Raw genomic sequence first — 72089 nt, forward strand, 5'->3', positions numbered from 1 at the left:
GTTTACATATACAAAAGAAACACTAAAGATTCAATTAAGGTTTATTTTTAGAAAATTATTCTAACTTGATAGTTGTTACTAAATAATCTTCAATCATTTCAAACATTAGCCTAAATATATTCGAAATATTTGTACTCGTGGCTTTAACAATAGCATAGATGATTATATTATATGAAATACCCTCTTTCATTGCTAAATTGTTAATTTTTACAAAAATGATAATGGCCCTTATTCATATTAAAAACCCTTCATATTGTTTCATTAAATGAAAAAAAGAAAAAATACATTATATAAATTGAAAGAAAAAATTTACACCATTTTAAACATCTATTTATATAATTTTAGAAGAATTTATTTTTTCAAAAAATATAAAAAATAATATAATTTTTATAATGGATTAGAATTTATATCTTAAAGGGGTGTATGAATCCTACAAATATCACAAGTTATTCGCACAAAAAAAATTAGGTTTCTACATCCAATGTCATGGAATTTTATGTTAAATGTCTAGATTAAGGGAAAAGCATAGAAATCCTAAAAAAAGGAGTCTAATCTTTGTCATAAAATTTATAAAATTTACTTACAATAATAAAGCACTCATGTAAATCATATCATTTAATTTTTACAAATGGCGAGAAAAACATTTAATCACAATTACATAACCATAATGACCACTTCTCCTTTAGCTAAGGTTATGGAATTATTTTAGAAAAGAAGATTAATTTGTTATTAGTTTCTTCTTTTACCAAAACAAGATTTATATTATATCAACAAAGAGGGCTACTCAAAATCTAGAAGCATTACATTCATGGTAGTTTGAAAACTATAAAATAATTAAACATAATTTTAAATATATGATTATATGCTCTAGTTTCCCATCTAAGCAACAATTCCATGCTTTTATATAGATAGATTTCTTTAGAAATATAGATAAAATGGATAAAATTTGAAAATACATACAAATAATTCATCATTTGGCACTCTCTTGAGCTTCCCATCTCCTTTCAATCATCGAAGCTTTGTCTCTTGATCTCCATTGGATATATAATTTGTTGAACATAGTCATCCTTTCCAAGAACTATTCCCACAAAGTTATGAGAATTAATGTTGTGTTGAACATCATGTTGTCATTGATGTCAATTTCAAGGGATGTCCTCAGTGGATACATAACTGTAAAGGTTATGGGGAGTTGTTTAGTAGTTACATGGTCTCAACATGCTCAAGACATCGAGAAGGATCAATACCCCTTAATGAAATTTGGTGTTTCTATGGAATGAAATTTCGCATTTCCACAACGTTGCCACACTAACCAAAGTTTGGTGTTTCTAAAAGAACATGCATGGTGCTAATATATGAAAATGAAGGTGTTATACTAGTATAAAGGCCCACACAATGCGATATATAAAATAATTTAAGCACTTTAAAACCAAATGAAATTACGGTTTTGTGAAAATTGGTCTTCATCATCTCACCCACTAATCTGTGATTAACCATGTGTTGAAGGTGCTGGACCTGCCAACATTCAAGGGGATCTCCCGGGTAAGAAGTCCCAATCGACCTCAGACCCTTTGGAGTAGGAGTCCCAGTAGTGGGTGGTAATGTAGTGCCTTGACCGCGATAGCACACATATATAAGTATGATGACTTTGGTCAGAAGCAAGTGTGTGATCTTGCAACAAGTCAAGTGAGATGCATGGGGGTGCTAACACACCGAGGGGAAAAAGAAGTGTGTCCCTTAGAAGACTGTAATAGTACGTAAACTGAATAGAACACGCGATCAGAATGAAATCACAAGATGGAAAGTGGAATAGTTTACAATCCAAAGTGACGGGTTAATCCAACAAAACACATTCAACAAGATTCATACAATTGCATATAAAATAGTTCATAAGAAAATGCATAAGTTAAATAACATAAATTGCTAAAGAAACCAGAATAGTCCAACTACATCAACAACATATGCATGAAACGTGGTGGCTCAATTATATTATTATAAGTGAAAGTTTCATCCATACATACACCATTGATAAACACTAGCCCCAATAGTGAAATATCTTGTAAAAGCAGTTCCCCCCAAGCTCTCCCTCTATTTTGTATGTAAAACCAAAAAGATCCTTGGATTTGTACTCTCCACACCCTATGTAGTGTCCTGCAAACTCCATGTGTTTACCGATATTCCTCTCTCACTTGTAACGGTTATCCAAATACTATATTTATATCCCAAAGTTTCTCATTCAGATTCCACTGTAGGGTATTTCTCTCCCACCCTATATTATTAAGGTGTTCTGCAATCTCTATATAATTTATTTTCTTTTCTTCCCTCAGAAAAATACAAGTTTAGCCGAAAGAGAGAAAATGGTACATTTCCCCCCTTTTTCTTACCTATTTAGGCATAAATACTTCAATCATTTCCTTGGAAATTAATGGCTAATCTCTCATGTTAGCCTCTAACATATTTATGAGAGAGTTACTTATTATAACATAAATTATCACTAATTATAATTTTTCTTTATATTAGAAAATAAAACAATAATTCAAAACATGTATTTTCCATTTTCTCAAAATAAATAAAAGTCATAAAATATATAAAATTCATAAAATAATTCTTTCCAGGGATATTACACCTAACCTATGAGATAAAATTATTTTATATCCGATTGATTATAGGTCTTTCCTATTCATTAACATTTTATAGTACATAAATTGGGCCTTCTTATAGAAGCTAAACAACTAGAAAGTATTAGCGAATCTATAATATTAAAGAACAATTAACCATGATAAATGGATATGAGGCTAATTGTTTATTGCAAGATAAGCCATGAATAAAAGGGCACAAACTCTGAGATGAAGCATAATAGAAACAATGAGATCTAAAATTTTATTGAAAGTCCAATGCATAATTCATATATAAGAAACTCAAATTATGCAAAATGCCTTGAATTTAATAGTCTATATGAATTTGTTGATAAAATATTGCTAATAGTTAAACTGAGTATAGAAGGCCCAATTTAAAAAATAATTATATTCTTAAATCTGAGTTTCACAAACTTAGGTCAACCACGAGGAAGAGTCATTTACAAAAAAGAAAATGAATATTAATAAAAGAAAAAATTAGTTAAAATGCAATAAATTAACCAACATGAAGTGTCCTGAATTGTATCATAGTACAATAGCTTAACAATGATAAAGTGCACCAAGTTATGGTCCACGAAGGGATACAAAGTATCTCTGGCCATAGCAAGCCAATTACAATTGAAGGAAGCCCTACAATGAGAAGGAAAAAAGAGTAACACGAACCTAGTACTTGGAACAAAATTTGTACAACACAAATAAAAAAGTTAATGTTGGATCAGCCTATGATAGGGTTGAAGGTCGAACCTATAGCAAACAAGAAAATAATCCTATAGTTAGTAAGTAATTTCGAGGCTTACATTAAAACCCCAAAACAAAGAAAACCAAAAGAGTAGGGTTATGAGATTACTTGGGCTAGCTCACTTAGCTACTATAACTACCCTGGCCTATTCCTAAAACTATTACAATAAATATTCTAATAATAAGAAAAAGGAGGAGGAAACCTAAGAATTAAAGTTATTGAGTACTTGAATAGAAAACATAATATATATAACTGCAATGAAATTATACTTGATGGCAAGAAGCTAGCTTTTGTTCCATGTCGTGGGTCATAGGTGAATAATATATATATCCTCCTGTAAAAAAATGACACGAAAGCCAATGCAAAATATCAAGTACTCTGTGACAAATGTGGGTTTCTGCAACCCAAAAAATAATATATTGAAACCATAGTAGAAAAACGCCTTTGATAAATAAGTATAACTAGTAATCAAAGACACTTAAAACACAAATAGAAGTTCAATTTATAGTGTATCTAGATGGTATTTCCACAACCACCTTTTAAGTCGATGGGATACCATTTTCCCCTTCATTGGGAGGAATCCTGTGTCTAAGAAACCATATGGGTATTTGTTAAATTGCCTCGTATTAAACCAAGTGAACAATCCGAGTGGATTCTAGCATAAAATAAAATAAAAATTACCTTTATGCTAAATAAAGAAAAAAGGACTTGGTTAATTTATTTCAACCTCATTAGAGGTAGTTTGAGGGAAAACCTGTAGAAACAAGGAAAACCCCCAAAATGGTTAGGATTCATGCAGGGAACCATACATGGAAAATCACTACTTAGGACTCAAAAGGCGATGTAATAGAATTCCCTCTCTATAACAATCAAAATAAGCCAAGGGTTCGGAAGAAACCCTTAATCATTGAGTTGAAATTTAGATTTTTGTGAATAACATGAAATTACATCATAGTCAGGTTAATAACTTAAAGGAGTAGAGAAACCATAGAGAATCAGAATAGATATATATGTAAGATCTTAATTATTAAAATGTCAAATTTACTAAGATGTTTCTAATGGAACTTGAAAAAGATAATAAGTACGCTATTAGTTAGAAAAAAGTAATTCACACACCTAAAATAGAGAAGAGAAAAGATATGGGCTACAATCGCTTACCATTAACTATGCCATGAAGAATTAATAGAGCACCAAGGTGAAACAACACTTGGGAATGCACCAAATTACCTGATAAAATTGCCTATGAAGAGGGGAATAGGGTAAAATTCATGGAAGAGAATTTTCAGAGGAGCCAAAGAACATGAGGTACAAACCTTCATCCTTAGTCACAAAGACAGTCACAACCAAATGAGCAAAGAAAATGAATCAACTAAGAGGTAGGTTAGTCTACTATAATGGCACTAAGAGTTTCCCCACGATTGGATTAATCCAAGTGATTTACGCCATGCCTTGTTGAAACTTCATGTGTGCGGGTCAGGGTCAAACACTGTAGGAGAAGCCACTTAGCCAAAGTTCACATAACACATTGCCACATGGGTAAGGAACATTAGTTTCCAACCATAAGGTTGAAGCATCCATGTATTGCCAAGGTATATCCACTTTAAAATGTAAGTTCTTGGGTTCAAAATACTCTCATAAGCCTTTTTATCAAATGACCATGACTATAAAATAGGTAAGGAGACCCAACAATATATAATATAAGGACTAAACAATAACACAGGGATTGCATTGTATGGCAGTAAGGTGGCAAACCCACCTTATTACATTTAAGTCTTAACCTTTTACATAAGTATGAGTATTGTTCTTGGAAAACTTAAGAGGGTGTCTTGGAATAGAATCCTTCACGCATAAGGTGGAAAAATTGAGCATGAAGTAAAATTAAGAAATTAGAGTAAAAAATAATTGGATGGATGGATCTATACACATAAAAGGAAGAAGTGAGTTAATGCATACAACCATGATACTAATCCAACAGGAACTTCATGATAATGAACCAAAAAAAAAAAAAAAGTGTGAATTTGGGGTGCATTACATGATGAGACTTGAATGAAACCTAGAACAATCTCAAACATTTATGGGAGGACCAAACATACTGCTAGCTAAATGATAGAAGGATTTTCAAGAATTTCAACAATTTATACTAGTGTAGAAGATCTATGAGCTAACTTTTACAAGTGTGGTTAAGGCTTGTTGGACCCTTCATTTTGATCATCAAAATGAAGGGGTCAAGTTACAAACATGTAATAAAGGTTGAAACACCTACTTTTGGGACCAGAGGGATATCTAGAGGAGAAAACAATTGCAACAAAGGTTCAGAGGCAAGGAGTGAAATCTATTGGATGCAATACCTAGTTTTGATAAGACAAAACGATAGAGATGTTTGATATGAAGAAGAAGAAGATATCAATACCAATAACAATGTGATAAAAATCTCAACAGTTGAATGGGATCATCCTCCAAGATAGGTGTAATGCAAAGGGTTGATTAGTAGTTGGTTGTTGATGGATTAAGTACTTTTATGGAGCCTTATGTCCATAAAGTGATGAAGTCTATAATATTGTTACAACAATGTATTTGTTGGTATTGAAAGTAAGTGAAATGAAACTCCTTATTCTAGAATGAAAATCAGTATTCAAACCATTTTTTTTTAAGTTAATAATGTATCTTTACATTGATTTACTTTTCATATTGTTCTGATATGATATATCTCTTGTCAAGTCTTGTCACAAATAGAGATGATATATCTCTTGTGAAGTTGATATGCATGTTTATTTCCCAATAGAGCTTCCACAATTTACATATGCACAAAAGTTTAATTATTAATCACAAATAAAAGGTATTTCGAAATAGTTATAACCCTTTTCCTTTTCAATTTAATTATAAAAGAAAAAACATTAACATAAAATAAAATATATAATATATATGAAATATTTTGATTATTTTTATAATTAATAATAAGAGTAATAATTTAATAAATTATTTATTTATTTATTTCTAGGTGGTTTAAAGACACCTGTGATCACTGGTTGAACGCTATGTCCACCAAAATATCTGTGTTTGTCCGGTCACTGGTTGGCCGCTATGTCTAGGAAATATCTGAGGCGAAGCACTTATTTGACCAGTTAATCTAACCCTTGGGGCTGAGTAATAATTTAATATATATCTATATATAGTTTATTTATTTTTTATATTTTTAATGACCAGTTAATCTAACCCTTGGGGCTGAGTAATAATTTAATATATATCTATATATAGTTTATTTATTTTTTATATTTTTAATTATATATATATTTTTTAAGTGTATCAATCTGAAAAGCCAATTATTTTAATGCATATCATAAATCTCGTTACCTATATCATTTAATTATATAACTATAATAATGTATAATCATACACAACCCCTCTTTTAAATAGAAGGCATAAGTGAGAGCCTTTCACCGTCCTCTCCAATTTCAATTATTAACAATAAAATAAAAAGCCGTTCACCGTCCATCCAATGGCCGGGAGAAAGGACCCCTCTGGGATGCGGGGAGAAGAAACAGCCATCCATTTTTTTCAAATTGTGATGGACCCCGCTGGGATGCGGCGAGAAGAAATAGCCATCCATTTTTTCAAACTGGGGCACAATAACTTTTAAAAGTACGTCCTCTCAAGAATTTTATAGTTATTCCCCCATTTTATTACTATGTAGTTTCAAAGATGCAGTGGGAACACAAATTTCAATTACGGCAGGGAAACACGCGTCAAGGAAACGAGTCAAGTGGCAAGCACCGACATCTCTTGTCTATTCGTTAGGATTTCTGGGTTCATTATTAGAGGTCATACAATAGCCCGTCAACTTTACATCTGAATTTACGGGGTCAGCAGGAACCACAGCAATCTTTCTCAAGTTATTCTTGTAGTAAAGGATTTTTTAATCATAAAGTCGGCCGACGAAAATCTAAATTCATCAATTTGATAAAAGTCGACAGATATTTCAAATATGAATCAAGATTTTATTATAATTTAAATTTTGTGTAAAATGATATGATATCTTCATAGATTTTTCTCAGTCTATATGGATTGGGATATCAAAATTTCCACCAAAATTTAGATCTTCTAATAAATGCAGCATATTCTTGGGTGGACTTATATTATTTTAAAAAAATAGACGACTTCATTTCCGTCGATTTAAGATTTTATGCAATATTCTAAAATCATTTCCGTCTTCTTCTTGTTAAAAAGCTATTTATTAAAAAAAATACATAATGAAACTGTGACATCACTTGAAAGAAAATGCAGGAAGAAACTCTGACATCAGATAGTTGGCCGTTATTATGATGGGTTGAAACTTGAAAGTATTTGCCGTCTCCCCTGTATTCGTCGTTCTCCGACGTTCGGGTTATAAGTAGCTCATTCCTGTTATGCTCCAACTCCACCGTTAAACTGCTTCTGTTTTCATTATTCCAACAAACAATTGAAAGGTAGGCAATACTATGCGAATATAATGTTGTTTTAGAAAAACAGTGATAAGAAGGTTCTCATACAGGCTATTTTTGTCTTTTTTTTGTAGATGAGCTGCGCCACTTCGTCGACCACACCTGCATGTGCTGCTTGCAAAGTCCGGCGAAAAAAGTGTTCAGAAAAATGCGTGCTGGCACCATATTTTCCTCCGGACGATATCCACAAATTCCTGCTGGTACGCAGGGTGTTCGGAAATGGCCGCGTCATCAAACTGCTCAAGGTTCGTTCCATTCCTCTAATGTAGTTTTGGTATTTAGGCTTTGCTGCTTAACATTTACTAGCACATCAACCAATAGATAAATGCTAATTTCACAGAGCAGCATTCACGAAAATTCAGCCAAGGTTCCTCAAGAAGTAATAACCGGCCACCGATCGAGTTTCTCAGTTCTGATATATTGAATTTTGATATTTCTGCTTAATTTGAGAGGTTGTAGGATTTGTAGGTGTATGTGGAGAACGATGAAAGTTTACATTCACATTTTAGAGCTAGTTTAGTTCAACACTGTTTCAACTGGTAATGTTCTGTTTTTATATTTGTTTGTTTGACATCCTCAGATTAAAACGCAATTTATTGTTTTGTTTTATTTTTTTTTATTTTTGTCAATTTATTTATTTATTTGAGAATAAATATCTGAAAGACAGTGATATGGCTATTTCTAATTTTTATTAGCACGAATAATAAATATAGATTACAAGAGTTATATAAATAAAATGTTTGAGAAAAGTTCATAAATATTAAAATATTTATTTAAGTTTTTGAGGCATGTTTTTTTGGTGATAATCATATTAAAATTTATTTGTGCATTTTGAACTAGTGAGTGTGGTTCATAGTCACCACAACATGTCTAATTTAAGTGTAGTCTAATTTAAACCAAATAATTTTTTTATTAGAATTTGGTTATACAATTGCGAGGAGGTACTTGAATTTTTCAAATAAAATAATTTAAACTCAAATCTTTAAAAAATTCTGCCGGATGTTAGTGAAAAAAAACCATTTCATCTATAAGTAAGACTATCCTTCAAAATACAAAAAAAAAAACTAAACAAAAAACTAAACCCCTTAATTAATAACACATTTCACATTTAAAAGATTATTATTATTATTGGTTGGTGTCAGATTCCAATGATGGGTAAGACCAGAGTCCAAGCGAAGTCTGCCAAGAAAGAAAGAAAGAAATTATTTTTAACCTAAAGATAGCCTATGGGACAAATTGCTTCTTCATCTGCTTGATGTATTCGGCCTTTTTTCTGTAAAGCTTCAAAATAAATGCTCCCAGCGTGACGACAAACCCCTCGCTAAATAGATTATCCCAAGAGCTAGCTGCCATCGTATCTGCATAACTTTTCATGTTGTCTTTGAAGGCCTCACATTCTAAAATGAAATGTTTTTCTGTTTTCACTTTTCCGGAAGAACAAAAATGCATACTTTTTCCTCCCATACTTCCTTTGGCATTTTCCAGCCCCTATTTCACAACGGAGTTGAAGAGAATTAGTCTTTAATTGAGAAATAAGAATTTTTGCTCTCCAAAAGATATTGCCCTCTATGTATGCTTTTGGTTGATGACTATGAGTGGGATTAAACACTTCAATATAGTAATTTTTCTTTCTTCCTAGCTCCTTATCCCAAGTACGCTTGCGGAACTTTTCCATAGCAAAGGCTTTTATCTCTTCGTTGTTTATGGGACACGCATTCAAGCCAATACCTCATTTACTAAACCATTTGTTATTTGGTTGCATCCAAGTTTTTTTGCTCTTGCACAATCTATCATTAAAGACAACCTCAGGCCATCTACCCTATTCCATTTGCTCAATTTTTTATAAATATCTTATGACTCGTGACATAGCAATTGCTTCAATAGAAGCAATCCTTGTTTCACTTAACAAGATATCATAAGTAACTGCACTTCTAATTTTAAATTTGGTTATAATCAAATGCTTCTGAATTTACTTAATTTATCTCCTATCTCCAGGGTGTATCGCTCGCCCATAGTTCACAACCATATAAAATAACCGGAATCACTAAAGCCCAAAAAGAGTTTGAGTGGTTTTCCAGTCCCATAACTTTGCCTCTCTACACCTATTTTGAAAAGCATAAAATGCTTTCCAACCCCCCAAAGTTCTTTTCTTTCTACAACCATTCCAGCTAGATTTTTGTTGAAGTCAATTCCCAGGTATTTGTAATCCGCAACTTCTTAGAGAATGTTGTCTTCAAAGCAGAACTTATGCTAGTTATGTTTTCTATTCTTAGAGAAGACCAATACTTCCGTTTTGGAAAAAAGCCTTGTAACAAACTCGCTCAAATAGATACCATCACCCCTTTGCGAATTTAACTACTCCTCAAGCTTGTCGATATATAAACCAAAAAAGGTAGTTGACAGTGGACAACCTTGCTTAACCTCATATCGCTTCTAAAACATTAAGAAATGCCTGATTAAATTTTAATTTTTACTTTCACCTCTTCATATAATCTATGTACAGCTACTCTTAAATATTTTAGTTAAGCAGAATCATATTCGGGTTGCTAAGCTACGGAAACCATCATGGCACATGAGTACCTTCCACTCGGGCCGCTTCGCACCTCAAATTTGGGCACTCGGCACGGGCGGGCATGCTCGAGTGCGTGCGTAGTGGGGCATATCAGGCGAAGCTAACAGGAAGGCGTGCGTAGTGGGGCATAGCAGGCGAAGCCAACAAGAAGAATGGAACCAGCGGAAGCTTAGTACCACCCAAATCCATTGACGAAGGCACTCGTAGATCAGACGGTTCCCAGCCTCACGCACCACCAAGACAGACGTGCAATAACGCGTGGAGAGGATTCACAGAAAGCTACGTGTTCGCATCACAGGCCTTCCACATGACCTCGCGACCTGAAATCCCCTTCGCGAAATGCTACCGTGTGTCCTCTCCATGTCATCCCGTGGCCCACTGCTTGACCACCCGGCCCATCAGTTACCACTTGCTACCATGTCAGCCTCCACATGGACCTCCGTGTCCCTCCCTCCATGTCCACCTCATGTACCACGTCACCCGCCACGTTTGCAGCCTTGTCCTCTTTCCATCCATTTGCCACCTTCTATGTGTGCCAGTCCCACCACTTCATACATCGCCCTAACGTCACAGCAAGTTTGGCAGAAAAGTTGCAATGCCTGATCGGACGGTGGGGACAGTTGCTCATCTAAGGGTTGCAAGTAGCCTGACACCAGAATTTCCCAGTGTTTAGCCGAGTGAAGAAATGTAGAGAGAAAAATGTTTCGTTCTCTTGTCCCTTCCGCACCACCTCTAGGCCCTCCATGGTTAGGGGCTCAACAGCGCGAAAGCGAGCCACAGGTCCCTCACAGCCATTAATTGTTCCAGAAGCCCATCACGATGACCCCACACCCTGCTGGCGTGAACAGGATGTACCCAATTCTTCCAAACTAAAAGTCTACGCGCACTTGTCAGGCCTTGATTAGTATAAATCGCATTAGAATGCTCATTTTTAGTTAATTATTATAGATTACTGTGCTCATCCTCGTTTCTCCCAAAATTACCAAATTTTGGCCGAATTCAAAGACACGAAACACACATTAAATTTGTCTACAGTTATTTTACAAAGAATAAATAATCTTCACGCTCCTATTAGAATCCCGCTCTGTAAATAAGAATGAAATTCGAGTGCATTAACTTTATCTATTATGGCATGAAGAAGTGTTTGAAGAGTAATAATTAATCTGAAGACCCTGAGATTTGCAAAAACTAAGTGTGGTGATGCAATATTGTGTTACAGGATCTTCCGGTCGAGAAGAGAGGCGATGCTGTAAACAGCATGGTGTACGAAGCGAGGGAGAGAATTCGAGATCCTGTCTTTGGGTGCGTAGGAGTAATCAACGATCTCCAAAATAAAGTGTCAGAGCTGCAATCACAATTGGCTGCCACACGAGCAGGAGTAGCCAGGATTACTGAGCAAAATGCAAATCTTTTAAGCATCATCTATGGATATCATGAAGTCTCAGAGCTCAATTCTTACATCCCGCCAGAGCTGAACTCGCCCGTTTTAGACGGCGTAGATCCTCTGCAGTTATGGGAGCCACTGTGGACATAAATAACAATGATTCGCTATTCTATAATTTGAGAATAATTGTATGTTGATAAGGGAAAACATTGGATGTCCTCATTACCCCAAGACCATTCTCCTGACCAATGCAGAAATATGATTATGACGACTTACAATCTCTGCATTTACAGTGGTAAATAAGAATGGTTCGCTATTGTTTTGTTTGAGAATAAATGTATGTGAATAACAAAAACAAGTGGCATTTCTTCGTCTACCTTGTTCCGCCGAGACTAATCTACTAACTGACGCTGCAAAAATTGGATTACGCTTGGATCTCTAAACACTTTTGTGTTCTTTATTAAGTATGGCCGGAAAAACCTGCAGATCATGAACAATTTGATTCAATCTCAGCATTTTCGCAGTATAAAGTCGGACTGTCTTTCATATTTTAAATGTATGAGAACATCCGGTTAAATTAATTGTTGCCTTAATTGTGTAAGAGAGGGTTTGATTGAATACATTTTTAGCTACTAAATTTATTTTGAATTTTCTTTAGTTTTAAATAAACATGAATCTTAATCACTGTAGATTTGATATTCAGGTTGCCTTAATTGTGTAAAAGAGGGTTTGATTGAATATATTTTTAGCCAGTAAAAATTTATTTTGATTTTTTTTTTCATTTATTAAAGAGAAAGTTTTACATAAACACGGTAGACTTGATATTTAAGTTGCCTTAATTGTGTAAAAGAGGGTTTGATTGAATATATTTTTGGCTAGTAGAAATTTATTTTGAATTTCTTTTCATTTATTAAAGAGAAAGTTTTACATAAACATGATTCTTAATCACGGTAGACTTGATACTCAAGTTGCCTTAATTATGTAAAAGAGGGTTTGATTGAATATATTTTTAGCTAGTAGAAATTTATTTTGAATTTTCTTTCATTTATTAAAGAGAAAGTTTTACATAAACATGACTCTTAAACACCGTAGACTTGATACTCATGTTGCCTTAATTGTGTAAAAGAGGGTTTGATTGAATATATTTTTAGCTAGTAAAATTTATTTTGAATTTTCTTTCATTTATTAAAGAGAAAGTTTTACATAAACATGACTCTTAATCACCGTAGACTTGATACTCAGGTTGCCTTAATTGTGTAAAAGAGGATTTGATTGAATATATTTTTAGCCAGTAAAAATTTATTTTGAATTTTCTTTCATTTATTAAAGACAAAGTTTTACATAAAAATGACTCTTAATCACCGTAAGACTTGATACTCAAGTTGCCTTAATTGTGTAAAAGAGGGTTTGATTGAATATATTTTTAGCTAGTAGAAATTTATTTGAATTTTCTTTCATTTATTAAAGAGAAAGTTTTATATAAACATGACGGTTAATCACCGTAGACTTGATATTCAGGTTGCCTTAATTGTGTAAAAAGAGTTTGATTGAATATATTTTTAGTTAGTAGAAATTTATTTTGAATTTTCTTTCATTTATTAAAGAGAAAGTTTTATATAAACATGACTCTTAATCACCATAGACTTGATACTCAGGTTGTCTTAATTGTGTAAAAGAGGGTTTGATTGAATATATTTTTAACTAGTAGAAATTTCTTTTGAATTTTCTTTCATTTATTAAAGACAAAGTTTTACATAAACATGGCTCTTAATCACGGTACACTTGATACTCAAATTGCCTTAATTGTATAAAAGAGAGTTTGATTAAATATATTTTTAACTAGTAAAAATTTATTCTGAATTTTCTTTCATTTATTAAAGAGAAAATTTTACATAAACCTGACTCTTAATCACCATAGACTTGATACTTAATACATCGCCGTAAACTTGATACTTAGTACACAGCAAGATGGATTCTACAACAAATACGAGCAGGACAACCCTGTTAAGAATCAATAGATCCAGGAAATGTGGACTTGATACTTCAGCAAGATGGATTCTCCAACAAATACGAGCAGGACAAACCTATTAAGAATCAATAGATCCAGGAAATGTATATCTACGTCATTTCAACACTCACAAGAGAAAACAAATGTCCTATGCACCTAATATTCCAAACTATTCATAGCAAAATAATGAAATGTTGATATTTATTTTGGAATTTTCAATTAAATTAATTAATTAAAAATAATCTCATGTGACACTTGAATGAGTTGTACTAGTATGCATGTTGTTAAAGTTGTCCAATTAATTATATAAAATGAATTATATGAAATAATTTCTGAATGAGTTGTACGAAATAATTTCTGAATGAGTTGTACTAGTATGCATGTTGTTAAAGTTGTCCAATTAATTATATATAATGAATTATATGAAATAATTTTTAATTTCCTAATAAAATTTAAAAATATTTATATATTTCTTATCTTTTCTCAAAACATAGCTTGCTATATAAAACATAATTGTATAGGTTGTATTTGTCACGTCCCTTTGTTTCACCATTGCTTTTTGTAATGGTAGATGTGAATGTAATAACAATGTGGGAGAATTGAAGGAAAAAAAAAATCTTATTATAAACCATATGAAAGTGGAAAGCTATATGCTTACTAGATACCATATTTATTGGAAAATCTCGTATAGAATTTGTGAATATGGCAAGCAAGGTATCTTGGAAAAAAGAAGTTATCCAACTTATTGGGAAAGGTGAATCGAGATAATAATTTTCTTGCCCAAATTAAAATAAGGAAATAAACTTGAGGTGGTAATCTTTAATATGGTAGGGAGATAATCATGAGAGAGGTCTAGAACTTTGTTTTCACAAAAGAAGAGGTATGGACATATGAGTGACAAATATTTTTTGGCATTTAAGTTACAATATATGTAACTTCTTAGTGAATTTGGATAGCTATAGTCCTAAATATGGCTAATATTGAACATGTAAATTAAAAAAATATATTAGAAAAAGACCGTAAGTAATTTACCTATAGAAACACAACTTAAAATACAAACTTTGTCAGTAAGTGCCTTAGGGTTAATTTTGGCCACACATCCCTCATGTAAAACAGTGTATTGGTTGAAATTCGATGTACCAAGGAAGTGGTAAGCTATTTTTCCATTGATGGAAAACCTTGACTTTCCATCATTTATCATAACCCCTCTCTTAGTGTTAATTCTTAGGAGATCACACATGTTTCTCTCTTCTAACTTGCATTCTCTCCATTACCTGCATTCTCTAGTAAATAGTAGAAGCACCTTATCACCTGACTTGAGTTTAGTTACCCTTCTCCAACACTCTCAACAACTTTGTCTCAACCATTGCCACAATTTCCCAACACTTAATCACCAGGAACTTTTTTCCATGAAATACTACATTCCTAATTGAATTATTATGTCAAATACATAAATTCAGGGCTAGACGAGAGTGGATACCCAACTTCTTCATGCCCAAACATGTAGGGAAAGAGTGGAGTTTGACCCTCTGAAAATATAGATTTCATTACCAATAAAATTTAATTGCAGTCGAAGAAGCTAATGCTCTAGATTGCATGTGGGGGATATGTCCATGTGTGCATATTTCTGTGTCTGAAACCCTAAAAAACATACTTCAAGTCTACTAAACAACAACATGGATAAAAAAAACTCAAGTTCAAAACTCTAGAAAAATAGAATCAATTCATCATAACCCCTTAACATTAAATAATAGCCCCTCAATATTAAATAAGTGGTGGCTCCCCTAGTTTTTTTATACCACTTGTGTTTAAAATGAAGGTTGAGATGAACAAATTCTAGTTTATGATATTTCTTATAACTTATCTTTTCTTCCCAAAATAAAAGGTTTGTGCAGCACAAGATAGTGCAATGCACTTTGATTTTGATTTCCATTTCCTACCGAGGTGCCACTTGAACTTCAATCTTCTAAGGTTTCCCTTGTCCCTAAGCAACAACAACTATAACAAAAATAAAATTAAATACTTAAGGATATGACATGGAAAAAATATTCCTCTCTAACAATCAACATTATGTAAATAAGAGGTACTACACCATTCACTCTACTCTATCAGACAACCTAATTCATTTTCACAAACAAAGTTTAACTCAACAAAGAAATTCACTCAACCCATCCAAAACATTTCCCTCCACTCATTACTCCATTCTCTCTACCTATTTCTTAGCGTCGATCCATTTTCATAAATCTAGGTTGGTTTAGTTCATTATTACATTTCTAAGCATAGTCAAAATGGAAGAAAGTTGTTACCCCCACAGGAAATAAACCAATCAAAGGATGATTTGTTTGGTCATAGTTGAGTCAGCCATAAAAAATCAACCAAACCATTTTGTAAGTAAATAGAAACATGCATAGTGAAATCTAGATAAAAAGATTAACAGAGATTAAACAATATGTTGATAATATTGGTCCTTAAAGGAAAAGTTTTCATATTGTATAACAACAATATACACTAAGAATCACACAAAGAAACATAAAGAGAGAATACTTAGAGCAAGCCTGATGAGCCTCAGTATTGCAACAAGAATGCTGCAACTCCCAAGTCTACCGACTTTAATTATCAACCTGGGGTTCATACAAACGTAAGAGGTGTCGGCACTATATGTGTGGCATACAATGTGTCCTTCCTTTGCTTTCATGATGTAATGGAGTGCATGTACTGAAGTAAAATCCTAAACTAATTGCAAAAAATGAAATTTTTGAAATGGAACCTTAACCTATTGCAAGAAAGAAAGTACAAGGAAAGAGACGGAAATTCAATGCTAAATCACACCATTTCCTAATTAATTGCCAAGAAACTATGCTTTGCAATAATGATAAAATATCATGAACCAAATGCTACTATATAAGAATGGAAGTAAGAAGAATCAAACATCACTAATGTGTAAGTAAAGGAACTGAAATAAATATTTTTTCTCTTTTTGTATTTTCATGCAAAATCAAGTATGCAAACTAATTTCTTTTGGTGATGTGGCAGGTGAATTAAGGATGTTGGAGGCTGGATGGAAGGGTTAGGAGATGGTTGGATGGTGTGGGAGAGCCTTAGAGGATTTTGGTTACTTCCTAGAGGTTTTCCATCAATTCGGACTCAAAACATGCTATTTCAGGAAAACCTACAAGATGTATTAGAAACCTACAGGATGATCCTGCAGGAATTACAGTGAACCTACAAGATATAGCAGAGAGAAAAATGTGAGGTGTTGGAGGTGATTCAAGGCTTAGGGAAAGTGCTAGATGGGTGGAATGGAGTGTGAAAATGCCTAGGCTCACTCAAAACTCAAAACCAGTGTTGGGAGATGGATGGATTTGCTCAAAAAGCTTAGAGAAGTTTCCTTGTGAAATGATGAAATTGGTGAGGGTTTAATGACCAATCAAATCAAATCCAAATTGGATGGGACAAATATTGTTATAAACTAGGATGTATTAGGCCACTATTCCAATTGGAATCACTCAAAAATACCTTTTCTAACCCATGCAAAAAAATAAAAAACATTACTAGTCGAAAATCTAGAAATTCAAGAACTGGTGAGCTAGTAAATCTAAAAAATTCCTAACCAAATCAAGTGCAAATGCAATGGGGTAATTTTTGTTATGAACTAGAATGATTTTGTGATCTAATTCAAGTGGAATCAATTCGATTGAATCTCATTAGCATGCTCTAAAAAATAGCAGAAATTTACTGTTCTTTGTTAAAAAGGAGGTCCAACAATCTAGATTTGGGAATAAGAAGACTAATCCAAGGAACTCAATGATTCCTATGAATTTCAAAAGCTTTTCCAAGGATGAAATAGTGCTTGTGATCCTGTAAAAGAACTTACATAAACCATTTAACTCAATCCTACAACAAGAAATCATTAATTCTAAATGCAGAGATAGAAAGAAACAAAAACAAGAGAGATGAAATAATGCTTGTGATCATGTAAAAGAACTTACATAAACCATTTAACTCAATCCTACAACAAGAAATCATTAATTCTAAATGCAGAAATATAGACAGAAACAAAAACAAGAGATGCATGTGAATAAGCAATGAAAAGAGGGAAAAAAATGATACAAAAGGGCTCTGAGGTTCCTAGGGTGGCCAAGCCGAAGGAAACTCAGAGACCTATGGAGGAGAACAAGATTTAAAAGCTGAACATGACACCAATATTCATTATTTTCACCAATTGAATTACATTCCTGTAAGAAAATACAATATAGGTGTAAGAATACAAGCTCTCTCCACAATAACACTAATGAAAATATCTCTAGAGGAAAATTTGACTTGGTACTTATAAAAAATGATTAGCAATCATTCCCCATGAATGGATGAAGCTTTCCCCACCAAAATCCCTTGATTAGTGGATCTAGTCCCCAATAATAGGAATTTGCATTAAATGGAAGGGAACACATTCCAAAATTTTCTCAATCATTTCCTAGAGGAAAATTTGACTTGGTACTTATACGAAATGATTAAGAATCATTCCCCATGAATGGAGGAAGCTTTCCCCACCGAAATCCCTTGATTAATGGATTTGCTCCCTTGATTAGTGGAACACATTCCTAGATTTTCTCAGTCATTGGAGTTCCACAATTTGTGCCATAATTCCATAATATCTTGTTGACTTATTATTTATTATTGATCCTCCAGTAGTAGGGAACAAGCTCCTAAATTATCGCCTCCTCCAACTCTTCATAATCTGCCCAATATTCTCATAATATTCCACAAAAAATAAATAATATTAGGCACAAATATTCAATTATTCATAAACCTTCCTAATGAATATATTAAAGTTAAAAATAAATTATCTAATGCAAAAATAGAGGTTTAATGTGTTGAAGGATGGTCATAGGTCTTAATTTATGTTTTAAATTAGAGGCATGGGCCTTAATTTATGTCTAATTTAGAGGCTCATCAAAGCCCAACCCTCCCAAGGCAAAAAATTGCTATTGTTGAACCCTTCTTGGGTTTGCCTACACTCAAAGTAGCACCCATCCCTGATTCCACAAAAGAAATGGATTTTAAACAATACTTTTGACCAAAGAAACCATTACATGGATAATTTTATTAATGGTCTAGCCAGTAAATCATCCCCAACATTGAACCAAGCACTTTTTAAAACATAATTAAATGTCAATTGGTTCAAGTTTTTCATTTCCCTTCATTTGTCTATAATTGAATAACCCACTTTATAAAACATTTTAGAGTCTCAATTGAGTAACATTCAATTTTTGTGGAGCATCCAAGAGAAACCTAGAAGTTTGAGGGATAGGTGAGTGTTTATGAGCATGGCCACAGTCCAAGAGAAACCCAATCCTTGGAGGGGCAGGGTAATGTTTATGAGCATGGTGATAGTGCAAGGTAAACCCAGACCTTAGACGGTACGAGGAGTCGAGGGAAGGAGAACATTGAAGTGAAAGCCATGCCTTGCACGCAAACTAAGGGGAGTGGGAGACACGGTGTTTAGAGATGTCTGTGGTCACATTAGAGGAATGTTGAGCCAATTTTTTGGGCATCAAGGAAATATGGAGGCCTAGGAATTTGGGTGTAGAAGAGTACAGGACAAAAAAATCTTATTATAAACCATATGAATTGGGAAATCTAGATTCTTACTAGAGACTATATCGGAAAATATCACACAAAATTTGTGAATATGGCAAGCAAGGTCTCTTGTAAAAAAGAAGGTATGCAATGTATTAGGGGAAAGGTGAATCCCAATAAGAAATTTCCTACTCAAAGTCAAAGAAGGAAAGAAACCCGAGGAGGTAATATTTAATATGGTAGGGAGATAATCATGAGTGGGGTTTGGAACTCTATTTTCACAAAAGAAGAGGTATGAACATCTGCAGTGATCAATCTGTTTGGGTGTTTAAGTTAGAATATATGTAACTTCTTAGTGAATATGGAAAACTATAGTCCTAAATATGGTTGATACTAAACATGTATATGTAAACAAATTATTAGAAAAATACTAAGTAATTTACCTGTAGAAACAACACAACTTAAAATACAAACTTTGTCAATAGGAGCTTTAGGATTAATTTTGGCCACACATCCCTCATGAAAAATAGTGTGTTGGTTGAAAGTTGATTTGCCTAGGAAGTTGTAAATTGGTTTCCCATTGATGCAAAACCTTGAATTTGCATCATTTATCAAAACCCCTCTCTCATTTTTAATTCTCAGGAAATCACACATGTTTCTCTCTTATGAAATACTTCCGTAAATACTAGAGGTACCTTGTCACTAAGATTGAGGTTAATTACACATTCTCCAACACTTTCAACAACTCTATCTCAACCATTTCCACAATTGGCCAGCAATTAGTCACCGAGAAATTCTTTCCATGAAATACGACATTCTAGTTTGAGTTATTATGTCAAATATAAAAATTTATGGCTAGAACAAAGTGGATACCCAATTGCTTCATGTCCAAAGATGCAGAGAAAGAGTGGAGCTTGACACTAAAACAATAGAGATTTCATTACCAAGAAAATTTAATTGCAGCTGAAGAAACTAATGCTCTAGAGAACAGGTGGCGAGATGTCCATGTATTCATATTTCTTCATGTTTGAAACCCTAAAAAACATACTTTAAATCTACTAAACAACAACATGTATCAAAACAACCCAAGTGAAAACCTATAGCTAAATAGAATAGATTCATAATAACTTCTTAACATTAAATAATAGCCCCTCAATCTTAAATAATTGTTGGCTCCCCCAATTTTTCTATAACTCTACTGTTTAAAATGAAGGTTGAAATGGACAATTTCTAGTTGCTGATATTTCTTATATTTCTTCCAAAAACACAAGGTCCATGCACCACAAGCCAATATAATGCACTTTGATTTTGACGCACATTGCCTGTGGAGGTGCCACTTGAACTTCTTCAATGTTTAGAGGTTTCCCTAGGCCCCAAGTGCCAACGTCTATACCAGGTCCCTATAGTATGTCAAAATTTTCCTACGGGATGTATCCATATTTAGAGAATTTCTATGTTGATTCTCAGCACATTTCTTCCACATGCTATTTAGAACTCCTTATTTTAAGCCTCTAGTTGTGATTTCAGGGTCGACTGGGAAAAGGGAAGTTGTAAATTGGGGGTTAGTGGAATTTTCTATGGTGGGATAAATGGTACTTTGTTGGGCATATTTGTGGTCTTGTGGTGCATATGGAATAAAACATAAGGTCACCAAGGTCTATTCCAAAACACGGTGCAACCCACCATTGCCCAGCTTCACTCTAGCTCTCTCAGATACCAGAGCTCCAGAGAAATAAGGCAGAAAAGAAATTGAACATCCTCCACCTATAGTAAGCATGAAGATAAAGCCAAGGAATTCACCGTAGCAGAGATCGAAAAAATACCATGAACTTCGGAGAATCGAATAGAATCAGTGCCTGGAGCTTCAACATAGTCTACAAGGAAAACTCGTAGACGAGCATGAGGTAGATATAAAATGATTGGACCTGTTATCACAGAACCTTCTCCTGATAGGCTGCTAATCAGGAAGACCTTGAGTAACTATTTCAAACCAACTTTTGGCTGAGGCTTAGCCTCCCCAACTTGAGAGGGATCTCTCACTAGGTTAAAGATTTTAGTAAAAGATTAGATGGCTAACTCTATGAAACAAGTAAAGGAGTATGAATGGTTGAACATAATCAATAAACATCCATTGGGCTTATGGAGTTAGAAAATGTTTAGTATGACAACAATATTAGCTTAACATGGAAGTCAGGGCATCAAGAGTTCAATATATCAATAACACATAAGAACATGTAGGAAACACAATCTACAAATGCATGAAGGAAGTTAGAGCATTGCCAATGAGTTCTAAGTAACATACATTCATACCACTGAAAATGAGGAAATGAGGACAATCATAAGACAATCAAGCATTGAACTCTCTTCTGAATCCTGAGTAGTAAAGCCAAACTCTGTATTACATAAAAAACATAGTCTTCTACAATGACACAATATGAGTGTTTTTCTCAAAAAATTCCATCTCTTGGCATATATAGAGTTCATTACAATCTTGGATTCCTTCCTCTAGCATGAGGGGAATTCGAATTTTACTTGACCTGACACCTATTGATACTTAAACAAACTATTAATTACAACTAGTTGTTAACTAGCAGTCCTAGAGACCTAATACAACTAGGAGTGTAACTCCTTATTATGCTGGCAACAACCTTGACTATGAAATAAACTCATTCTTTGACAACTGTCCCTCTTCAAATTTGGCTTAAGTGATGACTTTAAACTCCATGCTGGCCTTTGATTGCTTGTCCTTTGACTGTTCTTGGATATTAGGAAACTGCCCCTGTATTTCTGCTTTGGTCTCCAAGGAGGTTCTTCGAAGTTTGCTAACCATATTGTCTCCTTTAATCACATGTGATGCATTGAATTAACTACAGATCTTTCTCCTATACTCGTGCCAAGACAAAAACCTCTTGAATGTTGCCTGAAGCATGACAAACTGTCTGAGCTACGAAATGACTGCTATTTTCGTAGCACAGAGTTTGGGGTTTCTATATGTCTCTCATTTCTTGAATTTGCCTTTGCTTAAGGTTCAAAACTTCTTAGGTGGTCTTCTTATGTCTCTGTAGTAGCATACTTTCAAAATAATCCCCCTTTCATTTCAAGATTGATCCACAAAAACAAAACTGGCAGCTACAGCAGTTTCGTAGCGCGCTACGAAACTGTTGTGTGAATCAAAAACACACAGTTTTTGTCATTCTTGGGATTTTTAATGGTTTCACCATATGCTAATGAGCCATACAAAACTGACATTGTCCATCCAAAAACAATCTTCAATCTTCAAAAAGGTAAGTTTCACATCAAAATTGTGTCAAAACTTCTTCACTTACTGTCTGGTTCATTTATGTTGAGGCTGTCCTTCAGGTTCACTCAGTTGAATCTTCAAATCTTCAATTTGTCTTTTCATCATCCAGATTTTAGTTCTTAATTTTCCATTGATCCTTTTGATATATCTTGCTTCCTTTATTGCAAGGACAGTCCAAGTGAAATATTGAGCATGACTGCCCACTACTTCATATCTTGGAACTTTTCCATCTTCCCAACTGGCTATTACTCTTTTGAAATTTGCTTTTTCAACTGCATGTTTCCTTGCCCTTTCCTTGAGTTGGGCAATCTCAAGATTGGCAGACACCAATTTCTTTTTGACCTCCTCAAAGCTATATTCTTCTTCATGAGTGATAACTGCCTTGTTTCTGTCATCTTTGTGCACTAGTGATGATTGTACTAATGGAACCACAGGCTCTTCAAGGAACTCTGCTACCTCTCCTGTCTCACTTACCTCTAGCTCTACCTCTTGTAACCTTCTTAAATGTCTAGTCATAGGCCTTCTTGGCTTGAAAACAAACTCTGAGACCTGATCATCAAATTGGAGTTTTTTAGAAGATTTAACTCTTTTTGTTTTGTTCTTACCTGCTTCAAATAACGACCAGAGGGGACTCTTCTATGTCGATAGCCTGGAGGAGATCATTCAAACTTCCCTTTGAAGCTGGGCTTTCATCAATAATCACTATTTTCCCCTTTTCCTTGGCTAATTGACTTCTGGTTACTCTTCTTTGGACTGTTTTATCAATAGACTGCTCTTGTACCACTTCCTTGATCTGAATTTTTTTCTTCTGTGACTGTTGAGGGGTATCTTGAACCATTAGTGGTGTCATAGGCTCCTTCACCTGCTTTCTAGCTTTCAATTTCACAAACCTACTTGATCTTGCTTCCTCCTGATGACTTACTGCTCATGAAGATATTTCCTTAGCCTTAGGGCTAAGGCCTGTTTCAGTTCTAAAGCCTGTCATAAACAAGAAAGCAGACCATTCTCTACCTATCTTCTAAAGCTCATGTAAAACAATCAATTTGATCAAACCATGATGGAACAACGAGGTTTCACAAGCTTCTTTCTTCAATTGAATCTTATCAGACATCTTGCCTAAGCTATGAAATAGATAAAAAGGAAGGTCTAAAGATATTTTTCCAGTGAAATGTAATAAAAGCTTAAAATGGTAAGAGTACACCTTATGGTACCTCCCTTCACAGGTAAAATATCTTTGGATGCATGAAAGTAAGTTGGCATATGAATCTTTTACATAGCTTCTAGGCACTGATTTGGTTAAGTCTGAGTCTATGTATTCTGGCTTCAGAAATTCCTTGCAAGGTGCCATTTCAAATTTGAAGTTCTTAAACCATCTCTCCTGGCCTCTAGGAATCTCTGTGACTGTAGATATAACCTCAGGAGAAACTGGTATTTCTAGCACTCCAACCTTTGAATTCAAGCCGGTGAAATTAAAGGCAAAATCCTTGGTTACTTGAATGTGACCTCCCTGAAGTTTTTCACAGAATCTCCAGTAGCCCACCTGTTTGAATGCATGTTCAACCTCTCTATTCCTCGTGAGAACATCTAAGCCTTCAGGCTCAGCTCTAAGACACCGGCTTGATCTATGATTTTTCTTTTCTTCAGACATTTCTGTGAGACCCCTGCAAGGAGACTTGAAAAAACTTGCACTGTCTTAGTTTGAACACTGCCTCGCTTGAGTTGAAACGAAGAACTGCCTCACTTGAGCTTTCAAAGAATTCTGGTGAATGTCGTCCCTGAGCTTGCCAATTGTCTCTTATGCATGAAAGGAACATGAAAAATACCAAGACCAATTCACCTTACCTTACCCTTTTTGAAATTTGAAAAGAGTGCATACAAAACCCCTAACGAATCTAATGATGAGAGTGAATGGCTGCATGTGATAAGCAAGGTTCATGGACTGACACCTGATGATGAAACATTAACGGATTTTGATGGATTTGATAGCTAGACAAGATTTGGCATGAATCCCCGATTTCGTAGCACATCCAGTGCAAATTCTGGGTTTTGCGCTACGAAAACTCCTAACTACAAATCCCCGATTTTGTAGTGCACATAGTGTATTTTCTGAGTTTTGCGCTACGAAAACTCCTAGGCAATTTCGTAGCGCATGTCAATTTTGAAACAACCTTAACACATGACACTTTTGAAATAATGTGGGATCAATGATAGGTAAAACAAGATTGTTGACCTTATTTGATAATGGGAACAAGACTCCACTCTATGATTTAGACTTCCTAAACAAAACAATAAAAATGACTTGACCAAGACTAACATAAAACTTTGGAACCATACCAGTTGTCCAAAATTTTAGAATTTTTTTTTTTAAGTGATAATAGGGCAATTCCAACCATTGCTATGGTGAGGAAATTAACATTGTAGAAATACAACTAGTATTATGACTTAGAGAATAAAGGCCTCCCACTATTTAAAAAACTTAGTAACTTACCTCCACCGAACACAATCAAATGAGGAATATCAATTCCATCATCTAATGCAAAAATCAATAGTGCAAGAAGGTACAAAGTGGCACAAAGGGGAGTTTTTCCCAAAGAAACACCTTATGGTGTAAAAAATAAAATAAATTAATAACATAAATTAATAATTATAATTATAATTAACCCAACATATATCCATCTTAATTTTGAATCTACCATGCATCAAGAGGGATAAAATATGATGTGTAAACCTCTTTTATAGTAAAAAGATATTTTATATATGTTTAGTAGATTGATTTAAGATGGATCTAGGTTTATTTAAACATACTGAGACTTAAAAGTAAATTGGAAAAAAAGTAATTCTTCATAATGAACAACAAGATTCTCAATGGAAATAATGCATAATTAGTGTCACAATACAAAAATGAACAAACTTCCTTCTCATTTTTTTACAAATTAATAGAAATTAAAAAAAGAGATCTATCAGCCATTTCCCTTTATGAATATCTTCGCATGTATATTATTAACAAAAATTAGAAAAATTAAAAAGATCTAGAATTCCATAAGTATTTATTGTTCCCTTTGCAATACCAATTTTGAAATTCAAAACTAACATTTCGAGGGGAAGAAGAAGATGATCACTATATTGATAGATGCATAAGCATTGTGATTTTTAGATCTCAGTTTTCTCGTCTTCCCTGCATGAAAATGCATTCGACCCTAAAAACTTCATTAACAAGGGGTTGTTTGGAATCTCTTGAATAAGTGGAGGTCATTTAACAGATTGGGTTAATCTATGTTCAATACTTGGATTCTACATTGAAACTTCATTACTTAGGGGTTTCTTGAGATCTCCTAAATGCTTGAATAGTTGGAGATCACTCACAAGGTTGTACTAAGATAAGTTGAAATTTCTATGTGTCTCAAAAGTATCACACATGCATCCAGCTATGCATGCATTTCCTTCCCTCATATAGGCTTCGATATTGAGTCCAACAATAGTAAGAGAGCTTAGAAAGAAATATGGATACAATTGAGATGCTTGTGTCAGTGCCTCCCCATTGCCTGGGTAACAATATCCAACAAATCAACATCAATTTTTCCAATGTTGAATTGGATTCAATACAACTTCCTATGGGTGAAGATTTGGACATCAAAAATGAGGATGAGGAGGAAGAGGAATATTCACTAGAGATCCAGACTAGGTTATGCAACATTATAGTTTTAAAGTCTAGAAAATCTCCCGATTGTTCCTCTAGATAAGTTTGAGAAACTTGAAAGTATTGTTGGCAAGATCTTTGGGCAAGTTGGTACAATGAGGGAGAGGGGCATTGGATGCAGCTCCATATCAAAACCCATAAGACTCAGGGATATTGCTTCATAGAGTACAATACAACTTAGGAAGCACAAAAACAAAAATATCAAACAAATAGACATAACTTGGAAAAATGCCACATATTTGTTGTGAACATGTTTGATGATTTTGATAAATATATGAAAGTATCAAACGAATGGATTCCTCTAGAAACAATAGCCTATACACAGGGGGAAAATTTACAAAAAGTGGATAACATATGAGAAAGGACATGATTGATTTGTTATCCATTTGAACATTGACACAAAATCTTATTGGAATGATCCTAGACAACTCAATCTAGATCGAGTCTACTGATGTAGATGTTGGATTGAGAGCTCTATCCAATGGTCATCTCTTTGAACATACCTAGAAACAATGCATAGGTTGGAAGCAACTATTTGGGGAGGTAGTACAACCTTTAACCACCTAATGCACTTTGCACATCCACAACTCAAGTTGGTATATTTTTCTCCTAGTGAAAATTTTTTGGTTACTTACAGCATCCAAGAGCCAAGTAATACTCAAGATACAAAGAGGGCCACCCTTAACACAAGGACCAATGAAGTATTGAGAGAGTTCAAAGTAAGTGTTGATGCTTTTGTTACTGGTGGAACTAGTGGTGTTACTGGTGTGTCTTGGCCTATATTCAGATGGGCTAGTGGCAGAGATGACAAATACTTTGCCCACATTGGGAAAAATACCATCAATGTTTAAGATACAAATACCATGAGTCTACTAGATAATAAATCCCCTAAAGTTGACAATGTAATGGATTTTAGTTGTTCACTAACAAATCCAATACCAGCCCTTGTTTGTAAAAGAGGGAGGTGGTTGTAACCAACTTGCAAATGTGAGTCTTGTATAAAACCCTAAAAGGGACGAGCTAAGTCAAAAAAATCTATTCAGTGTAAGTGATTGAAAAATGTATTGGCAAAGAAATGGGGACTTTAGTAGTCAAAGTGGACCATTATATAAAGATGAATAAAAGTACATACACAACTTCTTAACTTTTCCAAATAAATGGAAGAGATATCCACATAAAGGTGATGGAATTAGAGAACAAGAATGAAAATGTCATTGGATTCACTTGGGATACCAAAGGGCATAGGCTTTCTACTAGCCATGGGGATAGACCCAAGCCATATGTTAGTTTCTATTAAACAAGGAGCCCTAATAACATGGAACGAGTTTCCAATATGGCTAACATTAAAGGAAAATAAGCAAATTTTCTTGACGGGTCCCCCATTAGACCATTTATTATTCTTGCATGGCTCAGAACCTTAAATGTTCTCCTTGAATTCTAAAATTTTGATGAACTTGAGACAATGGAAATTGGAGAACATTTTATGGCAACTGATAATGAGTGGGATTCCACTAGAAGTTTGTTAATTTTTCTTAGGGCTATATTGTTCTTTTCTTTGATAAATGAATTTCTTCATTAACACATTAAGTTCACCCGATAACATCATAACACTAGTCAGATCATATGCAACTATGTAGAAATAACAATATCATCATCATCAATGCAATGGAATAGAAAGGAACAATAGAAGAAAATAATTCACACATAGAGACACCAAGATTGGTCGGGGACCATGGAAAAACCCACTATGGGGAAAACCCTTGCAAATTCTTATTCTTAGATTGTGATCAAATGATTGAGAAAAATAGAGTACAATGATCCATATATTCATCTATGAAAATATGTTACAAAACAACTACAACATCCATGAATTGAACCCAATAATGCTAATACTCAAAAATCTGATTCTGATGTATATAATGAATTGTCATTGTCTGCAGTCAACCACTGAACCCTATGGTCACTAACTGAAATCTTTGGAAGACTGTGATTTTAAATTCTAGTTCCTAGTCGCACGAAAGAGGAGATATGCGAGCAACTATGGCTTCCTAGTCACTCTCTTAAGCCTAGCAAGCGAGTGGCTAGGGTAATATCTGGACTGCGGAAACCCTAACGCTCGGTCGCAAGAATAGTGAGTTGTTTATGCAACTAGAAGTCTTTAATCGCATGCATGAGCCTCTGATAGAGAGAATGTCATCAGGATCCTTTTATGTTGTGCCTGTGATTGTGGCCAAAAACCTTAGATCTAAAATGCAAGCTTTAGACCCTGCAATTTCACTTTAGAGCGAACCTGATCCTTCGCAGACAAGCTGCTAACTTGTGCGAGCCAAAAAATATATATAAGAGTGTCTCATCATTGTGTCTAACTGAGGTAGAGGAAAATTGTATTTATATCCTTTCAATATGGTCCATTTTTCTTTACAGTGGACCTTATCAAATATGCACATGTTGGCATTTCTTCATAATACACTTTCCCTTATCTGATTTGAGTGATATTTAGGTCGATTTTGGTCCTCTCAAAAAAAGAAATTAATTGCAATCATTATATCCAGGGTAAATGTGCATATAAAGAACATAATAGGAATAGAAATACAATAAACATATCAGCCATCAAAATCCATATATACATCAGTACATTTGCACATGAAAATCAAGGGAATTAATTTTTCATTAATAAATGCAATGAACCAACCGGTGATGGGACTACCATGTTCCACTCGACCATAGATTGGCTGAGCCAAGTATCTCTGCAACCAATAACCCCCTTCCATATTCCAAGCATGAATGTGGGACTCATAGAACATGTCAAAAACACCAATCAATGTGTATGCCACTAGAGTTCTCTGCCTATAACGTGATGAATTTGAGTTCCTCTTAGTCTCTCAGGCTTTACCGTGCATCCACAGTCTTATCCAGGGATCACTAGGCCCTAGACTGAGACATACTCTCCAATATTTATAGTGCATTCCATCCCGGAATCACTAGGACCAACGGAGAGAAAATCCACCTCTTGGCTTTACCGTATATCCTGCCATTCATCGGAAAGGACTCGTAGGCCCACCGAGACACATAATCTGGCTTTACCACAACCCACAGTCTGGTTCAAGGGTTACTGGCCAGTGGCTTCCTGCATCCTCAGTCCGGTTCAGGGACCACTACCACCATGTGTTTGTCAATTCAGAGATCCACCCCACTCATCTTCGAATCTAATCCAACCATCCCCCACAAAATGCATGAGAGAACCCATCTCATCAAAGCTATCAGGAAATGGAAAAGGCTAGGCTGAAAATACTGTCACACCTGGAAAGACCCATGCCATGGTAGAAAAGAAACACATGCAATCCCATGCATGCCAAATCTAGGAAGGAAATAGACATGAAAGTTGATACCTGCAATGAAGCCTATTGTAGCTGCTTGATCTTGCCTTTCCCTACTTGATCTTTGCTTCCTCTTGTCTTCTTTGCCTTTCTTGCTCCAATGCCAAAGTGCTCCAAGAAAACTCTAAGCGTCCAAGAGTATGAGAGGGAGAGAGAATAATGAGAGAGCTCCAATGCTAAACTAACAAAATCTTACTCTGACCAAGTCCTTTTAGCTGATCCTCAGAAGCCTTTTTATTAATGAGGCCTCTATTTTCTTCATTTTCCATTATTTTCCTTCATTTTCCTCCTCACATGCAACCTGAGACCCTTCACCTCCTTTTCTCCTAATTTCCATTATTTTCATAAATAAAATGCCAATTAATGCCTCATGTCTTTCCAAATCCTTAGCCATTGCCTTTGCCACATTCCTTATCCATAAACAACAAAATGAACACACACCAGGATGTCTTGCCCACCATTCATCTTGGAATACATGTCCCATCATCTATGGTATTTATATATTTTTACATTGAATTTTCACTAGGGTTGTTATAGGCATTTCTTCATAGTACACTTTCCTTTATCTGATTTGAGTGATATTTAGGTCAATTTTTGTCCTCTCGAAAAGAGAAATTAATTACAATCATTATCTCCATTAGGTGAGATGACCAAAGTGGAATTTTAACACAATTACATATTTTTACCACTCCCTCTCAACTAGGGAGAATTCTACCTGCCAATATCTAACCATCAATCAACATGTCATCCTATCATCATATCCAATCTAAGGTATCTCATCGTCTCGTATCATTGCTGATCATTTAGATTCATATCTTTCTTACTCCTTCTTATCTCATGATTGTTCCTACTCATGTGATGAACATTCTCGAATCTAAAAGAAGAAAAAATTTGACATCGAAAGGGAGCCCAATCTACCACCCTCTTTCCATTGGGCCACTACCCAAAATATCTGCCAGCGTCTACTACCTGGGGATATCAGCGGGGACCTAAATCTGTGATTTGTATCATCATCAGAGAACATACCATCCAGGAGCAGGTTTCAACCTAGAACCACATCAAGGAGCACATCTTGACCCAAAATCTCATGGGGGAGCTACTTCTACAACCCCATATTAAGAAATAGGATATCCAAATACACAGTGGAGTGCATCTCAACCTTGAAATCACACTGGGGAGCTCAATCTCAACCTGAAACCACATAGGGGAGAAAATATCAACCCAATCCTATTGCATGTTGCTCTTCCTGTAGATGAGTTTAAGCAATCATGTGGTAGAACACCCACTTCATAATCGACCTGGATTGTACACCCCCAAGTACACTCTCAACCCATTGGCCATACGGGGAGAGTTATTCCCAGCAAGCCTTGCTTGTGGATATGATGCCAACTGGGGTACACTCTACATAGACCATCGGTGTCCTCAATTAGAGATTCTCTTTATAGATCAAAAAACATATCATCATTCTCATATCTGGTAATCAGCACGTCTCAATAGTAGTTTTCTCCTATTCATACAAGACATTAAATAAAATATCATGTTAGAACAAAATATAACTATATATCACAAAAGGGAGACTTTACATCCTCTCCCTCAAGGAGGTTCCAACCACACCTAAGTTTGTCTCGTACGTCAACACTGTCTTAATATATGAAGGTGTTTCAGTCCCAGATATATATGGGGTTCTCTTCCAATTGGATCCCACTACTTTTTATCGCAATGTATCCATGTCATATCTAGAACTTTCTCAATCATCTCTCCAAATAACTTCTTCATCCTACCTCATAGCTAGACATGCTATAAAAATCGTACTCAACCTCAATCGTACTACAGGACCCTCATCTAGGATATCATGGGAGATCTCATACTAAGGAAACATCCAAATTTTTTCATCTCATCAATAATAATCCTAATCATCATTAGTACATCCAAGTAGTCATATAGCACAGAAGTAATGTCTCAAACAAAAAATTGATCATCCCATGCAAATAGCTAGAAGGATGCTCTGTGGGAAATCTATGTGAGTGAAGGTGTTCAATCATGAACTCATTCAGATTCTATACACATTATATATATATGGACGGGTGTTCAAAATGGAACATCAGTGCTTCAATAAATTGTTGGTTGCCAAGATGAGTTCAACAAAAAAATTTCACCACATATTGAAATTCAATTGGAGTGTCCAAGGATTTGCATTTCCATTTTCCAATACTTCTTCAATAGCTTCACAATATAGATTATACTTTCCCAATTTCAGAAATTGATTCATCATGCCATGATTCATCATTTTGAGGTTCAGAAGTCATATCCCTCTTACTTAGATCATCAGAGGCTCATTACATGTCAATAGTAGACCATCAGTATAAAAAACCAAAACCAAATCAAAGTCATACCTTGGAACACTTCTGAAGTAGAGCTTTGGATCAACACATCGTCTTGGCTTGACTAGATAATTGTCAATGTGGACATATTAAGATCGAGGATCTTGCTTCACATAGTTCTATATGCAAACATAATACTTTTCCAAACCAATATGCTTATAATGACAATATTTTACAATCAAATAAACTAAGTCAGCTTATCAACTTTTAGATGCCAGATCAGAACCAATATCAAAATCATCACAATATCACAACATCAGATTCTTTGGACCAGGTGATAGGCAGGGCTCTCATCCTGTCATGACTTCATCTATTATCATGTCAACAAGTTTTTGTAGTATACCTAGGGGGGATACATATAGTATACCTAGGGGGGATAGTATGGGGTACTGAGGGAGGTACCCAAGGGAATAATGTAATAATGAGAGGGGCCATAGTAGTAAATAAAGTGGTTAACCCATATCATGTAAGGGACCACAAGTAGTTATCAATAATATAATAAGCCCATTGTATTAGATAGATGGTATTGAGGGAACCATGGTAATGACCCATGGTATTGTATGTATGAGGCCTATATAGAGGCTACAGACTCCCCATTGAGAGATGTCAAGGAATATTATATGGACAAGCATATGGTTTGTGGAGTGTTCTCCTTCCTTAAGGAGTGAATGTATGGTGTTACCCTACCTCAAGGGTTTGATATCAATAAAGAAGCATTTCTATCTATATTCAGATCTTGTTATTTCTTGGGTTTATTTTTATTATCATATATTTTCAGATCAGATCTATAACAAGTGGTATCAGAGCGCTTTCTTGGGCAAAGTAGATTTTTTTTTTTTGTAGGAACATTTTTGGGCGGCAAGTTTGCAGATCCGATCTATATACTTTGGTGCAAAATTTGTAGAATCTAATTGTAGATCTGTGTTTTTTGCGAAAAAATACCCAATTTGAAAAAAAAATTGGCCGAATCAAAGTCTAGATGAGGGAGATATAGTTGATTTAAAAATGAGCTGTGTTGTAGACATTTTTCGGGGCGACGAGTTTGCAAATCAGATCTGTATGTGTTGGGTCAATGTTTGCAGAATCTAATTGCAGATTTGGGTCCTTTGCAAAAAAGTATCCAATTTCCAAAAAAAAATCAGTCAAATCGAAGTCCGGAGGAGGGAGATATCGCTAATTTAAAATCAGCTCTTTTTTTTAGAAATTTTTGCGACGTTGGGTCAATTGCAACACGAATATGAAATTCCAATGCCTAGACCAGGATTTCTATCACATGGGAAGATGCAGAATGGTTATTCCATTTCTGAAAATAGGTCATAATAGGGATTCTGAGCCATATTGACTGAATTGTGGCCATTTCAAATTTTCGCCAATTAAGTGGTTTGTTTTCAAAACCCTCTTCATGGCAATTCTATATTTTACAGGAAAAGATAATGGTCCTACTATTGAATAATTAATAGAAAAAAAAGTCATTATGGGCAAAAAATTGGAAATTTTTCATAGCAACTAATATGGAAGATGAGGCTGCCAAATGGTTTAGATCAGTTGCAAGCAAGAAGTTGTACAACCTTTTAGACAGGGAAAATTTTAAGAACCCCCCCTAAATTTAGATGTATAATAAATGGGCGAATCTCCATGGTATATAGGAAAAATGGAAGTCGATTTTATCAATAATATGATATGTATATATAATTTTTTGGCGAATCTCTCACTAGGCATGGCGAATATTTTGCTCAATTATAAAATCTTGTGTTTATTGAATACACAAATGAAATCATTGCATTTCTTTAAAATATCTTTTGAAATCAAAATTACCGAAATTACATATCGATAACCTAGTGGGTGTAGGATAAAATTCACCCGTGCCATTCACAAAAAGCATGAGAAAAAACGTAATACTATATATAAAACCAAGAAAAATTCAAATTCATCACTTCTAGGGACCTCGTAACCACCCTGCCAATACACAAGTATGTTCCTGTTTACAATTAGAAAAATTACCCAAATTACAATCTGTTTACTCCAGCATATGTTGGAAAGTTATAGAAGGATTACTAGTGCAATCAATCCATTCCTTTTAGCCCTAGATTTGTTTCAGTTTAAAACAGAAGTATACAAATATACTTGTCCAATATCTATGCTTTAACCATTCACCGTAAGATGTTTTTACAATATAATTTCTTAAGTCTATTTAATATCTTCATTATCATAAAAACCAACCTATATCCATCTTAACTCCACATCTACCACTCTTAGGGGGATGAAATCTATTTATCCCTCTGAGCACTTGGTAGAACCAGAATTAAGATGGATCTAAGATGATAGAATTTCCCCTTTAAATAGTCTATGCTCACATGAATACCATGATATTACCACGAGTCAATACCATGGGTTATCATAAACGTGGAGCTTAGAAATCACTATTAGTAATTTATAAAAATTAATAAAATTAATAGTTGATTTTTATTTTATTTTTTATTTTAACCAAGCTAAAATGTTTAATATACATTAAATTACAACATCCATTTTTACTCTTGATTGGATCAAATATTTTTTCACTCTATGCTAGTTTGCATATCACGATATTTGATACCTCTCGGGGGGGTTAGTAGATCCAGAGTAAACATGGATCTATGCTGGTTTAATTCCCCCATTTAAATAGGCTACATTCCAAGTGAATACCATGTGCCATTTTTATTTTTATTAATACTAATATTAGGGTTAATAATATTTTTTTGCATGGTATTGTCCCATAGTATTTTTCCCATAGGTTTCACCTAAATATAACGCATTTTTTGAGTGTTCGTAAATATAAGGTGACTTATGGAGTAAAAATAAAAAAATGTTTTATTTGTTTACCATACCTCTCGTTAATTTATATTTTTATTAATTTACCATACCACTTTTACAAATATGGTATTTGGCCCATAGGATTCACTTAAATAAAACCTCTTTCTTGAGCCTTCATAAATAGAACGAGGGGTATGGACTAAATATTAAAAGAGGTTTTATTTACCATGCGTCTAGTTTATTTATATTTTTATTTATTTACCATACCTTTCGAGTAAGTATAAAAAGACGTTTTATTTATTTACCATACCTCCACTTTACTTATATTTTTATTTGTTTACACCCTTGCATGTATATAAATTGACTTATGAAGTAAATATAAAAAATGTTTTATTTATTTACCATACCTCTCATTTATTTATATTTTTATTAATTTACCATACCTCTTTTATAAAGATGGTATTTGGGCCTTTGGCCCATAGGATTCACTTAAATAAAACCTATTCTTGAAAATGGGCAAATGGAAGGTTGCAACTCCTAATTTCAAGGGCTAAATTTACCTTTTTTACCCTCTCCCTTAAAATAAGGTGGGCTATTTGAGGTGATTTGTAAAAATGTACTATGATACAAAATATTCGCCCACTAAAAATATAAAACCCCTTAATTTCGCCAAAGGGCGAACATTCGCCCCTAAAATTTTCTATGCTTTCAGATGAAGAATTCGAAAAAGTCCTTTTAGACAAATGGTCCCAGGCTAGAAAACAGGAGAATGGGACATGTAAGGGGTTATTTTCTACTGGTATCTCCTTATTGTAGGTTCATCGATGTATTCAGCAGGAGAAGATCATTGTGTCTATAAATCTTAGCTGCAAACATAATTTTATCAATGTTAATTTGATAAAAAATTGCAAGTTCTGGCAAAACACATTGAAAACGCACAGGTTGATAATGAGGATGTTCAAGTTTCTAAAGCTTTGAAGCTTTTTATGGATAAGTATGTACTGCATTGTGATTTTTATACTTCAGATATGGATAACATGGATGTTGTTTTGGGATACCCTTGGATGGAATCTGTGGGTACTATCAATATTAATGTGTAGAAAAAATTCCTGAAGCTCTGCTATAAAAAGAAGAAAATTGCATTACAGGATATTTCCATCAATAAATAAGTAGAGGCCAAGGAGGCTAAAGTAGAAGATGTTCCAGGGACTGACACATCAGATGATGAGCCCTTGACGGTTGGCAACGAAACACAAACATCAAACTGGGTATGAGAAAAACAGGTAGAGTCCAAGGAAGATGAAGCAAAAAATGTTACAGGTACGGAATTCGTGGTTGAAGTAATATTGGAAGATAAAAAACAACAACAGGTGCCACAACATGTACCAGATACCAATCAGGGTGCATTAGGTGGTGAATTAAAGAAAGATACATTGTTGGTTAAAACTTTGGCATATCACCACCCACATCACCCCACAAGAAAACAACCTACAAGATGGCAATGGATTAGCCACAAGGATGACATGACAGATAGAGAGGGGCGACGATCCACCTACTACACATCAACACAAAAGAGCTACCACGGTCAACTTCCATCTCAAGCGAGCGAGGCACCAACTAGATCGAGGGTTCACCTTTCTCTTGGATGGCTAGATGCGCGTGCATGGTAACAGTGGACTACTTTTTTGAGTAGCTCTTATTATTTGTGTTCTTCTTATGTTTCGGGGATGAAACATGTTTAAGGGGGGTGGAATGCAGTATACCTAGGGGGGATAGTATGGGGTACTGAGGGAGGTACCCAAGGGAATAATGTGGTTAATTTGTATCATGTAAGGGACCAGAAGCAGTTAGCAATAATATAATAAGCCCATTGTATTAGATACATGGTATTGAGGGAATCATGGTAATGACTCATGGTATTGTATGTATGAGGCCTACATAAAGGCTAGAGACTCCCCATTGAGAGATATCAAGGAATATTATATGGACAAGCATATGGTTTGTGGAGTGTTCTCCTTCCTTAAGGAGTGAATGTATGGTGTTGCCCTATCTCAAGGGTTTGATATCAAGAAAGAATCATTTCTATCTATATTCAGATCTTGTTATTTCTTGGTTTTATTTCTATTATCATATATTTTCATATCAGATTTATAATAGTTTTCATAAGCAATATCAAACCAAACTTCATCAAGTCATCCTTATGATCGTAATATAAGTCACTATATCAAAATGCATACACCAAGAATAATTCATGTAGGTTCCATCCATTTATCGTGAGGTTACTTCATACTGAATCACATTTGTCAATACTTCAACCATTGTGCTAAGAAAAATTAGGATGATATTATAAAACACTAATATTAGCCACTGAAGGTCACTATGCCCACATAGCATTATTATCAATGAAAATCCTCAGTCGTCAAGTCAAATCATTACTCATTAGGCCAAATCTCAATTTTGTTATCATAGTGATATCTATAGTCCAAAATATAGAAAGTCAAAGTTCTTAAGTAATTATCAAGAATTATGTCAAATATCCAAACACTGCTCATCTATATCAATTAGCCAAATCATGTCAAATTCTTGTAGCACAAACTTCAAGTATAACGACATATCTATATGCATGTGCTAATCACTTGCAAACACAAGCTAGCTCTATATATTCATATTATAGCAAACATTCAAACTTTAGTGTTCACATATTATTCTATTGTCTACTTCATGACTATAGAACTCACATATTTGAGGTGGAAATGTAATTTCATGCACAAAACTTCATTTTTGTTTCCTGCAGGTATAGTCACAACCATAGGCCTTCCTCTACATGGTTGTGAGACTACAATCGCACCCTTAAAGATGTTATGTGAGTGATAGAGGCTTCTCAGTCACTCTCTGAAGAACTATAACTGTGCAATTGTGGTTATATTTTCCCATAACTATCTCAGTGCCTCAGTCACACCCTTGAGTTCACTTTTGTAACAACCCTGGTGAAAATTCCATGTAATGAAAGTTAATAAAGGAAAAATAATGACCATGGTTGATGGAACACTTATTCCAATCTGAATATTGGGCAAGACATCCTAGTGTGGCTGTTCATTTGGTTATTAATGGCTAAGGAAATTGGAAAAGGCAATGGCTAAGGCTTTGGAAAGGAAAAATGGCATTTTTGGCACATTTATGTATGAAAATAATGGAAATTAGGAGAAAAGGGAGGTGAAAGGTCACAGGTTGCATATGAGGAGGAAAATGACAGAAAATAATGGAAAATGAAGAAAATAGAGACCTCATTCATAAAAAGGCTTCTGAGAATAAGTTGGTAGCCTTTTGTCAGTTCAGTTTTGAATCTCTCTCATTAGTCTCACTTTCTCATACTCTTGGATACACAGAGTTTCCTTGGAGAACTCTTGGAGGGTGTGGCATACTTGGTCTTTTGGAGCAAGAAGGCAAAGGAAGAGAAGGAAAGTGCAAGAGGAGACTGGGATCAGCAGCTACAACAAATTTTGCTTGTAGCTACTGAGCCACATGTATGTTTTCCTCACTAGTTTTGGCATGCATGGCATATGCATGTGGTTTGTTGGTTGTGATCTTTCATTGGCATAGAGGATGGTTGGGATTGATAGTGGATTGCCTAGACTTTCCATTTCTTGGATATCCATGGTGATTATGGATTTGTTTTCCTTGTTTTCTTTGGTTGGTTCTCATGTTTCCTCAGCTTAGGTTGAGTTATTAGTCCTGGAAGCCCTCATTGGACAAATGCTCTGGAAGCTCTGTAACAGCTTGGGTTGAGTTACTAGTACTGGAAGCCTTGGTTGGAAAAATGCTCTGGAAGCCCTTAGTGGGTTGAGTTACTAATCCTAGAAGCCCTGGTTGGACAAATTCTCTAGATTCCTAGTAGAATATGTGGGTTGAATTACTAGTCATGGAAGCCTTGGTTGGAAAAGCACTATGGAAACCCTAGAAGGCTTGGATGCAGACCAATTTGATGATGGCTTTGGGATGTTAGAGCATGAGGTGGAATTTATGTTCGATGGGGTGAGTTGGATGGCCTTTGGAAACCTTCGATAGTTTTTTATTGATTTGTTATATTAGATCCCACATTCATGATTGGAATATGGCACGGGGGTGAATGACTAAAGAGAGATTTTTCTTAGTCATTCTATGAACGTGTGGAATGTGGAATTCCCATCCCGGGTTTGGATTTTGCATCGTCAATATCTCCTTGTAATTATATGAGTATTATATTGGTTATATGTGGTTTATATGGTTGTGATTTCATTGGTATTTATGTTGCTATTATGCTAGTTATATATATATCTATATCTATATCTATATATATATATATATATATATATATATATATCTGTTTTATGACGATACATATGTACGACTCTCATCGTGTTTTTACTAATAAATGAATGAACAATGTATCTATGATCTAATGGATGAAATGGTAGTTGATGTGTTGAGGCATCAATGTTTCTTAGCGATTCTCAACTAAGTATGAGACCCCTATGCTGAGATCTGTTATTTACACTTGTAGATTACATATTCATGATATGTTTGACAAAATGTCTATCATGGCTAGTAGGGGTATTTTCAAGGTATTATTAAAGTAATTGCATGCGTACTGTCATTTCTCTGTTATTTTATTGTTCTAGATATGTCATTCAATTTTGGGCAGTGACCTGTGCTTTGGGCCTGAAAGAAGTGGCTCAAATATTGGGGAAATTGGCAGAAAACTATGCAAAATAGTCCCCGGGCACTAGATTGCATGCCTGTGAGAGCATCCAAAGGTCCCTGGAAATTGGCATGCCCATAACATGAGAGTGTCTAGAGGTCAGGTGATCCAAAATCTTAGTGGGACCCAGGGGATGGTTGGTAGAAAGGTTGGATTGGTTCCTAAGGGTCCTAATGTTGATGTTGAGTGTCTGTATGGTGTGTTTCCATTGGTTCCACTTCCTTAATGTGACTTAGGAGGTTCCGTCATATCATATTGGCCTCTTGTCGCATGTTTACCCCAACTGGCCAATTTCTTGGGTAGATGTGGGAGGAGGGTGTTATAGAGTGGTATCAGAGCATGGTTCACCCCTTGGAATGAATGGGATGTGTGTAGTCATGCATGCATGTTGATTGCATGTGTGTCTATTAAACTTGCATTTCATATGCTTGTTGCATTTTCATGATGTTGATCATGGTTGTAGTGATGTCGTGATGTGGAAGTTGATTTTGTTATTATGGAGTGCATCTTTATGAGTGTATGACTGGTTACATGTTGTTGTATGTTGCTTACATGCATCATTTTGTATGCTTGGTTACATGTATCATTTTGGTAGGTTCGGTTACAAGTATTGTTCTTTTATGCTTGATTACATGTGTTTATGCATGTGTGTGGTTGGTTACACATTTCTTATGCATGTTAATGTTTGCATGTGATCAAGTATACAATGATGTAGCGGTTTTTTTCATGCATGAGGTCGTGTTATGCGTTGTTGATATGGTCATGCATTAATGACTAGACCCTAGCTAGAATGATGGTTGCATGGATATATACGTATGTGTTATGTTTCTATATGTTTTTGTGATTACGTTATACATGTATTATGTTGATTTGTTGATCTTGTAGACAAGTTATCCTCCTCGAGCAATATTAAGGTACGTTGGTGTATTGTGATTTGGTTTAGCTGACATGATATGCCTTACAAGAAGAAATATGAAATGGCTATTAAGATGGTAGGCTACAAAGACTCTCCCTGTGAATCAGATGAGTAGTATGGTGTTGGGAACTCTTCTGATTTAGCAGATACACTGAGAAGCTTAAAGGAAGAAATAAGGAGTTATAAGGCAGATAATGACATAATTTTACAGGTACATGAGAATCTACAAGAGGTAAATGCAGTGATACTTTAGATCTTGTCATATTTACAGCAACATGGACTACTTCAGATCAACCATGAGGAGGAGGACAAAACTAATGAGGCATATGGTATTAGGTCGCATGGTGGCCATAGGTCAAATAAAGATGACATGGTTAGAGATGGAATACTGCTGGACACTCCATATAGGAGAGGGGATAGACACATGTACCATTCTAGTTCTGGTTTTGATAGTCATGATGATCGATATCATTATCATCTATACAGGAGGAGTGATAGGGGATACTTTCCATGTGAGTATAAGAAAGAAAAATCACCAACATTTGTTGGAGAGATCAAGAAATCACAAGATGCAGAGGAATGGTTGCATGGTATGAAGAATTTCTTCAGGTTGCATCACTATTCATAGAACATGAAATCCAAAGTAGCTACATTCAGTCTCAAAGGTAAAGCAAACATTTTGTGGGAACATGTGAAGAATGTCAAAGGTGTATAGGAGGAGTTGACTTAGAATGAGTCTGAGCAGCTATTCAAAAGGAAGTACCCATCAAAGAGATACTTTGATGATAGGGAAAGGAATTATATGAACTAAAGATGGGGTCTATGACAAATGATGAGTACACTGGCAAGTTATTGGAGCTACTAAGGTATGTGCCTTGCCTCATGGAGGATAAGACCAAGATTCAGAGATTCAATAATGTGTTACCAATGGAGTTCAAAGATAGGATTGAGTTCGATGAGCCTAAATCATTAGAGGATGCCATCCCAAACCTAAAGCATTGCTATGAAAAATTGAAGTGCAGATTTGAGACTAATCCAGACAGGAAAGGAAATGCAAAGAACAAAGGAAAATGGGACAAGAAGAGAGTAAGATCACAGTATTCGGGTAATAAGGAGAATGTTGCACCACCTAAGAGTTTCAATGCATCTGACAAAGGCTTGGGGCATCGATCTGAGGAGCAAAACAAGGATGTAGGCTCGAAACCTATAGAGTGATGGACTTGTGGCAAAGATCATCATAGGAGAGATTGTCCGTAGATTCAAGGTGGTAGGCCTCAGATATATAGTGCACAAGATGCACAGACTGTTGGGGATGTTGGCCAGAGTTTTCATCATATTTATGCAACATTGGACAAAAAACAGGCATACCATAAGACATCTATCATTGAGATGGACGGTAAGCTTTGTGATCAAGTTATTTCTATTTTTATTGACCCCGGATCTGATTATATCTAAGTTAGTTCTGACTTGGTGGATGAGTGTGGTTTGAGTAAGGAATTGCATGTAGAATATTGGTTAGTGCAGTTGGCTACAAGTACAAAGAAGCGAGTTCATCATTGGGTAAGAGCTTGTGCAATTGATTTGAATGGTTTGCCTACCACAACACATTTGAATGTATTACCATTGAGATCATACAATATTTTATAGGGCACGGATTGGTTGTACCATCATAGAACCAAGGTGGATTGTTATGACAAAGCTATTGAGTGCTTGTATGAAAATGGGGAACCAAGAGTTTTAGAGGGTAAGAAGAAATCCACATCATTTAGGATGGTGACAACTATGTAAGAGAAACATAGTCACAGAAAAGGGTGTGTGTTATTCGCAGTGCACATTTCTAGTGACAAGGGTAAGGAAGTTGTGGATGTAGATTTTTTGAACAGGTACCCAGTTCTACAGCAGCTCAAGGATGTATTTCCTGAAGATGTTTTAGAGTTGCCACCTCACAGGGAGGTAGACTTTTCTATTGAGTTGGTGCCAGAGGCACCTCCAGCATCAAACACACCTCATAGGATGAGCACACCTGAGTTGGTAGAGTTGAATCTATACTTGAAGTTAATGTTAGACAAGGGATACATTAAGGAAATTTTGTCACCATGGGGTGCACCGATCTTGTTTATGAAGAAGAAAGATGGTACTCTCAGATTATGCATTGACTACATGCAGTTGAACAAAATGAAAATTAAGAATAGATATATGTTGTCGAGGATTGATGATTTGTTCAATCAGTTGAAGAGAGAAGTAATGTTCTTGAATATTGATTTGAGATTTGGATATCATCAGGTATGCATCAAAGAGGAGGACATTTACAAGACAACCTTCTGGATGATGTATGGGAATTATGATTTTGTTGTAGTTCCTTCTCACTTAACTAATGCTCTAGCTTCATTTATGTGCTTTATGAATAGTTTGTTGGATCTATATTCGGACAAGTTTCTTATTATGTTTATTGATGACATATTATTATACTCTAAAAATGAGAAAGAGCAAGTTGAGCATTTAGAAGCAGTGTTGAGGTTGTTGAGAGAGCATAAGTTGTATGCCAAGCTCAACAAGTGTAGTTTCTTTTAGACTGAAGTACACTACTTGGGACATGTTGTTGCTAAGGAGGACATTGCAGTAGATCCAAAAAAGATAAGGGACATCATGGAGTGGGTAGATCCTAGGAATGTAGATGAGGTGAGATATTTCATGGGGTTGGTAGGCTATTATAGGAGGTTCATCAGGAACTTCTCACATATTGCTTATCCTATCACATCATTACAGAGGAAAGGTAAGAATTTCGAATGGATAGAGGAGTGTGAGGCTACTTTTGAGCAAATTAAGCATCTGTTGACACATGAACTAGTGTTAAAGTTTGCAGAGCTGAACAAAGAGTTTGTAGTATGCACAGATGCTTGCAATAAAGGACTTGGTGGACTCCTTATGCAGGATGGATAGATGATATGATATGATTTGTGAAAACTGAATGAGCACGAGAATAACTACCCCACACATGATATTGAGTTGGCATCGATTAAATATACATTGAAGATGTGGAGACATTGTCTTTTGGGTAGGAGGTTTACATTGATGAGTGATCACAGTGGTTTGCAGTATCTATTTGACCAACCCAATCTGAATGGTAGGTAGGATCGGTGGTTAGGTACAATCAATGAGTTCAATTTTCATATCAAGTACATTAAAGGAAAAGAGAACAGATTGGTAGATTCTCTTAGCAGGAAAATATAGGTAAATCACTTAGCAGCTATGAGCTCCTATGGAACAAAATTACACAATAGGATCATTCAGGCAGGTTAGCAGGATGTCATATATATGGATATTATGCATAGGTTGCAGTAGAGTATAGGTATAGGTACAAGTACAGGAGATAGTACATGTACATATACAGGAACATACATAGGTACAGGTGAAGGTGCACAAGATGTGGGTTAGGTTCACAGGCAGGATATATATGTGAGACAGTAGTGAGATCAAGAAGGTGATATTGAGGGAGTTTCATGTGAAACCATATTTGTATCACCCAAGTTATCAGAAGGCACTCACAACAATGAATTGATTTTAGTATTGGATGAACCTAAAGAGGGATGTAGCAGAGTTTGTGGCTAGGTGTTTTGATTTTCAGTGTGTGAAGGGAATGTAAACATCCAGGTGGACTGCTACAACCAATTGTCATTCCAAAGTGGAAATGGGAAGTCATTTCCATGGAGTTAATCACAAGTTTATTGAGGAGAGTGAGACAACATTATTCCATCATGGTTATTGTGAACAGGTTGAGAAAGGTTGCACATTTCATTCCAGTGAAGTCTACATTCTCAGCTAGAGATGTAGCATAGGTATTCATGAGAGATGTGGTCAAATTGCATGGTGTTCTGAGGAAGATTGTGTTAGACAAGGATGTGAAGTTCACTTCGAAGTTTTGAAAGGATTTATTTTCAGGTTTGGGCACAGAGTTGGCCTTCAGTAAAGTTTGTCATCCACAGACAAATGGACAAACAGAGAGGGTAAACAGGATATTGAAGGAAATGTTGATGATGTAGGTGATGCATTAGCAATGAAAGTGTGAAGAGTACCTTCCATTGGTAGAGTTTTCTTACAACAATGGGTATCAAGAATATTTGAGGATGAGTCTATTTGAGGCATTGTATGGGTAGAGTTGCAATACTCTTGTCAGTTGGAGTGATCTAGTTAATAGGGTGTTGATTGGGCCAGACATGTTGGCAGACATGGAACAGGAAATGCAGGTGATCAAGAAGAATTTAAAGGAAGCACATGAAATGAAGATGAGCTATGCACATCTAAACAAGTTTTTCAAGGAGTTCTAGGTTGGGTAATAGGTGTACTTACACATCAAACCAAAGAATAATTTCTTATGTATTGGATCACGTGTGAAGATGGCACCACGGTTTTGTGGACTCTTCAGTATTATTGAGAGGATTAGGCGAGTAGCATGGCGACTTGCATTGCCTTCGACAGTGAAAGCTGGTGATGTTTTCCATGTGTCATTACTTAAGAAGTATGTTAGAGATGTTGATGATGTGATTGAATGGTCTATATTGTAGGTGGAGCCAGATGAAGAATTCCAGTTAGAGGCTCAGTGCATATTTCATAAAAAGGTGCTCATTCTCCATAACTAAGAAATCAAGCAGGTTAAGGTGTAATGGAAGCACTTTGCGCACAATGAAGCTACATGGGAGATGGAAAATCAGATGCAGACCATGTATCCTTCATTGATTTCTAGTTGAAGCAAAGTGGTTTTGGTATACGTCTTGGTATATGTTTTGGTATATGTTTTGGTATATGTTTTGGTGATGTTGCTATATGTACATATGTATATGGATGTAAATACCACCATGAGCTATGTTATAAAGCTCCAATAAGTGGTATGGGTATCATGTCATTATGATGTTACGTTTGTTATGTTTCAATGTTGGTTTGCTTCTCAGCAATTTGATCATTGTAAATATTGCATCGAGCTAAGTTATAAAACTCCGTTGGTAGTATATTTTTCTTACAACATTTTTGTGATTATATGTGTTGTTGAACACTGAGGATGGTGTTCGCCCAAGGGAGATAGTTTTGTAACAACCCTAGTGAAAATTCCATGTAATAAAAGTTAATAAAGGAAAAATAGTAATCACAGTTAATGGGACACTTATTCCAAGAGGAATGTTGGGCAAGACATCCTAGTGTGGGTCTTCATTTGTGTTATAGACATTTTTGTGCCTTGCAGCTCCAAGCATGAAATGTCCATAAACCAAGGGCTCCTAAGTCCCTAAAAGTGTTGTTCTAACTCCTAAAGGAACAAGGTCAACAAATTACAGCTTCTCCCAGAAGTTCTCCACCAGAAACTGCTCAGAATAAGTCAAAACAGGATCATTTCAGCTGCTCCACTAGCTAAGTGCGTTGGATAGCACCTAAGTCCACTAGCTAGGTGCGTTGCAACGCACCTAAATGCACTACCAGGGTGCGTTGAGCGGGAAATGACAAATGGCAGTGTCATTCCGCGAGGTGGAGAGACAATGGAAGCTTCCAGAATCTTCTCCTATGACACTTGCCTCACTGAATTCGACCAAGGATGAGTAAGAGGCTTTCAGTCTCCAAGTGGAAGCAAGAACTGACAGAGAGAAGCCACTAATCAAATCACAAGCTGACTCATTCTCCTTGCATACATCTATATATGGATCCCTCATCCCAGAGATCCAGAGGCTGGAATTTTGCACATTGTAAGGAATTGCTGTTGGTTTTGAGATACATATCAGAGAATTGGGTGATCTATGCTTTGTTGGGGGTGAAGAAGGGACTTCTTTGCTGGGAGGTTGATGCTGGGTCAGGAATCATCGGTTGTAACTCCTCCTGGATCTTCTTGTATATCAATAAAAACTATTTGAGTTTCTTCTCCATGCTTTTGTATCATTGATGCTTGTTACATTTGTATGGTTAACTTAAATCTGATCCTAAGTTATTTATGAATATAAACCCATGTCTTTGTATAGTTTCCTTCTTCTATGATCTTACATGTACTTGGTGAAGCTGGGCAAGTAAGGGAGCAGGTAGCTGGAAGCTGTCAAAGAGGAGAGAGATTGGATCAAAGGACTAGCGCAAGACACAGGTTGGTTCTTCCTATTCCTCTTTGTTTATAGTTCATAAAGGAGATACAAAAGTAGTTTTCTCTGTTTGTTTCTAAGGTAGCTGTCACACCTTAGTGGGATAGAGCAGTTCTAAATAGACACTTTTCCCGGTAACAAAATGGCGACTCCACTGGGGAGATTGTCTAATTAGATTGTTTGTGTTTCTCTAGTTGTTTGTTTCATAAACTTATAAGTAGCAATCAAACTGCATTTTCCATAACAAATTCAAAGTAGACATCTGCTACTTCAATCCATTCACTGGATCTATTTATGATTTGAACAGCTGATTCATAGACTATCTGATTGCCCTTGTGATAGCTCTTAGACCCTCCTTGGATCTACCCCTGATTGTGCATTACTGATTGCTTTTACTCGGCCAAAAACCAAAGATTAAACTGCAAACTGTGACCCAGAACCCGGATAGAATTCTCGTTTCTGCCCCAGCGCAGGCACTGTGAAGAGGTTCTACATTTCAACGCACTTCCCGAGAGGGCAACCTGCACTGCAATGCAGTTTCTCTGTGCAACAGGTGCGCTGATCAGCCTAGCCCTGTGCGGTTGAGGTTCTTTGCTTCATTCTTTCCAGTTTTGTCTCTGATTTTTGCAGCCTGTGATCAGTATATGACTGTTTCAAACCCCTTTTCCTTACTGATATTCTGCCTCATTTGTACAAAAGAACTGTAGATGTTTTTATGTGTTTGTTGAGTCGTTTACAGTTTTCCATTGCAAAAGTATAATAGTCGTACTGTCGTCCTTTGATTTAGATCTATCGCAAGTGTCGATTTTGATCATAGGAGAAAGTTTATTTGCTGTTGATAGTCGATTATGCTTTTACTTTTGCCTTTAGTTTGAATTTGTGACTTTCTAGTGTCAAAACGAGTACTTATTTCAAAATCATAAAGTGTCGTAATCATCTCTACCTTTTGATTTCGAAAAGAAGCTTGTTTGTGTTTGTCGCTTGAAAGCAAATTCAGATTTGTACATCAACTTTCTTTTTAGCATCAATATTAAGAAAGTGAAAAAAAAATACATGCATGTGCATTTGCATATAGACAGTCTGTTTGGCTTGATTTAGGAAAGTGCATTTACAGTGTGCTCTTTGCTCTTTGTGAAAAGATTGTGTCTTTCTTTTCCCTAGTAGCTAGGATTTTCATTGCCGAAAAGAGATAAAAGTTTGTTTATCATCCTTAGATTGCATTTTAGGAATTACATCTACATCTCGTGGTGAACCCAAAAGGCAAACTTCATAAGAAAGATCAACTTAAAATAAATTCAATGAACCTAACAACACTTTGGAACTTAACGCACAACATTTAGAGGTCTAGGCTAGAGACGTATTCCGGCGTCGTAAAGCCTGGTAACTGTTGTCCTCACTGATGGTTTGGTGATTCCTCCACTTTGAGACGATAAGTGCCAGTACGGACTTGTGCTCCCACGTACCGTCGAGTATATATTGGGAGACCCCTATAGTCTTAAATCCTTTATCCATAGGAAGCCGTGTCGGCCGCCCTACTGATCGCAATGCACTGAACACAACATTCGAGAAGATTGATTGCCGTACCATAAAAAATATTCTGTAGTTTTGCGATTGGTTTGGTACTCCCTCTACCTAGACTTCCAGAGCAGTCCCTTTCATTCCTTTTCAGACTCTTTAACGAAAAAGGTCCATCTGAGCACTTGTCACTTCAGGCTCATTAAAAATCGAAGGAGACTAGAGTCATCTTTTGTTTTTTCTCGACTCTTAAAAATTGAAAAAGCATGTTGTGTCAAAGCGTGTTAAAAATTTATTTTAAATGGAATATTCATACCCTTTTCCTACGTTGATTTTGGGTTGAGAAAATGGAGCCTACCAACCAAGGAATTCCCCTTGGTGGAAATCCTAGTCTCTTCTCCTCTTAGGGAGATGTTGGTGCACCCCATATGGCCACATTGTCACTTCCGGGACTGACAATTGGTTTTCCAGTATGGCTCTTCTCAACCTCTGTCGTTCAGAACACCACTATTCCTGAACAATCGAATCAGCAATTAGACGAGTCCAGAGTTGCCCATCAGCCTTCTACCTCCTCTAATTCTTCCTCTCCTCCTTCCTCTTCGCTTGATGGGGCTGGCAAAGCCAAAAGTCAAGTTCCTAAGGAAAAGAAGGAAAAGAAGAAGAAAGAGAAGAAGAAGAAGGAGCCAAAGGCAAATGGGGGAAAACGAGTGTCGTCTTACGAAAATCCACACACTGCACCGATCAGGCCTAAATCGCCATGTGTCATTTGCAAAGGAGACCACTTTCACAGAGATTGTCCTTGCATCCCTCGGATATTAAGGGACTGGTCTCCTCATTTGCACAACCCGGTGTCGTCAACCTCTGGTGATCATGTTGAAAGCACACCGTCAACTAGTGAAAGTGAAGCCCCAGGACAAAAAGGGAAAGCTAGATTTCCTTGTAAACTATGCGAAGGCAATCATGCCGTCCACCGTTGTCCCTTCTTAGACAAAGCTAAAAGAGTTTTGGATGATCATCTGGTTTCACCGTTACAACTTCCTCCTGGATATAAAAAACTCTTGCCGAGTCCGTCACTAGTTGAGAATCCAGCTGGCCCGCTCAGGTGGTCGGCTGAAGCACCTATCGTTGAAGATAAACCATCTGGATCCATACCAGACGAAAGTCTAAAGGTCGAGGCGGCAGTTGACCCGGTCTTGCCTTCAGTGGTTTCATCTTCAGATGATACAGTCACTGAAGAGAACAAGGATGACACTGTCCAAATTCTCTTCATAAACACAGACTCCGACGAACATGGGGGCAGTTTACCCGTTCCTTTACCACAGGAAGGAAGTTCGTCAGAGCCGTACCCGGCCGTCTATTTGGTCCCACCTCCAAGCAACCTAGTTGTCTCCTTCGACTGGAATCAACTAGGCAGACCCCGTTTACCAGCAAGTGTACCATTCCGAATTATCGTTCAAATATATAGAATGGTTATGGCTGGTACCATCATAGATTAGGGGGCTTCTGTGAGTATCCTTTCCTCAACTGCTTGGAAAGCGCTTGGTTTGCCATCGCTTTTGCCTGAGATGAGAAATCTGACAGGATTTGATAAAGGAACCAGTCGACCTTTAGGGATCCTTCCCGATGTGCCAATAACATTGAGAAGGAAAACAGTTCACATGAACGTAATGGTAGTTCAAGGACCCTTGGATTATAACCTACTCCTTGGACGAGACTATATTTATTGCATGGAAGCAATTGTCTCCTCACTCTTTAGAGTGATGTGTTTTCCGCACGAAGGAAGAGTGGTCAAGATCGTGGACCAGCTTTCATTTCCCGGATCACGCATAGCAAATAGTCATATACCGTCCCTAAATGGTCTTTTCACGCAAGAAATGTCTCAATTCCCAGTCCGTCCTCCCGCTTAGCACGAGTAATTCGGAGGGATATGACTGAAACCCAGGGGGCATGCGTCCTAGTCTACTTCGGCAGGAAAACTTCGGGTATAGGGTAGGTTTCCGCGGGAGAATATGACTAGTCTGTACCCTGTCCGTGATTGGAAGAGGGGTTATTCTGGAATAAGATTCTCTTGTCAAAGTTATGTGAGTTGGCAGGCATCGTCAATCACCTTTGTTTATCTCGGTAGACATCACCGAAGAAGTGTTTTGTTTGCGCTGCGAATAGAACAATCTTTGGGTGACCTGTAAGAGGTAGGCCTCTCTCGGTAAAACAAATGTTTTGGCGGAAAGAAGTAGAGGTAACCTTGAAACTCTATTTTATACCTGGGGGCATGCAAACCTTTTGGAGTGCAAGCGAAGGGCGGCTATTTATTTTTTAAATTTTTAGGACCTCTAACCCTTTAAACTCGTAGGATTAGTCGTCACCTAACTTGCATAAAGAAAGGATGTGGGGAAAAACTCTAAAAGTTTTCGTTTTATATGAGACATTCTTATCATATGACTGGATTAATTGAGCAGTGTTTACCGCGAGGTTCAAGCTCGTTAAAAATAAACCTGGACCGAGCAAATGTTTCCACCTGCGTTTAAGCTCGTTAAAAATGAACTATCCCCTGGTAAATAACCACCGTGAAAGTAGTATTTCAGCCATTAAAGCCTTGGTCGTGTTTGCACCGTCACCTCCACTTTTTCATTGGCCAATCATTCACCTCCATTTGATTGTTTACCCATTTTGAGGAACAGCTGCGAAGAGTGATTTCACTAGCCATCCTGGTGACACTGCCGTGATTGGAAAATTCCAAACCTTACCTGGAATCAGCCGCTACCCATTTTATCACTCGTTCCTCAAAAGACGAGTCTTCTTTAAGCTCTTTTCTGACTCGTAAAATATGAAAAGATTACCGATTTCTGGCCTTCCAGATCGTTAAAGCAACGGGAAGTGCTATCCCTCCTCTATATTTTAATCTTTTTGGACCTGAGGGATTATTGCACAAAAAGATCGAGCGCTTGTTTTGTTCGGCTTATTAAAGCTAATCAAAAATTCATCCCTTCTGTATTGTTTTATACTTTTTCTGACTTAAGGGATTAGATGACGAAAAAGGAATTTTGGAGTTACCCTTACGTACCTTTTCAGACTCTCTAAAAATGAAAAGGACCGAGTTATCTTTGTCGTTAAACTCGTTAAAAAGGTTAATAGCGACAAACTTGTCTTTACACGAGAACGAGTTTCACTATCGCTAGGCTCGTTAAAACATAGCGAATGGGTTTGCCCGAAGGGAAAATTATAGAACAAGCATATGTTATCCTCCTCAAGCTTGACAAAAATAAAGAGGTACTGGTCAGCAATGACTGGGGAAAAATTGGGAAGAAAACTCAAAGAATCTTTATTGGTAGCAAGTCGCTCTTGAACATGACACTTCTGCTCTGTGCCCGAGTCGGGTTGGGTTGTTTCATTCACCAGTCACATCACCATGGTCACGCCATACCATCCACATTTGGGGTTAATGCTACCAATCCATCACATCAGTGTCGCCGATATGTTCAAGAGAAGTCATCCAGAAAGGCCACCTGTGTCCCGCCCACTACCATACATTATACTCCATTCTTTCATGACCGCTACCCTGAACCATATATCATCAGATCATTTTCACCTCCATCAAAATCATTTGCTCCGTTCCGTGTCATTGATGTGGGATTCATTAAGGCCCTCCTGTGACGGATCACTTCTTGTCGACATCAGCTCATTATCCAAGAAGTTGGTCTAGGAACACCCCATTCAGTACTTTGAAGCTTGCATGCCTCAACGGCAAGTTTCTCACTTCCGGCGACAGGTTCACATCAATGACCTTCGACCGAAAGATTTTGCGTGGTGTTCGACACCAAGTCCTTTATTCACACCATGTGAATTGTACTGCAGTACCTTGAGGATCATTATCATTATCGGTGATTCCTCTCGCGCGTGTTAACAGTTTACATCATTGACTGGTAATCAAGCGATGTCTTTCCATGTTCGACTTCAAAACATTTCTCACATGGATCGACTTGTACTTCGAGTGAAGATCGGATGAGATTGAAGCCCTCAGATTTAGTTTCATCCATCCGGGTTGCGATATATATTCAGGAAAATAAAGACATTGAAATGTACAGCATTGTAGCACAGATAATCATCCTACCAAAAGGATGATGGCTCTATCAAAATCATCAGTCTACCATCAGACGATTGTCTGTCCTATGTACATGAAAATGAATTTATAAAGCTGAGCATGGGAATGTCCGCCTCAGCTAGATCATGAAAATAGTATGGAGATAATGTATTGTATTGTATCTTATTACAGGTCTCCTCCCAGCATTGAAAGAACTTCGGATCCTCCTAATAAAGCATTTCACCCGATAAACGACCTCATACTTTAGGGGGCAACTGTTATAGACATTTTTGTGCCTTGCAGCTCCAAGCATGAAATGTCCATAAACCAAGGGCTCCTAAGTCCCTAAAAGTGTTGTTCTAACTCCTAAAGGAACAAGGTCAACAAATTACAGCTTCTCCCAGAAGTTCTCCACCAGAAACTGCTCAGAATAAGTCAAAACAGGATCATTTCAGCTGCTCCACTAGCTAAGTGCGTTGTATAGCACCTAAGTCCACTAGCTAGGTGCGTTGCAACGCACCTAAATGCACTACCAGGGTGCGTTGAGCGGGAAATGACAAATGGCAGTGTCATTCCGCGAGGTGGAGAGACAATGGAAGCTTCCATAATCTTCTCCTATGACACTTGCCTCACTAAATTCGACCAAGGATGAGTAAGAGGCTTTCAATCTCCAAGTGGAAGCAAGAACTGACAGAGAGAAGCCACTAATCAAATCACAAGCTGACTCATCCTCCTTGCATACATCTATATATGGATCCCTCATCCCAGAGATCCAGAGGCTGGAATTTTGCACATTGTAAGGAATTGCTGTTGGTTTTGAGATACATATCAGAGAATTGGGTGATCTATGCTTTGTTGGGGGTGAAGAAGGGACTTCTTTGCTGGGAGGTTGATGCTGGGTCAGGAATCATCGGTTGTAACTCCTCCTGGATCTTCTTGTATATCAATAAAAACTATTTGAGTTTCTTCTCCATGCTTTTGTATCATTGATGCTTGTTACATTTGTATGGTTAACTTAAATCTGATCCTAAGTTATTTATGAATATAAACCCATGTCTTTGTATAGTTTCCTTCTTCTGTGATCTTACAGGTACTTGGTGAAGCTGGGCAAGTAAGGGAGCAGGTAGCTGGAAGCTGTCAAAGAGGAGAGAGATTGGATCAAAGGACTAGCGCAAGACACAGGTTGGTTCTTCCTATTCCTCTTTGTTTATAGTTCATAAAGGAGATACAAAAGTAGTTTTCTCTGTTTGTTTCTAAGGTAGCTGTCACACCTTAGTGGGATAGAGCAGTTCTAAATAGACACTTTTCCCGGTAACAATTTGGTTATTAATGTCTAAGGAAATTTACAAAGGAAATGGCTAAGGATTCAGAAAGGAAAAATATAATTTTTGGCACATTTACTTATGAAAATAATGGAAATTAGTAGAAGAGGGAGGTGAAATGTCACATGTTGCATGTGAGGAGTAAAATGAATGAAAATAATTGAAAATGAAGAAAATAGAGGCCTCATTCACAGAAAGGATTTTGAGGATAAGTTGGTAACCATTTGTTAGTTCAATTTTGGAGCTCTCTCATACTTTTAGATACTTAGGGTTTTCTTGGAGAACTCTTGGAGGGTGTGGCACACTTAAATTTTTGGAGGAAGAAGGAAAAGGAAGAGCAGGAAAACACAAGACAACATCAGGATCAATAGATATAACGGATTTTTCTTGCAGGTGTCGACTTACCTGTATGTTTTCCTCAATAATTTTGGCATGCATGGCATATGCATGTGGTTTGTTGGTTGTGATCCATCATTGGCATCGAGTATGGATGGGATTGACAGTGGATTGCCTAGCCTTGCCATTTCCTAGATAGGCATGGTGATTGTGGATTTGTTTTCCTTGGTTTGTTTTGGTTGGTTCTCATGTTTCCTTAGCATGGGTTGATTTATTAGTTATGGAAGCCCTAGTTGGGAAAATTCTATGGAAGCCCTGTAACATCATGGGTTGACTTACTAGTCCTAGAAGCCTTGGTTGGAAAAACGTTTTGGAAGCCCTTGGTGGGTTGATTTACTAGTCTTGGAAGACATAGTTGGACAAATTCTCTGGAAGCCCAGTAAAATTTGTTGTTTGAGTTAGTAGTTCTGGAAGCCTTGGTGGGACAAGTGATCTGGAAGCCATGGAAGTATTGGATAGAGACCAATCTGATGATGGTTTTGTGATGTTCGACCGTGAGGTGGAATCATTGTTTAATGTGTTGAGGTGGATGGCCTCTGAAAGCCATGGATGGTTTTTTATTGATGTGTTCTATCATATCAAACATTCATGCTTGGAATATGGCACGGGGGTGAATGGATGAAGAGATATTTGGCTCAACCATTCTACGGTCCAGTGGAACGTGGAAGTTCCATCCTCAGTTTGGATTTTGCATCATCATTATGAGGTTATTTATCCTTGTAATTCTATGAGTATTATACTGGTTATATGTGGTTTATATGGTTATGATTTCATTGGTATTTCTTCTACTATTATGTTGGTTAAATATTTGTTTAATGACAGTATCTATGTATGGCTCTCATCATGTTTTTACTCGTAAATGAATGAACAATGTATCTATGACCTAATAGATGAAATGGTAGTTGATGAGATGAGGCATCAATGTTTCTTAGTCATTCTCAGCTAAGTATGAGACCCTTATGCTCAGATCTATTATTTACAATTTTAGATTACATATTTGTGATATGTTTGACGAAATGTTTGTCATGGCTAGTAGGGGTCCAATCAAGGTCTTATTCAAGTAATTTCATTTTTACTATCATTTCTCTGTTATTTTACTATTGTGAAGATTTCATTCAATTATGGGCAGTGACCTCGGCTCTGGGCTTGAAAAATTGGCTCAAATCCCGAGGATGCTAGCAATGCACTATGAAAAATAGTTCATGGATGCTCACTTGTAGGTATGTGAGAGTGTTAGAGGTCCCTTTATGCTGGCATGCCCATAGCATGAGAGCATCCAAAGGTCAAGTGGTCCAAAATCTCAATGGGACCCAAGGGCTAGTTGGCAGAAATGTTGGATTGGTTCCTGAGGGTCCTAATGTTGATGTTGAATGTATGTATGGTGTGTTTCTATTATTTCCACTTCCTTAACATGACTTAGGAGGTTGAATCATATCATAGTGGCCTCTTGTCCCTTGTTTACCCCAGCTGGTCGGTTGCTTGGGTAGATGTGGGAGGAGGGTGTTACAACTTCTGTGTGCCTGGGAGGCTACAATCACACCTATAGGCTTTCTTCTATATGGCTGAGGCTTATAGTAAGAGAAAACCCTCTCTCCTCACATCAAAACATTGCAGCAGATCAACAATGTTAGATATTTGTCTATTTGTGCCCATAAATCATAGTTCAATAGTAAAAAGTATATAATGCAAATGAAAATAGGAGAAGGGATCTTATGGAGAGGTTATCCCTCTAAATGGGAACCCACTTAAGTCATCTTCATTCATGCCACCAACCTGCCTATAATGCTATCATACATCAACAGATCTATTAGATCATAAAGTCAAACCATATCCACATATTCATCATGGTCATATATGTTAGCATAAACTACTTCACCATGACATCATGGCATCAATATTTCATCAAGGATTAGTGCCAAATAGCTAATAGGAGCATACTTCAAGAATCATGATCACAACATTAATGCTTTGTCACATAACCCAATCCATTAAGTTAGGACATTCAATTTTACCATATGCCATAATGACTAAGCACATCAAAACTTAACCATGGCCAACAAGAGATACTGAATATCAATATCATTGTTATACTTCTATTATCATGGTTGTTGTTCTTTTCACAAACAAGTAGTGTCAAGTTACCATCTACTAGAATCAAGGTGCTAACATTCTTTATGTGATCAAGATATCCAAAATGATAGATGCTATCCAAAGATCAAGTATACTACTATATCAAATACCAACATTAAGTAGCATCATATAATTAAGAAGTTCATCATGATCAAGGAGTAAGATACTTGTTCAATACCAAGTGTACCATTTCATCATAAGAAGTAGGAATCAAAATCACTTTTATATTCATGCATGAGCCATTTGAGAAGGAGATTTTTGCAACATACCTTAGGTTTTACCTTTCCATCCAATATTGCAGTTGAAACATAATATTGAAACAATATACCATGCATACCTTATAGTATTCAAATACATGTGCACGTTTTCATTTGACATAGGCAGCCTGTATCACTTAGACATGTTTTCAACATGTGCCTCTTTACCTTTTCCAGCTTTAGATTTTCTTTCCTACATCTCAAATGATATTCAAGAAGGATCCTCTTATTACATATCATCAAGGAGGTTAGAATCATCCAAATAGTCAAATATACATGCAGGAAGTATAAGTAATTATTAAAAAATAATCAGATATATAAGTCTAAACAAAGGTAAAGACGTAAAGGAGCACCATAAATCAAGAAAACTTATCTTCAATGAGAGGTGATCCTCTCCCTCTTGAACCAACCTTTAAGAGCCATCACTATGAATTTTCCACATAAAAATGTTTCTTTCAATCAACTTTAGCAATAACGAGGCCTACTAGAGACTATCCCATCTAGGGCTTTATCAAATAGGTCACAGGTGCTTGAATATCTTCACATTGACCATGAGAGGTTTCATATCTCATATATTTTCCATAAATTAGGGTTTCTATCAAACCATAACCTCATAATATTCATAAAACCCTAATACAAAACTTTCCTAAGATTATCTTCAAACCCTAGAATTCTTTTAGGTCTCATCCACCTTCTCTTTCTTCCATCAAAGGTGTCTCCATGGGGGTCATCTCCATGACTTTTATTCAACCCAAGCTATGATACCCTGTTAATTCTTCTTAGGGTTATATTTTTATTTGCTTTGATACTTGGATTTCTTCACTAACACACTAAGTTCACCCCATAACATCATAACCTTATTCAGATCATATGAAACTATGTAGAAAGAACAATATCATCGTCATCAATGTAACAAAATAGAAAGGAACAATAGAAGAAAAGGATTCACGCATGGAGACACTAGGATAGGTCGGGGACAAGGGAAAAACCAACTATGGGTAAAACCATTTCAATTTATTCTTCTTAGATTGCCATCAAATGATTCAGAAAAAGATATTACACCGATCCATATCTTCATCTATGTAATTATCTAATAAAACAACTACAACATCCATTATTTAAACTGAATAATGTTAATACTCAAAAATATGATTTTGAAGTCTATAATGAATTGTCATTGCATGAAGTCAACTTCCAAACATTGTGGTCACTGAGTGAAATATTCGGAAGACTGATATTTCATCATCCAGTTCCTAGTCACATAGAGGAGGAGATATGCAAGTAACTATGGTTTCCCAGTCGCTCCCTTAAGCCTGGCAAGCGAGCGACTTGGGTCAGATATGGACTACGGAAACCATGACTCCTAGTCACATGCATAGTGAGTTGTCCATGCAACTAGAGGGCTACTGTCACATGCATCAGCCTCTGAGAGAGAAACTATAGTTCGGATACTTTTGTGTTGTGCCTGCAACTGTGGCCCAAATCCCTAGACCTGAAATGAGAGCTTCAAACCCTATAATTTCAACTCAGAGCTAACCTAATCCTCTGTAAATGAGCCTCAGACCTATGTGAGACAAAAATAATATAGAATATTGTCTCATCATTATGTATAAATGAGGTTGAGTACACTTGTACTTATATCCTTTCAAGATGGTCCACTTTTGTTTAGGGCCAACCTTATCTAATATGCACATGTGGCTTTTCTTCATAAGTACACTTTCCCTTATCCAATATAAGTGATCTTTAGGTCGATTTTGGTCCTCTCGAAAAGAGGAATTAAATGAAATTATTTTATCCATAAGGTGATCTGACGAAAGTGGAATTTTTCCGCAGTTACATATGTTTAACAAAGGTATCCTACAACAACTGTCACAATTGTTCATGAAATGGAAAATGGATTTTACATATAGCCTTTCAATGGAAATTTTTTGTACCACATTCCCAAAGATCATTTATATCAGCTATTATGGCATCCAATGTAACCCTCTCTTGTAAGGTGGGATAAAGAGGAGGATATTTCTAAGAATTTGAAAAATTATAGCAAGAAGTATGAGGCTAAAGATGAGGATGTTTCATTGTTGTTGAGTGAGTAAGAAAGGGAGAAACATAAGAGATTGCAAGAGGAATGAAAGGGTTGGGTTAATGAATGGAAAAGTATCCATGATGAAGAGAAATTATATAGGCACGAATTACGTGATGGAGAGCCCACTGATGAAGAAGAGGAATATGAAACAAAAGAGGTCGAAGGTGAAGAGTTAGTAGATGTCACTGAAGAGATTGCTTCATTTAGTTTCGAGTAGTTGGAATTAGTGACTATATAGCATGAGTCTATTTGTGCCTCCATATAGGCATATATGATTGTGCATTCATGGATGGAGATACCTTTGGAAGAAATGCAACATTTTTCAATTGTTTTCATTGTCACATTCATAATATTAGAATACTCATTTGTTGGAAGTTTTGTAGTATGTGCTTTGGAATGCCCAACTTCTCAAAAGACAAATTACAGTTTGAAAGTTTGATCTGTTATTTATTGAATGATAAAATGTTTTGATGGAACTTTTTTGCATAGTCATATTTTTTATCTAATAAAAGATAAGTTGAACTAGGATCTGCTATACAAATTATAGGGTTGGATAGTAGTAATCAAATCACATACATTAGATTGACAAAAGCATCATGTGCCTTCTAAGTCTCCCACATACTATTAGGATTTAGGAGTGTGATTATAATATATTGGGGTTTAGTAGTGTGATTATAATTGTTATTTATTGAATGATAGAATGTTTTGATGGAACTTTTTTGCATAGTCATATTTTTTATCTAATAAAATATAAGTTGAACTAGGATCTGCTATACAAATTATAAGGTTGGATAGTAGTAATTAGATCACATACATTAGATCGACAAAATCACCCTGTTTCTTCTAAGTCTCCCACATGCTATTGGGATTTAGGAGTGTGATTATAATATATTGGGGTTTAGTAGTGTGATTATAATTTTTATGCAATAGTGGTTGTAAATATATTTGAGAGAGATCATGCCAGGGAAATAGAGGAAGAGCTAGAGCATTGACCAAGAATATAATATTGATATCATGTGAAACTAAGTACAAGAGAGATACTCTCCCCAGCTATCGTGTCCAAGGGTAAAACCCCAAAAGAGAAGCATAATCATAATCAACCTTCAACAATGAATAATTTTATCATCAATTGTCTAGTTTGAAATTGATGTTAAATGCATAGTTATTAATGAATATTTGAATCTTTGTTGACAAAAATAGTTAAGTATATTGTTTTATACAATTGTTCAATTATCTTTGTCATACTACGAATATGATATTAATAAAAATTCATAAGTTAGGGTTGGTTATGTGTTATTTGTATATCTATGTAATGTAGTTAATTAAATTGAAGTCATAGAAGAAGGGAAATGAACAAGAAAGTATATTTGGTCAATCAGATTCAAGTTATACAAACATTGGAGAGCAAGGATTATGACTCTAGTGGAGATAAAGGAATGTAATGTCGACCAAGGGGGATTTCCATGGAAGAAAGGATCATATCCAAATTGGAGATTGCAAACTTTAAGATTAAATTAATAAATTACTACTCAAGCCATGTCAGGTTAGTGAAAGCTCAAATATGAATATTGTTGGCTTGAGGGGGCTTGGACCCAGGTTCAGAGTTAGTTGTGCTAACCAGAAAAACCCTACACTACTGGCCCTTTCGGAAACAACCCGCGTAGCCTCACAACTAACTCTGAACCTGGGTCCAAGCCCCCTCAAGCCAACAATATTCATATTTGAGCTTTCACTAACATGACATGGATTGAGTAGTAATTTATTAATTTAATTTCAGTGGATTTCCATGGAAGAAAGGATCATATCCAAATTGGAGATTGCAAACTTTAAGATTAAATTAAACAAGCATAACACAGGGCGACCCTAATCCTTGAAACCTGGAATTTATAGTAATTAACAATTAGCAGATTTATGTTCTTCGACCATTGCACTAAACAAGCATAACATCATATAAATAAATAGATCTACGTCTTCGCAAATATATTAAGTACTTTTCCTGATTAAATGCATTCAACTGATCAAAAATATAGTAAATTCAGAGATAAAACTATAATTCAAAATAAGCCTTTATTATGCTTCAAATCTTCAATTACATCTTCTTCCAACCCTATGCACACAGCTGTAGGGGCCCACGCACTCAGCTACAGAATTACGAAGTTCTTCGCGCACACAGTTGCAAGAGCCTTCCCCTTTGCCCAAGTACATAATAGATAAAATTAGACCCAACTCATGCACTATTCTTAGCTATCCTATGACTCTTCTATGGCTTCCTTTTATATTCTTCTTCATTACAATATCATCGTCCACGAACCATGGGCGGGTCTCAAAACAATTTGACTCTAACAAAATAAGGGGCTTTCACCTTCCTAAATCCCCTTTAATCCCTATCGACCTACACTACGTGCCCTCCACTCCTCAAAATGTGAAGACTTTACAATATTTAACAAAACTTAACAAAATTTGACCCAAGGGACCCCATCCCAACAAGCCCCCAACACAATGTCGTGACTCATCTCGTGTTACTCTAGTGGTGTTACCTCAACATTTGCTTGAAGGCCTCTAAATTCTATCTTCAATGCTTGAAGATCTGTTGCTCCCTTTGTGGTGGCCTGGCGAAATTATTTGACCAATTTCTTTGTGGTTGGACCTCCGACTGTAAGGATCATGGTTCTCTGCATCCATTGAAGAGATTTTAACTTGCTCTAGAATGTTTGTGACAGTTAGCTTGCCTCATCGACCTATGGCTACTTCTGTGAGGAAATAATAAAGGCCTTCTGATGCAACTCATCAATCTAGACTAGTATGAATTTCCCTTCTTGAAGCCCAATGAACCTCTGCACAGGTGCTAGAGTCCACATTATCACCCTAATCTCACAAAACTACAGTTGTTTTTTGTGGATGTCATCTTTGATCCTCAACAAGTGTGGATTGTCCTGTAGCAAGGTATAGATCTCCATCGTCTACTCAAACAATTGGTTGCATTCCTTGACTGCAGTAACCAGAGTGGTTATATCTACTTTCATAGCATCCTCGTGCTGCTCTTTGACTTTAGAAGGAGTAGTTGGTTGCAGCTTCAGTTGAAGTGATGAAATATGTAGCTGCAACTCAAATCATACCTTTCCAATTTCTTCCTTGGATTCCTTCACCGCAACAGCTAACATGTGAATTTTCTCTTCTTAGGCTGCCTCTACTAGAATTTGGAGCTCAAGGAGTGTGCTGCATACTTGGGTAAGGGTTGCCTCTAACTATTGATTGCGCTGCATCACCCCATCACGGGCCTACAATGCCTACACTTTCTCTGCAAAAATCTGTGGATTGTCAGTTTTTATCTCGTCAATAATCAATAGCACTTGTCTAGACCTACAATTCCTTTAGACCCTGTTGTACTTTGTCCAATACCTGGTTGTACCGATCCTTGATGTGTCCCCATACATTTTCAGTGGAAGAGTAGACAACATCACCTATCTCATCAAGGTCCCCCTCTGTGAGGACCAATGGTGTCGTACTCATAGACTTAGCGGACTTCTACTTCTTGCGAGGTCCCATGGAACTTTGATTCTGCCTCTTCCTAGTCGTAAAGGGATACTGTTGCAGCTAGATCTGTAAGGAGCTATTGCTCCATGATCTCATGCCCAATTGAGATCACCAGACATCAAAATATAATGGCTAATGTGATCTAATAATGCCCCCTCAATAAAAATGGTCATGCATGCAGCAAGCAAACAGATCTATGTTATAGATGAGAGATCACACCTAGAATCCTCGCATGTCGATGAAGGGTTTTCAGTTCGATGCAGAACTTGCGCTCCACTCGAGAGATCCAACACATCTGTAATAGATCAATATCCCTACACACAAGCACAAATAAACAGGGAAAACAATTGATCTTCCTCATAAGATCATTAGATCAAAATAAATAGATACGATCATATAATATATTGAACATAAATTCATGTAAGGAAGGGAACACAAATTTTTATTAACCATATAAATGTAACTACAACAAATGTATACCATCAAAACAAAGAATACCCTCTCCTCCAACTTGTAGTATGGCCTCCTCTCCCAAGGTAGCAGAGCTCTCGCACTATATTTTTGACACATCTCCCCCTTCCCTCTTTGTGAGATTATAAAGGCTCATTCCATCCTCCAAGAGAATGTATCTAGACACCTAGGGGCTTGAGAAGTTAGGAAACTTCTACAATAATGGACCCTTAACCAACTCATACACAAGTGGGTCAATTTGATCTCATTGGGAATGGAAAACTCTACAAACCTTTTTCATAATTATGATCTTTTTCTCAATTATCTCAATTATGAAATAAATATTATCTCATAATTATGATATTTTGGCAAAATAATTATGAGGAATTGCTCAATTATGTAATTTCACCCTTTTATGATGGGACAAATCTCACATAAGTAAAATAAAAGGTGAAAGGGGATGCATTTAAGCCAAACAACTAAGGTAAGTTTATATTGAGTTTCTCTCACTATAATGGAGTGGAAAATAGGATTACAGTAGATTCCCCCTAATGCATGAGGTCAGAAGAGAAAATGATGGCTGAAATGCATTATAATAATACTCAATGTTCAAAATTGGAGGAAGGAGCCAAGACTACGAAGTTGGATTGGAGGAACTCAAGTGTTGAAGTCTCATCTATGCTTGATAACATCCCCAAGGCAGGCATACCCATGCTCGGTCATAAAAAGATACGGAACATGGCTGCCAAAAAATAAACTGCGGATCCATGAAATGAAATGCTAGAACATGGCCACGAAGGCATTCATAATGGATCCATGTGACTCAACAGATAGAGCATATCCACTAATAAATACAATCATGGATCTATGTCACAGTATACATCAATAGGACTATGGACACATGACAAACAAAGAAGTGTCTCAAGATAGCCCTCAAAGTACATAAATGATACATAACTCCAATGCAGCCTGGGAAGGATACCATATAAGAGTGAGATGTCCCTAACCTAGGGTCTTCAACATAACCCCGATGGTACGAATCTACACCATGCGAATAGATGAGCTACAGTTGAGCATGGTAGAAATCACCTGATTACCAGCCACTGAGGTAAACTAGTAACAGACGTGAGTGAATCCACCAATGAGGAAAATGGACCCCAAGGTACCTAGTACAGTCCACTAAGTGTGAATAGATGAGCTGATGTCGAACACTAGTGAACTCGATCAATCAGGAGCCAATGATGAAAACCCATTGTTGATCATGAAGAATCCTACCACTGAGGTCTGCAAGCTCCAAGGTACTACTAGTTCCTAGATCAAGCTCCTGGATAATGAGTTGAAGTTGACAGGAGAATATCCGTTGAAGGAGGGCCATAATGTCTCCCCCATCAATCGACACGGAACATACCAGGATGATGTGATGAATGGATGAAGTCATGAAGTGGTGAAGTACAACTGACACAAGGATGGCCAACTCAAAAAGGTCAATAGGCTACTACATATGGCTGACACAGGCTGAGACTTCCCTTGAACACATAGTGGCACAACACAAGAGTGACTTGGCAGCATGACTAATGAGCACCAGGTGATATCATGAAATGATGTAGGTGGCATCGAAGCACGCTCCATATGACTGGAAGAGTAACCAGTCGGAGGAGTATATAGACTCATATGGATGGTATGGCTCCTAGGCAATCTAAAACCCAACAGTAAGATAATAGGACAGAAAGGCATCATTTTCAAGGGTGGCACAAATAACATTGCCATTTTGATTAATAATGGAAAAATATGTTCCTCCCCTTCTCTTTTTTATAAGTTCCTTTTTTGTAAAGCTGTCCCCCAAGCCTAAAAAGGAGATAAAATTATACAAAGGGGCACCTCCTAGCCAAAGTAGACTAGGGTATTCCTTTTTCGTAACTAGTCTATCCTAGTCCAGAAAAAGGTTAAACTTATATTGGGTGGATGAAACTTTAGGTACTTTAACGAGCATGAAGTACACAAGTTCACTAGACAATCTTTTCTAAATTAAGGAGTCTGAAAAGAGCTTAAATAAAACTCCTCTTAGAGGAACAAGTGGTATAGAGGGTAGCAAATGGTTCCGGTAATATTGGAACTTCTCATGAATTAATGAGGACAAGAGGTTGGCTAATAGGACCACTCATTGCAGCGGTCCCTCCAAGAAAGGGTAAAAACCAAGTGAAAGTGGATGGTAGGCCAAGTAGATTATGATGATGGAAGACAGAAACCAAGGCTAATCATGCAAAGGTAGGTTGATAAAAAATTGAAATCACAAGGGATAAATGTGGTGGAATCCTCCTAGGGTAAATCCCGAAATATGACGAAGAAGAGGAAATGAGGCTCAAATTCTAGGTCATGGCGGGTCAGAACAAGGAATTCCAAGGAGTAAAAAATGACCGCATGGACACCATCTCGGAAAAAAGGTGCTAACTAGGGTATCCATGATCGGGTAAGCTCTATTGCCAAGCTACGACATGCATAAAGGAGAGTGGCTAAAGTCGCAACTTGACGGGGTTGGACCTAAGGCATAATGATGGCACTGATGGTCAAAATGCAACAGTTATGGTGATATATGACCTACCCCTATATTCTAGGAAGAGGAAACATACCTCAAGCCCAATGGATGTCATAATAGAAACACCACCCTATCCTATAAAAACCATCCAGAAAGACTAGACCCATGGTTAAATCACATAATGAAGTAAATAAACATGGATAAGGTAAAAGCAAGACCATATAATTTATTTATAATTTTTTGGATTTTTCGCATAAATAAGGCATGACAAATACTCGCATCACACTCTAAAACAAAAAAGAGATAAAGGATCACACTCCTATGTACAATATGTAAAAGCGTAACACAGTCCAATAGGTCACACTAAGGTGTGCCCACAACTGGGCACAGGCCAAGGGTTTCTATACGCAAATGCATGGAGGATAAAGGTACCATATGGCTCATTGATGTGGGGTTATAGAAAAGGAAGTCAAACAGCCCAATCCGGAAAGGTTGACCATGCCAGAGATAGTCTAACATAACTGCACTCTAAAAATCAACCTAAGGACATAAGGGCAGATCAAGACATAAATCTGGTATAATACGCTCGTCAACAGGTGGTAAGGAGTTCAAAAATTCATTGGAAAGTGCAACATTAGAATCCAAAGACTTGACTCGGTCCATGGGGGGGAATTCCAGCGAAGGCCGAGGAGATACCCCCTGAGTCGATTCAATATTTGAAGTGCCAAGCTACACTCGTTCCACATCAGGGATCTTAGAGGCATGAAGAGGCGTAAACTCCCTTAGATGATCAATCTATGAATCCATTACCTCCAAGTTGACTAGCTAGGGGGTTTTGTCATCGAGGGAGTCATGGGGAACAAGTGAAGGGATAAATAGTGTGGGTAAAAGATCCTGATCATATTCCATATTGGGATGGAGTTTCTGACCCGCGTCAGGAGGTATTGACAAGACTACCAAAGAGGAAATCTCTTCGACAAGAGGTGGAAGATGATGCTCACTAGTTTGATCAACTTCCATAGAATCAAGTGGCACCACCCAAGGATCATGAGGTCTATGGGGTCCACGGGTTCCAGAAGAGATCATATGCATAAGAGCTATGGTAGAAGTAGAAGGATTGGTGGGCAGTGGAGGGAGTTGAGGAAAAACTCCCATAAGAGATGAGATTTTGAAGAGCCCAACTCTGACACTCTAGAGTTGAGCAGGGTGGTCTCCTGCAAGTGCTACGGAATTTCCAGTGGTGGAAATATGAGCAGATGGCACACAGAAGTAAAGTTGATCTATAGTAACAATATTGTCTTCATGAGGAAATCAAAGCAAGCAAAAAACAGAGGAGACGACCATGGTCATTGCATAAAACCAACTACGGCCAAGAAGTAGGTTGTAATATAATGTGGCATTGATAATGTCGACATCAACATGGACAATTTTCCCTCCTAACTCGATGAAAAATTTTGGAAGAACTCCCTGTGGGATAGAATTGTGTCCATGAAGAGCTTGGAGAGTCGTGTTGGACATGGCAAACATCAGAGAGCCTATAGTCTTCCAACATGATGCTAACATGACACATATGGAAGAGCATTCATCCACCAAAGTGTGATAAATATTCTTATGGGAAACATGCATGATGATTTGGAAAGAAATCTAATGGGAAAGGTGAGGAGTGCTTTATCAGTGTTAAATAAAATGAGACTAGAGTCAGATAGGTCAAATCCACCAATGGAAGACAACAAGGTTTTGCTCTGCTGAGGACAATTTTGAAATACCTCCAAGGTAGACATGGCACAAGGAACCTGTGCTAGATCTTCAACAATATTGTAGTGTTGACCAGCCTTGGCAAAAGGATTGTGTGTTGTCTTCCAAGGAAGACCCTTGGGAGGGCGAAACACGGGTTCCACAAGCTTATCTAGAGTGAGAGGTCTAGTGGATGGTAGTGGAGTTGATGATTCCTTAGATGGGGGCCTTGACTCAAGAACATCATAAGACTTGGCTCATGTGGGCACATTAAGATCTTCCTTGCACATGAAGATGAATGAATTACGTGAAGATGACCCCTCATTTCCCACTTGTAAAGGGTGAGAAGGTTGAGAAACCATTTGTTGTTGGGGTTGCACAGGGAATGCATGGGTTAAAACAACAATTTGTTGAGTAGACAGTGGTGAAACAATCCTATGGACCTCATCCATTCGAGGGAATTCATGAGTAAGATGGTCACCTTGACAAATTTTATAAGGGAACTTGACATTATGATGACATTCACTAGTGCCCTCTCCCTCACTCTAAGGGTTGGGTTGAGACTCCAAAGCATTTTGATTCTTTTTTTTTATTTCACTTATTATTCTTCTTACCACCAGATTGTTGATTGTTCTTTGATTGACTGGACTTCACCGTGAGAACATCGGTGGACAGCTCAAGAGTAGGTTCTTTAGTAGAGCCTAATGCAGTTGTTGGGCTTGAGACATAATAATCAATTGCCCAAGTTGGGCAGCAAGTGGGCTCATGGAATCATAAACAAACCCAATCACACCATCGACATATGGGCCAGGAGCATGTTTTAGAGAGTCAATGGAAATTCTAGGGGTGTTAGGCAACACTTCATAAAGCGTACCTAACTGTGAATAGATAAGATCCAACTATTGGGTAGCTAAAATAGCTTGTTCCTCAGTAAGGGCTTGAAACATTAACACATCCTTGGCAATCTGAGGTTGGAGAGATCGAATGAACCATTTAAGTAAGATCTCATCAAGTAACTTGGTTTTCACCAACCTCTTGTGACGACGCCACTAATGAAAATGATCAGAAATTAATGTGGCATCGTCTTGCTTGAAATTGGACAAGAGGTCAGAATCGATATCATACCGAGTAGGTAACTGGAAGTGTGTCAAGAAATTTTGAGCAAGGGAGTCAAAGTCACCGTAGGATGCAATATCTAACTCAATGTACCATTTTGTGGCATCCTCGGTCAACGTACGTTGGAAAAAGAGAATTTTAACATAGTCATCCACTAAAGAATTAAATGAACATCACAAATGATAAGTGGTAATGTGCATGGATGGATTCTCCCAAGGATTTTCTTCAAACTTTGGAATATCAGATGGTAATTTCGTGGGCATATTAGCCACCAAGGATCATGACGTATGGGGCCATTAGTTAGTTTTTCCAAATTTGGTAAATCAAGGGAAGATAAGAAAGGATTTTTGACCTGACTAAATGGGTCATAGGAGGGAGAGGCCTGTGACCAACCATGTGGTCCCCCCATATGAGTGGAAAGATGCAGCTGCTGGTGAAGAAAAGGGTTCTCCCTGACATAGGACTGTTGTGGGACAACATGACTAGTAAATGGATTTTTTCCCCTAGGGTAAGTACCACCAGAGAGAAAAGGACCCCCAAAAGCATGGCTACTGATGGGGTTGTACCCGGGTATAGGAAAAGGACCACTCCGCGCAGTAGGACCGACATAAGGAGGTTACCCTATGTGAGAAACAGTACTAGAAATAGGGTTGCCTCTAGGTAAACTAACCCCCCTACTAAAAGTATTGGTAGGTGGTGCCCCTTGAAGAAGTGAACTATACCAAGCCTGTGATAGAATAAAAGCGGTTTTGCCCCTAGGTTGACTAGGGACAATGGATGATCCTCCCCACATATTATTGGACATAACATGACTAACCGAGGGTCATGAACATTTAGTTGGGCAAAATGCAGGGTAAATATTCCTAAACCTACTGACTAACTAGGCTAGGGTGCCATAGTCGGCATAGGAGATGGTGTGGGCATGGAAACATTCAAAAAAATTGCAAAAGTCATAGGAAAAATTGGTGGAATGCCCTAAGGAGTAGTAATAGGTGTTGACAGAGGAGTGGGTATAACCACACTAAGAGGTGGAAATGATGTCATGGCAGTTGACATTGTTGATGCAGAATGTAAGGATGTCTCAGACTCAGCCATAGGGTAAAGTATAGACAAATGCACGTGAATGTAGACAGGTGTGGAACCATTAGGGTTCAACCGCAATAGCTTAGGTCCCAATGGATCAGTCAAAGGTGGGTTGGCAGGAGCGTCAAAGTCATATGTCAAAATCTTGATAGAAACCAAATAAGTACCAGAAGGACCAGATATAGATTCCATGACAATGTGGTGGTCGAAGTATTGAACACCAATGGGTACTCTCCGTGTAGGGGTAAGAAGTCAACCTCGTTCAGGAGGCAAACCATGAATACGACATGACTGTCGATGAACAAATTCAGCCAGGGTGGTAACTTATGATTTGAGTATAATTATGTTAGTGGAAACACCCTAAGGCAAAAACTACTGAATTGGACTGAACAGTACACACTATAAACTTCCTAGAAGATAACAGACGCAAACAAAAATACAAAGAAGCTGGCAGTGGAACAGTTATAGTAGCGACCTGCTTCCCATCCCTTCTATCTGCAAACTCAGTGCAAGTTCCCTTATTAGTCGTAGGGCACCCTCCGAGAGGACTGAGAGAGTATGACTAATATCCATCCCAGGTACAGAGAAGACGAACCCTGCCCTGCACCTGTGTATAAGGCCTAAGAAAAGAGGCCACTATGGTCACCACGTACAATAACATGGCCTTAGCGGACATTCGCATGACAAATCCACATGCAAGGGTAGGAAACTTAACCCCAAAAGGAGCTAAGACCGAAACCCCCTTAAGAGTTGTCTCCCAAGTGGTCCCCAAGTGATAATGACACTATTTGTAGGCGTGGATATTTTGCTATATTGCGCCACCTGAAACTAAGAGAAAGGGGTTATGTCAATTCAATTAGCCCAAGTGTGACCTCGTGCTTGACCCTTTTGTGAGGAGGGCTTCCTAGACCACACTACTGCAACTGGATTTAACTCCCTAGTGCAATATGCTAAGTTAATTTTGTAGACTTGGAGTAGTTAACTCACACTCCTATCTCCAAGACCCTAGCCTAAGCTAGTGTTTTTGTACTACGGGTGAAAATAAAATATGAATCTAGTTAATTTTATTATCGCGTTGATTTAGTGGCTATTGTTTACACAGGAGGGATGCAGTGTGAAACTGAGATGGTGTGAATGACTCTTAATTAGTCACCCTGGTGCAGCTATATGAAATTTTCAATTTTCAATTCAATGAATGCTAACAACAGCAGGGTAAGAGCCCTCTAACACACCAATGCCTATTATGATGAACCTCTAAATCTTCTTGAATGCAAATTATCCCAAATTTTGTGAATTAATGACCCAAAATAAACCAGGAAGGCAAACCAAAACAATTTGAAAAGAAACCAAAGGAAAATATTCCTAAGAAAGAAAAAAATCACTCCAGAAGCGTCACAACTATGAAAAACAATTCCCAATGAAAGAAACAAACTAAAAGCAATCAAATTGAAAGACAAAAGTGAAAAAGGGGGGGAATGTCATCAAACTAGGGTTGTAGTATAATGGTTCAACAAAGGCCAATGTTCTACAAAGGTAAAACCAGACCCTAGAGATAGAAAGGCCTAAAAAATATCATATGAGAGTGATACAAAGAAATGAAAACACACTCAAAAGAACTTTCCTAGATGCCAACTACACAACCAATCACAATACCACCAATTGTGACGAAAACAAACAAGAGAGACAATAGGTAACTTTAAAACAAGTGACCAAGCCACACAAAGCTAACAAAAAACCAAAGTGGAACATGAATGAGATCTAAGTAGTTACCAAAAGCATCCAAACATATCTAAAATAGAGATCTAGAGATGAGAACATTAGTCCTCAACCAAAGCACACAAAGAATTCTTCAAAGGAAACTTTGAAGAACCCAAGAAATGGATGATCCCAACCAATAGATAATAAATGGATCATATATGATAGATATTAGCATCCATAATAAAAATAAATAAATAGATCCAACAAATAGTAGAATTTTTTGAACAACACACCTGAAAGTCTCCTGCAAGTGCTACGGAATTTCCAGTGGTGGAAATATGAGCAGATGGCACACAGAAGTAAAGTTGATCTATAGTAACAATATTGTCTTCATGAGGAAATCAAAGCAAGCAAAAAACAGAGGAGACGACCATGGTCATTGCATAAAACCAACTACGGCCAAGAAGTAGGTTGTAATATAATGTGGCATCGATAACGTCGACATCAACATGGACAATTTTCCCTCCTAACTCGATGAAAAATTTTGGAAGAACTCCCTGTGGGATAGAATTGTGTCCATGAAGAGCTTGGAGAGTCGTGTTGGACATGGCAAACATCAGAGAGCCTATAGTCTTCCAACATGATGCTGACATGACACATATGGAAGAGCCTTCATCCACCAAAGTGTGATGAATATTCTTATGGGAAACATGCATGATGATTTGGAAAGAAATCTAATGGGAAAGGTGAGGAGTGCTTTATCAGTGTTAAATAAAATGAGACTAGAGTCAGATAGGTCAAATCCACCAATGGAAGACAACAAGGTTTTGCTCTGCTGAGGACAATTTTGAAATACCTCCAAGGTAGACATGGCACAAGGAACCTGTGCTAGATCTTCAACAATATTGTAGTGTTGACCAGCCTTGGCAAAAGGATTGTGTGTTGTCTTCCAAGGAAGACCCTTGGGAGGGCGAAACACGGGTTCCACAAGCTTATCTAGAGTGAGAGGTCTAGTGGATGGTAGTGGAGTTGATGATTCCTTAGATGGGGGCCTTGACTCAACAACATCATAAGACTTGGCTCATGTGGGCACATTAAGATCTTCCTTGCACATGAAGATGAATGAATTACGTGAAGATGACCCCTCATTTCCCACTTGTAAAGGGTGAGAAGGTTGAGAAACCATTTGTTGTTGGGGTTGCACAGGGAATGCATGGGTTAAAACAACAATTTGTTGAGTAGACAGTGGTGAAACAATCCTATGGACCTCATCCATTTGAGGGAATTCATGAGTAAGATGGTCACCTTGACAAATTTTATAAGGGAACTTGACATTATGATGACATTCACTAGTGCCCTCTCCCTCACTCTAAGGTTTGGGTTGAGACTCCAAAGCATTTTGATTCTTTTTTTTTATTTCACTTATTATTCTTCTTACCACCAGATTGTTGATTGTTCTTTG

At 36.8% G+C, this 72089-nt stretch overlaps 2 pseudogenes; both read left to right on the forward strand.

Moving 5' to 3' along the window:
* LOC149154280 (LOB domain-containing protein 23 pseudogene) overlaps nucleotides 1-11956 on the forward strand; it is a 23768-nt pseudogene extending 11812 nt beyond the window's left edge.
* Nucleotides 11957-26192: 14236 nt separating this feature from the next.
* LOC149154281 (eukaryotic translation initiation factor 3 subunit B pseudogene) lies at nucleotides 26193-58696 on the forward strand (annotated as a pseudogene).
* The last annotated feature ends 13393 nt before the right edge of the window (nucleotides 58697-72089 follow it).

The sequence above is a fragment of the Pinus tabuliformis genome, chromosome 9, assembly GCF_031772625.1.
Source record: "Pinus tabuliformis cultivar Carrire ecotype Pingquan chromosome 9, CPIR1, whole genome shotgun sequence".
NCBI lineage: Eukaryota > Viridiplantae > Streptophyta > Pinopsida > Pinales > Pinaceae > Pinus > Pinus tabuliformis.